We start from the raw sequence: 69,574 nt of genomic DNA, 5'->3' as shown, positions 1-69,574 counted from the left end.
GGGTGAGACACGAGAGGGACAAAGGAGGTCACCAGCTATCCCGGCCATCCTGGGGCTGAGAGGCTTCCCTACGGTGGGAAATCTCTGGGTGGCCAGGACGGCTGGCCACCTGCACAAGGACTATATTAGCTGTGACAGTTACCACAAATGTCGTGGCTTGTTATCTCACAGTTTGAGGGTTTGGCAGGGCTGTCCCTTTCTGCAGGCTCCATGGGTGAATCCTCATGTTTCCAGTTCCAAGAGGCCAACAGTGTTCCTCGCCGGTGGCCCTTCCCATCTTTAGGCCCAGCAGGGCGGCATCGTCCACTCTCTGATTCTGAGCCTCCTGCCTCCCTGCGGCTGCACTGGGTCCACCCAGATTGTCCAGAACAACTCTCCTCTCAAGCTCGCAAACTTGATGGCATCTCTCATCCTGTAGGTCCTGGGAATTAGGACGTGGACGTCTTTGCCCAGTACAAGAACAGAGAGGCTGGGGAAACAAGAAGGATGGAGAGGGCCGTGGAGGGCTGTGGGCAGAGGGGGCCCAGAGGCAGAAGCGTGGGGTGAAGGGCTGCTCCCCTGGCCATAGTCTGGGCCCACCCAGACCTGGAGAGACCCCGGCCCTCACTGGCAGGTGCCTCCTCTTCCAAGACAGGAGCAGCGTGTGGCAGGGCCCTTCTCAGGGGCTAGAGCATCTCCAGGCAAAGCCTGGAAGTTCACAAGGGTCTCCCTGGCCCCCAGTGAAGGGCGGGAGCCTGAAGAGGGCACTTATGCCCTCTGCCCTCAGGGGATGCTGTTCAGGTCATGGAGGAGGGGGACGCCTTGCCTTTATATGAGGGCAAGGGGGTGGGACCCAGACAATTCCCTCGACAGAAATATGACTTCTGCAGAACTTGCAAAAAGCAAGGTCAGGAGATGCATGTGCCCTTGAGCAACTTCCTCCCCTATGGCCTGAGTTCCTCATCTGGGACAGGAGAACAAGGACCTGTGCCCCTCCAGGACCCGGGGGATGACACAAGACAATGGGTAAAGAAGGGTTGGGGAGAGCAGAGCTGACCATGGGCTGGAGCAGGGCTGGGGCTGCCCCCTTGCAGGTGACTGTCCGTGGCCACTGCCCTGTCAGCACCTTCTCCATGCCGGGTGCCAGGGCCTTATTCCAACCTCATCTTGGTCTCCAGACCAGCCCCAGCTCTGGAACATTGTCCCCCATCGCAGGCCTCCTCATTCCCTACACAAGTCCCCATCAGCCCCCAGGGCAGAACCCACTGTCCGGGCTCCCACATGCTATCCGGGGAGATCATCCAGCTGAGGATAGACACCCTTGTTGTGCGCTCAGCAGATGAAAGGACAGGCAGGCTTTGCGGGGCCCAGGGAGCCCCGAGGGGCCAAGCAGCAGGACAGATGCACCCAGGGCCACTTCCAAAGGACCTGGAAGAGGCTCTGTCCAGTGGAGACACACAGGCCTGTGTGTGCAGAGAGGGTGGCCCAGGAGCCAAGGGCCCACATGACACCTAACACAGGGACGGCAAGAGCTGCCTGGGAAGGGGAAGGAAGTCGCTGGCTGGTCTGTAAACTGTCATGTGCTCAAAGGTCAGTAAGACCTGGGACTCAGCGGTCACTTGAAGAAAGAGCAGCCTCTCACATGCCAGGGGCCTGGGGCCAGTGCCCCATGACACTGCAGGGGTGCTCAGTGGCCTCTGCAGTGTCGTTTCTGTCCCCCCACCCCATCTTGCCTCGTCAGCTTCGGGTGACACCCCTCCAAGACCACAATTGTCACCACTGACCTACAGGCTCGTACCTTCTCCAGCAGCTTCAAGCTTGTCTCTGCACCCACACCTTTCCCACCCACACCCCCAAGAGAGCTGGCAGCAAGCACCACCTTCCCTGGACCTCCCTGGAGCTGCTCTTGGCAAGGTCCAAGGGCCACCATGCGCCAGGGTGGGGATGAGTCAGTGAGACCTGGCCTGTGGCTCCTGAACCCCTCCCCACTCCCTCTGCCTGCCACACTCCCACTCCATCTCCTCCTACCTCAACTTATCCTTGGCCTCTCTGTCCCTTCACCCTACTGGGCCAAGAGGACCCCCAGCTGGCCTCCTCTTGGAAGTCATCCTCCCTAGCCTCTCCTGAGCACCTCAGCCAGGAGGCAACAGCCCCCTGGCTTCCTACTGTAGCTGCCTAGAAGCCCAGAGGGACCCAAGAGGGATGGATGGGCCACATCTTGAGCCCTGCCAACATGCCCCTCCCCACACAGAGAGCCTAGGTCACAGACCAAGGCTGAGAGAGGGCAAATAACCACAGAGTCACACAGCTGGGGATGTCTGTCCATCTCCAGAGCCACACTTCCCACTAGCGGTGAGGGGAGAAGGACAGAACATGATCCTGGGGGTCCCTGTCCTGGCTTAGAGTCCCTCCAGGATGAGGAGTGAAGGCTTCAGGGTTTGCCTCAGGTAGGGCTGCACTGTCCTCCCCGCTCTTCCCTGCCCCCCAGCTCACAACGGAAATCCCCAGCAGCCCCCACCCAGGCTGAAAGGACCAGGTGCCACGCAGGGCAGAGGGGCCACCTGTGCCCACCCACTGCTCCCTGCCCCTCTGAGTCACCGCTCAGAGAGAGGGGTGTTGCAGCCCCAGACCCGTTTGTCTGGCTGCCTGGGTGGTGGGAGGGGCAGAGTGCTGCAGTGGATCTGGCATCTGTGGGGGAATGGACACTGACCGCCACCACTGGCCCACCCTGCAGAACAGGGCTGGCTGTAGGGGAGGGGCAGATAGAATGGGCTGTTGCAGGGTGATAAGGCCTCTTCCGGGACTGCAGCCAGACTGGGCCACAGCAGAGCAGGCTCTCCCAGGGATGGAGGAATACAGCTCCCACCACGACAAAGTCCCCACAGGGTCCCCGTGGCCCTGGCCTCAGGGGGCTGGGCCCGTAATGCAGGTGTGTGGGCAGCCTCTCCTCTGCTGCTGTGCTGCACAGCCTCTGTGATGGGCAGAGGCGGCATGGGGAACGACGGCTGAACCCCATCCTGGGGCAATCGAGGTCCCTTCAAAACCGCAGGCCTTGGGCAAGGCTGGTGAGGGCAGCTGGTGAGGCCAGCAGCCTGGCAGACAGACCCTGGCCACATCTGGGGGTGGCTGTGAACACAGATGTTTGCACAGGGCCCTGGGGAGGGAAGGGCCCTTTTGTTCTATCAGCCTCCAGCTGCTGAAGCACAAGTCCTGCCTTTGTTCTGTGGAGGATGTGGATGGCCCAGGAGCACTTAGGAGAAAGCCACAGGCCTTGCCCAACTCTTCCCGATACTCAGCAGCCAACATGGAAAAACAGGCCACTCAGGCCAACCCAGCCACGAGATGACACTCAGCAGAACAACCCAATCACCATGACGCCCACACGAGACCCACGTGCCGATCCCTCAGTCACCTGACACCTGGACAGGCCCACCCCCAACTCACCCTGACAGCCCCATCCCTGATGGCTCCATCCTCCAACTCACCCTGATGGCCCCATCCTCAATTCACCCTGATGGCCGCATCCTCCAACTCATCCTCATGGCCCCATCCCCCCATTCCCCAACTCACCCTGACAGCCCCATTCACCCAATTCACCCTGTTGGCCCCATTCCCCCAATTCACCCTGATGGCCCTATCCCCCAACTCACTCTGAGGGTCCCATATCCCAATTCACCCTGATGGCCCCATCCCTCAACTCACCTTGATGGCCCTATCCTCCAACTCACTCTGAGGGCCCCATATCCCAATTCACCCTGATGGCCCCATCCCCCAACTCACCCTGAGGGCCCCATCTCCCAGCTCACCCTGAGGGCCCCATCCCCTGATTCACTCTGACTGGGCCCCATCCTCCAACTCCCCCTCATGGCTCCATCCCCCAATCATTTTGACTGGGACCCATCCCCCCAACTCACCCTGACGACCCCATCTCCCAACTCACCCTGATGGCATCATCCCCAAGTCACCCTAATGTCCGCCCCCCCAAATCACCATGATGGCCCAATCTAAGAGTGGATGAGTGTATGCCACAGCTTGAGTCCAAAGGCCACCTCCGGCAGAATTCCTTCTTCCTCTGGACCTCCTAGTCCAATCATCCACCTGATTGGATGAGACCCACCCACATCATGGAGGGGGCGTCTGCTCTGCTTGAAGCAGACTGATTTAAATGTTACTCCTGCTGAAAAATGCCTTTATAGCGACATCTAGACTAGTGTTTGAAAATACTGGGACTGCGGCCGAGCCAAGGTGACACATAAAATTCTGTGTCACACCCGGAGCCCATGAAAATCCCCATCATCCCCCAAGTGCCAGGCTTGCCTCCCTGTACCAGGTGCACCCTCAGGCCCTGTCATCCCCCGACCCCACCACACCACATCCCCGGCCACCTCCCTGGTGACAGGGCAGCCCTTGAGCTTACTGCAGCCTATTCCGGCTCAGGGTCTTGGGAATGCTGTTCCCTCATCCCTCCCTTCTTGGGCTCATTCTTGTTTGTTGCTCAGGATGGTCTTTAGTTGTCATCAGGGACATCCTGACCTCCTCTGAGGCAGCCTGGCCAAGCTTGTTCTCCACCAAGCTTGGGGACACCAAGTCACATATTCAGTCATTCTAGGTGCTGGGGTCCCATGGACCCTGAAGGGCCTGCTGAGGCACATACCTGACCTAGAGGCTCCTGGGGCTCCCCCCAAGGTCCCTATATGGCCCTCCCAGGGCAGCCGTAAGGGATGAAGGCCACAGCCCAGCGCTAAACACTTGGGGCTAGAGCACCTGCTCCAGAGGGCTTGTGGACCACTGGGACCCTAGTCTCCTTTTCATTAGTGCCTGGACATAGGCCCTGAGAGACTGCTGTGCTCCTAAAGCCTCTGAGTTTTATCTACATCTCAGAATCCCCAGAGGCTTAGGGAAGTTAAGCAGTGTATGGATGTGGGGGAGGGGTTGGAAAAGGTTAGCTTAAAAAGTGACCTAGTTTGAACCTCCAGAAAGATGACTGTTATGTGCAACTTCCCTGAACAGCACTGGGTCCATCCAGCCCCAGAGGTACACCCAAGGACACCTATTCAGGCTGGCCACACGCTAGACACAGAACTGGGGGAGGCTTCTGTCTGGGGCCCCAGGCAGAAGCTAAGTTTCCCAGGAGAGGACACACAGGATGGGTCTCCAGCCATCTTGGGCCCTAGATGCTGTTTCTTCCACTTGTGCAGAAAACTAGGCGAAGGTCTAGGGGTCTATTGATACAGGATTCCACCACTCAGGCCCCCACCCCATTCTACAGGCCCAGGTGAACTCTGAGGTCAGACCCCCATTTCCAGGCACAAGCAGACTGCCTTCTTTGGGACACACCCTCTGGACTCCAATAAGATCATGAACAAAGCAGCCTGTGATGGTTTTTTCTCCACCTTGGGTAGGAGCACACACCCTAATCCCTTCTCAGGGACAAAGACTGTAAAGGACCAACTGCCAACCATGTGTAATCCTCTAGACTTAAGACCCCTAGATAAAAGAGACCATGTGGAGACTCCAGAGGGAGTTCCTCAGTTCTTCCCCCCTTCCAGAAGCTCTGGTGCTTTTTACTTCTTTTGTATTCCTTTCTAACTTCTAATAAAAGTCCTGTCTTACCACTGATCAGTGGTCCGTGGATTCAGTCTTCGAATCCCCAAGACCAAGGATCTATTGAAGAGCAAAATTCTGGTATCACTATGGCCAGGGTAGGATGCCCTAGATGACCCTGTCCTGCAATCAGGGTGCAGAACCTGAGGGGAGGCTAAGGGCACAGTGCACCTGCAGCCAAGCCATACCCCTGGCCTGAAGAACACCCAGAAACCCCATGTCCTGGGTCTGGAGGGCTCTGGAGCAGCTGTGTCTGAGCACCTCCCCTTTCACCACCTGGGTTGCCACCCTTCTCCCTCCTAGAATCCTGCCAGCCATTCACAGCCCCCAAGCTCCAGCCCTGACCCAGGTCAGCTCATGCAAAGCTGATTCCCTCCCTGGCCTCCTTAGGTGCTCTTGGCAAACTGGTAACTGGGCCCTGGGGGATGGTGGGCAGGGCCAGGGAGCCAACTCCCCCCACCCCAGGCTGGGTGGCCTCCCTCTGAGAGTGAGTGAGTCAGGCCTGCAGGAGGGAGGGCAGGGCCACCCCCTGGGATGACTCAGCATTTCAGAAGCTCTCCACCCACCTGGGAAGAAACCACCTCCCTGCCAGACCAGCAACTTGCTCCCTCCTCCAGCCCGACCCTCAGCCCAGCCCTTGAGCTCCAGGGCTGCAGAAGGACCCCATACCCCTTCTTCCCCTCCCAATACCTAGATGGGTGGGTTCAAGATTTGGAGCAGCAACATAGGAGTAGGGAGGGCTCCACAGAATAGTCCTCTGGGCATCTCATTGGGGTGAAGCAGGTGGTCTCAGGGTCCCCCAGTGAGGAGGGTAGTAGCCAGACAGGGTTCAGGAGCCCCTGGAGAGAGGTCAGCTGTTCAGTCAAGGCTGGGATCTCTCCCTGTCCTGATCCAGTGACACTTGCTAGAGCTGGGTAAGGTAGATGTCACCCAGGACCATCGCCACAGGGATGGGGACCACAGCAATGGGGTCTGCCAGAGGGGGTTAGAGATTGGGCTCAATTCTGAACATAGCCTGGGAGCAGTGGGTGACAATTAAAGAGGACTCCTGCTAGAGACAGGCCCTGGTGACCAGACACCCACAGGCTGGGTGGGGATGAGCAGCTTGATCAGATTGGGGAGGGGGGGGCTTCTTGCTCAAACTTGAACTTCCTTTCACAAGGAAGTTCACAGTGGGGGGCCTAGCAGAGGGGACAGAGGCCTGGCTGTTTGGCTTCAGTGTCTCAAGCTCCTTCCATCACCTCAGGGAACACAGCCTGGGAACCCGGAACCTCGGGGAGGAACGCTGAGCTCTGCCCTAGACCCACAGCTCTGTTCAGAGACAGAGTACAAGTGTGGGCCCCAGAGGGCTGGGCCTGGTTCCCACTGTGCCATTGGCTTGACGACTGTGGCACAGAGAAAGAAGGTCTGGGGACTGGTGGGGCCACCTGCCAGTACCAAGGGAAAAGAGGAGGACCTCCCAGGGGCCCCAACCTGGCTTGCTCAGCTACCCACGGCCAGGGGCTTCCTCTCTGCTAGGTCATTCCATTTGCCTGCAAACACCACAAAGCAAAGGCCACAGTTGATGCTGCTGCCCTGACTTTTCCCACAGGCCATGCCCCCCATGTGGGGCTCCATTCCTGGAAAGAGACCCTTGCTGGCTGGGTCTGCCCACTCTCTTCCTAAACCCTTCTCACGGGGGACTCACGGCTGCCCACAGAGAGTGCCACACTAAGCGTCCAATGTTCGGTTCCAGCTTGGAGCCCCCAGTCAGGCACAGCCACTCCCCCAGAGGCAGGCACCTCCAGCTTCCCCTCCCCACCCCCGGGATTGTTGGGCCAGTGTGGCCTTAGCGTAGGCAGAATCCCATGGACACACTCGATGTGCTGTCTGCAGGGTGCAGCGAGCTACGGCGTGTGGGTCTAGTTTGTTCTTTCTCTAGGCTGCGTTCCTGTGGTGCGAAGTCACCACGGATTATTTATTACCCGTCTATAGGTCCAGTGACTTGGGGAGCCTTCAGGTTTGGGGCTATGGCCAGCAAATGTGTGCATTTTGGTTGGTTGTACAGCTGTGAGTGCACCACTGGCCAAGGATGGCCCAGGACCAGCTGTGGTGACAGGACCACGTGGCTCCAGAGTGCTATGCAATCCGCAGTCCCACCAGCCAGCACACTGCAGTCACTCTTTTCACCCCAAGTCTCTGTATTTCCATTGTTTTGTTTGGGATGTCAACTTGGGGTTCTGATTTGCATTTTTCTGATGACTAATGAGAATAAAGGCCAGTGTTTATAGGACATTTGGATTTCTGATTTTGTTTTGTTTTGTTTTTTGGCCAGGGCTGGGTTTGAACCCACCACCTCTGGCATATGGGGCCGGTGCCCTACTCCTTTGAGCCACAGGCGCCACCTGTGGATTTCGGATTTTGGATGTAAAATGTCTCTCAAATCATCCACCCATTCTTTTTCTATTGTCTCCCAGTCTTTTTATTGACTTGTAGGAGTCCTTTTTACATTTCAGATACTAGTTCTTTACTAGATATAGGTAATTGTCAAAAGAAAAGAACCCAAACTCTGTAAAATAATTTAAAGAGGTTTATTCTGAACCTGATAATGTGTGACCATGGCTGGGAGAGCCTTGAGCACACGGCCTGGCCATGGTGGGGTCACAATTTGGTTTTAAACATTTCAGGGAGACAGGAATTACACAGGAAGTTCATAAATCAATATGTACAAGGCACACATTGGTTTGGCCTGAAAAAGTGGGACATCTTAAAGCAGGGAATTACAAATCATCGGTGGGTTTAAAGATTCTTTGGGATGTAATCAGCTAAAAAAATGAAGCTTTATCTAGAAGCTTGGAATGTCTCAAGATAGGGACATATACTGGCCACTGGTACACTCAGATTCAAGTGACGGGTTAAATAAGTGGATGACCTGCAGGTGCAATCTAAGCTTGGTCTGGTGTAGCCTTCAGCCTGTGAATGAGTTGCAAAGGACAAGACAGGACGAGGCCTGACAAGGCAGCTTGAGATTATTTCCCACATTCCCCCGGCCAACAGAGGGTCCATTCAGTCAGCTGGGAGGCTTAAGATTTTATTTTAATTCACTTTATGAAAAATATCTTTTCTTCTCTGTAGATTGCTTTTTCACTTTTTCTTAATGGTTTATTGTAAGGAATGGAAGTTATTAATCTTATAGTAGAATTTGTCATTTTACTCCAAAGAATTTGGTTTCTCTTTTTTTACTATTATATTAATAGACTTTCTTTGTAGAACTGAGCAGAGGGCAGGCTGTCCGCACATCTCCCCTCAGGACACACACGGCTTCCGCACCATCAACACCCTGCTTTCCCGGGGTGCACGTGTGATCTACCCGTTACTGTCAACTGACGTGCACAGTTTACATTAGGGCCACTCAGACTCCACACTGCAAATTTTATGGGCTTTGACAAGTGCATACTGCCCTGTATGCACCATCAGAGAGTCACACAGGAGAGCTTCACCACCACCTATGTGCCACCCCTGACCCCTCTTTGCCCCAAACCCCGGCATCCACTGATCTTTTTATTGTCCCATAGTTTTGCTTTCTGGAAAAGCAAAGTTGGAGTCAAGGGGTGCAGGCTTTGCAGACCTGCTCCTCCCTCAGCAGCATGTCCTCAATGCTTCTGACGTCTCCCACTCCCGCCTTGTCCCTTTCTTTACTGGTGAGTGAGGTCCCTTTGTCTGCCAGGGTTTGTTTACCTGCCCCCTGAAGGGCATCTTGGCTGCTTCCAGTGTGGGTGATTACAAAGAAAGCTGCTGTAGGGTGGCGCCTGTGGCTCAGTCGGTAAGGCGCCAGCCCCATATACCAAGGGTGGCGGGTTCAAACTCGGCCCCGGCTGAACTGCAACCAAAAAATAGTTGGGCGTTGTGGCGGGCGCCTGTAGTCCCAGCTACTCAGGAGGCTGAGGCAAGAGAATCGCTTAAGCCCAGGAGTTGGAGGTTGCTGTGAGCTGTGTGATGCCGTGGCACTCTACCGAGGGCCATAAAGTAAGACTCTGTCTCTACAAAAAAAAAAAAACAAAGAAAGCTGCTGTAAACACTCATGCACATTTGGAGGTGAGTTTTCTGTCCACAGGCTGAGACTGCTGGCTCGTAGGGCAGAGAGCCTTTAGTTCTGCAAGAAACCACTTCCCGCCAGCCGACTTCCTGTTGCTCCAGGCCCTTGCCAGCCGTTGATGGTTGATGGTGTCGTTGATGGTGTCAGTGTTCTGGATCCAGGCCACTCTAATAGGCATGTGGTGGTGTCTCATTGTTTTAATTTGCAATTCCCTAATTGCAAATGATGTAGAGCGTCTTTTCACATGCTTATTTGCCAAATCTGTAGTTCTTCCTTGGTGAGGTATCTGCTCAAACCACTTATCTATTTTTTAAATTGGGCTGTTTGTTTGTTTTCTCATTGTTGAGATTCAAGGGTTATTTGTGTATTATGGAAACAAATCCTTTATCAGATGTGTGCTTTACAAATACAAGGGCTGTCCAGAAAGTATTCACAAGGCTGGGTACTTTCCCGACAGCCTTCCTATTTCTTCCCAGTGTGAGGCTTATCTGTTCATTCTCTAAACAAGGTTTGAGGGGGTGGTGTCTGTGCGTTTGTGTATGTGTGTGTGTCCTACTTAAACAACAAAATTTTTGCAGTCTCCAAGATCATGAAAATTGTCTCCTTTCTCTTTCTCCCCCCGCAAAGAACTACCACTTACATTTCTTTTTTGTTGTTGTTATTGAAGTTTGGCTGGGGCCGAGTTCGAACCCGCCACCCTCGGTATATGGGGCCAGCGCCTTACTCCCTGAGCCACAGGCACTGCCCACCCCTTACATTTCTAATTGGTGTAAAACTGATTTATGTGTAACGTGTGAGGGAGGGATCAAGATCCTTTAATTCAGTCACCTGTCTTAATTACTGAATGTAATGTCATTCACACTTACCTGGTACCCCCCACTTCATTGAAATAGCTCCTGTCAAGGTCACATTGCAAAATCCAGAGTGTGACGCTCACTCCATCCATCAGCAAAGGCACTGACACAGCCACCACTCCCTCCTCAAACCACTTTCCTGGGCCCTCCTCCCTCTCGGCAACTTCCCCAACTCGAGTCTCTGCGTGACCCCTCACTTCTCTAGCCTCTTAAAGTCAGAAGGCTCAGTCCCCAGACATCTCCTTCAGTCTTACACAACGGCAGGCTTGGGTTCTAACGTCCATTCAATGTCCATCCTCCTGGACACCCAACTCAAACAGCTGTTGCCAGTCAGCAGAGCCACTTGCAACCCAGACATCATTCCAGCCTAAAACATCCAAAACTGGGCTCCCGACCCTCCTGCCCAGCCCCCTCCTGTATCCCTGCCAATCTCTGCCAACATGGCAGTCTGGGTAGACCCTGGCACACCTGTACTGGCCTGCTACACATCACTCTGCCAATCCACTTGAGACCCTACTGACATTACCTCTAATGCACGTCCAGAGTCCGACTGCTTCTTACCACTGCCTTACACATGGATGGTGACCCAGTCAGCTGACACAGGGCCTTGGAAGGCGGCACGTTCAGAAGAGAGAACGGGTGCAGGTACCAGGAGTGACAGGGAGTTGCATCAGAGAAGCCTCCTCTGTACAGACTTTAGGGAGGTGGTGACCTGAGGAGCCAGGCCTGGGGGCAGGGAGGAGGAGGGAAAGACACAGGTCAGAGCTCAGAGGAGGATCCTGCCAGGGGTGTGGATGTCCACCCACTGGGAGGCACCTGGTGTAACTCTGAGTGGGATTCGGAGGCCAATGGGGGTTCCCGTGTGGAAGCAGAGGAGAAAGGTGATGGAGCAGCCCTCCACTGCCCTGCTGTGTCAGGATGGAGAGAGAGCCTCGGCCAAGAGGCCAGCACATGCTCCTGTAGCTGCGGCCCCTAAGAGGCAGGCAAGGCTGTCAGCCAACCCTTGACTCTCCAGGTGAGAGTGCCAGGCTGGGAGGGTCTGCATGGGCAGGTCAAAGGTGAAGGGATCAGAACCCAATCCCCTCAACTCCAACCAATATGACTGCCATGCTCTGCCCTGGGTGCTGGGGAAACCAAGGGGACAACACGGGCAGGATGTCCCCACCCAGTCACAAAGGGAGCCCCAACACTCTCTGTAGGGGGCGGGGTTCGCTCCACCCTTGGGCCCCCAGAGGGTCCCTTCTCAGGGTTGCCTGTCATCTGCTCTTAACCTGGCTTGCACCAGCCCCTCACATCTCCCCAAGCTGACCACCACCAGGCCTCTGCCCCCTCTAGCCCTCTGCACTGCCCACTCATCACCTTAGGGAACACACCTGAAGGTGGCGTTCTTATGGTTACGTATCTCAGAAACCTGGAATGCCACTTTGTCCACCACTGGGGACGGAGCACGGGGACACAGGAGCACTGGCTGGGCCCACCTTTCTCCTGAGTCCAGCCCAGGGGATTTCTCCGGAGGCAGATGACAACCCAGACACCAGGCTGCTGTGTCTGTGCTCACATTTTAGACCGTATCAGATGAACCCAGGAAATATTTATGAACAAGCTGTGTATGGAGGTGGCCGAGGCAGTGGCCACTCATCTACACCCTTTAGGTTGACTAGGGTCAGGGGAGGCTCAGCCCAGGCCAGGGTTCTGATTTATTTGGTTACAGAGAAGATAGGACTTCCAATCTTGCCTGCTGCCAGAGTCCGGTCCTGTCTATCTCATGGGGAACTGGTGAACTCTGAGGTCATTGTTCCATCTTCTCTTCAGAAACTTCCTCCACAGACGTCACTCTCTGAGACATTCCAGGGCTAAATTTCCTTTCTGACATTACCCTCTCTGAAATGATCTGTCCCAACATCCCTTTCCTACCCACGGCCTGTCCCTCCTTCCCTGGGCTGGCCATGAACCCTCACGGGGTCCAGGGACAGCTGCTAAGTCGATTCCTGACCCATGCAGGAAAGAAGTACAGGGTTGTGGGGTGAAGCTGTAGGGACGGCCTCCCTGTGGCCTCGCAGGACCCAAGCTCGGGAGACCTGGTTCCTTATTCCATTCGAGGTCGGGACCTCGAATGACACCACCGTGTCAGAGACGAGCAGGTCGGCTGAGGGAGAAAGAGGGCCCAGGGCGTGGAGTGGACGCGGGCAGTGGTTACTTGGAGAGGAAGGCAGCGGTCTGCTTGGATGGCCAGGGAATGGGGAGGCTTCCAGAAGGGGCCCTGGTAAGGAGTGGCCGCCCATGGGGTATGCAAAGCACAGAGCGGGTGGCAGGGAGGTGCCCGGAGCCCCAAACCCTCGGCCTGAGTATCAGGCCCCACGGGGAAGCCTCGCGCGCCACGGGGAGCAGCAGCCGCAGGCCCGACTGTCTGGAGCCCGCACCCTCCAGCCCAGAGTCTGCGCAAAGGCGGGGCCGGCCGATCCTACGCGCAGGCGGGCGCGCTCCCAGCGCCGTGCGCGAGCCCGAGAGCGAGCGGGCGCCACGAGCCTGCCTGGGCCTGGTCGTCCCGCCTCGCCCCGCCCCGGCCCCGCCCCCACCGGCCGCGCCCACGTGACCGGCCGGGTGCAAACAAGCCGGTCAGCTGACCCGGTCTGGCTGCGCCGTCATCCCGGCTATAAGCGCGCGACCTCAGTGCTAAGCTCCCACCGCGCTGCCGTCGCCGCCACCGCCGCTATGCAGCCCCCCAGTCTCCTCCTGCTCGTCCTTGGCCTGCTGGCTGCGCCCGCCGACGCGCTCATCAGGTGAGGCCCCCGGTGCCGGGCGGGGCTCCGCGCAGAGGGACCTGCTCCCGCGTGCCCCGCCCGCTCTGGGGTGCACCTGTGTCGCCAGCGCCGCTGCCGCAGCGCCCACTCGCTCGCTCGCTCGCGGGGCGCAGGACTGTGGACATGCGGAGTGTACCCTCGTCAGCGCCCCGCCCCCATGCTGCTGGGGTCGGCCTTGAGGGGTTGAGGGAGGTGCAAGGATGGAGGCCTTGAGGGGTCCCGGGGTGGGGAGGATGGAGTGCTGATTCAGGACTGGAGACTTAGGGTGTCCGGTGCTCAGGGCCCTATTGGGAAGTGGAAGACCTAGGTATAGGCCCTGGAGCCTCCTTAAGCTGGACCGACCTGACGTCTTCCCTATGAAGACCCCTTTTCCAGCTGTAAACTGAGGTGTAGCTTTTAATCTTTTGCTGCAGGGGTTTTCAGCACAGGTCCAAATGGGAGGCCCTTGGAGTCCTAGGAGACCTGCAGGACCTGAGAGAGGAGTTAGTCCATGGAGCAGGCATAAGGCAGCAGCCAGCTTGCCCATCCTGGAACTGGGGCCCAGCTGCTGTGAGGGCCACACCCTCCTCAGGCCCTTGACCTGACCCCAGTACCAGCTGAGGACATCCACCGTCTGGCCTGGACCTGGGCTGGGCCCAATGGTGCCAACCAGGCAGAGGCCTGGGCTGAGATCTGCTCCCTAGATGTCCTGTCCTGCCTGCAGCCTGCTCTCCCTTCTATACCTGCCCCCACCCTTGCTCTGCAGCCTTCCTGGGAGGCCAGGGCTCCCCTGTGGGCCTATTGCCGTAGGCAGGCGGGTGAGGTCATAGGGCTGCAGGGGCCAGGGCAGGGTGAAACTGAGCTTCTCCATAGGCCCTGGTCAATGACCCGTGGGCGGGTAGCCCCAGACAGAGCCATTGTTAGGGAGCAGCTGCAGGCCTAAGCCTGTCCTGACCTTGCTAGCCCTGCCCACCTGCCTCCCCTCTCCGACAAGGGCAGAGAGATGGGGCAGCTGATCCAAAGCCTCTCACACCTGATCCCAGGTCCTATAGGACTGGTGGTACCTGTTTCCAGAATCCCTAATGGGGGATATTTCCTCCTCCAGGCCAGAACACAGGGTGTTTCCAACCCCCAACTCTTAGGCAAGAATCTCATCTTGGAACACACCCTTGGAATTGCAGGCACACCTGTGACCTTGGACTCTCAAACCTCTGGGGCAAGGACAAAATTTCATCCCAGTGATTAAAAGTTCAAATGAGCTCATCTTGGAACTGATTCAGATGCAGCCAGAGGGTGGCCAGTGACTCCAGGGGTCCCCTGCTGCTCAGTCCCTCGTAACAGGACCCAGGCCCCTGACCATGGACTCAGCTACTTTCTGCACTGGGCAGACCCAGAGGCCCTCAGCTGGGCTGGCCTGGCCATGGGCTGGGGGGTGCCCCAGTGGGGTTGCAGAAGGGCCTCTTTTGAGGAAGCAGAAGCCCCAAGATCCCAGGTGCAGTCCCTGGGCTCCCAGAGTCTGTGTCATGTGAGGAGAGAGAGCGAGCCATCCATAGCAGTGAAGTGTGGGGCCAGGGCGTTAGCAGCATATGGGTGACAAAAAGGGTGGCAGGCCTCTGGGTGTCACCAAAGGCCTGTCTGCTGGCCAGGAGGAGGTCTGGGAGAGCTTAGGAAGACAGAGGTCCAGGTAGAGAACAGCAGGCTGCCTGGGAGCTCTGAGCAGGGGTGGCGGGTTCAACTGACAACCCAGTGGTCCCACTGGCACCCTCTGGAAAGAGAACAGCACAGATGCAGAGGAAACACATGGGACCAGTGGGGCTTTCAGAGCCTTTGGAGTGGCCAGGCATGGCACAGTGACCTCCATTCTGGATGTGGGGGTGGAGGGTGGGTGACTGAGGTCTCCTAGGCCTTTAGCCTGAGTAGCCTTGGGTGGTAATGGTTTGCTGTTCACCAATTTGGGAGAAACTGGGCCAGCAAGTTTCAAGGGGTTTGGGCCCTGCCAGGGGTATCCCAGTGGATTTGCAGTGCAGGGCACCTGGCGGCTCACAGACAGGTGGCCTCAGCTGGCACACAGGAGCACTGCCCTTGCCCTGCCCTGACCCGCCCCACCCCTATGTTGACAGAATCCCTCTGCATAAGTTCAAGTCCATCCGTCGGACCATGTCAGAGGCAGCAGGCCCTGTGGAAGAACTGATTGCCAAGGGCCCTCCCTCCAAGTACTTGATGCCTGGTGGGACGAACGGGCCAGTCCCTGAGATGCTCAGGAACTACATGGACGTGAGTGGGGGCTCGGGGACCCTGCCTGGGGCAGAGCTGGCTCTCAGGGAGTCATGGCCAGGCATGTGCATTAGTCCCCATATTACATAGCTCCCTGCGCCACGACCCCCCCCATGTCCCCCCACCCCCGTGGCCCTGTCACCACAGGGTCCTGCTCTGGCCTGGGAATGAACAGGGGTGGCCTTGGCACCTTGGTGACATCTGGCCAGAACTGCTCTGACCCAGGATCAAAGCCAAGCCTGGCTCATGAGCCTGCCCCAGAGGCTGCAGGTGGGAGTCCCTGGGAGGCCTGGCGCTCGGGCTCGGGGCTCACCTGCCTAGGAGTGGTTGACTGCCCAGGAGCCTCCGTCCTACTGGTAGCCCTGGGGTGACCCTATGCCCAGCTCCTGCTTCTCACCATCTTCCCCTTGGGCTGCAGCCCCTGTTGTGGCCACTGTTCCTAGAGAGAGAATGTTCTAGAAGCCTCACAGCAACCTGGGTCTTGGTCAGGATTGTCTCAGCCTTATGGGGACAGATTCTGGGCCAGGGCCTGGCTTCTCCACAGCTGCCTGGGACCATTTCTGTCCCCCAAGTCCTTGAGGCTCAAGCCCCTCACTGCCATCCAGCCTGGCCCACATCCAGGGGAAGGGCCCATGCCCTCTGTCCCACTTGGCCTTAGCCCTGGTCAGGGCAGGAAGCTCAAGACTCACAGGCATGTGACTTTGCTAGGGGAAGGGGGGACCTTCTGCCCGGGCCCGACTGGCTGGTTCCAGATTCCCCCAACACGCGCACACAGAGATTTGCTGAGTCACCCCTGACCCCCACCAATGTGGACACTTCTGCTGAGTCATGAATTAGCACCTGCTGCTTCCTGGCACCAAGTAATCAGAGACACACTGGGCAGGACCAGAGCCAGAAATACTATGTCCAGTGCTGGCCCAGGCTCCCACCCTGGGAAGGGGTTCTGGGGAGGCAGGATCCAGATGACTTCAAACTCCAGGACCTCCATATCCTCTGCCCTCTAAGAGAGCCAAGGACGGACCTTTTCTGCAAGGCTCAGAGGGACATGTGACCCCTCATGCCTGGTATCTCCTTCCAGAGCAGTTAAGGCAGGGCTGCTGGACCGTGGGTGCCCCTAAGGCTTTCTCCTCCCGTCAGCCAGCCAGACCCCAGAGTCAGGCCCTGACATGGCCCAAGCAGGGAGGAGGTCACTACTCTTTGTAGGCCCTGGGCCCCTGAATAGCAGAGGGTCTTTCAGGCAGGCCAGTGCCATGCCCAGGGTTCAGGTTGGGAGCCTGGCCTGTCCCCCCACTGTCTTCTTTTTTTTTTTTTTTTCTAAGACAGAATCTCATTTTGTTGCCCTTGGTAGAGTGCTGTGGTATCATAGCTCACAGCAACCTCAAATTCTTGGGCTCAAGCAATTCTCTTGGGTCAGCCTCCTAAATAGCTGGGACTACAGGCACCTGGCACAAGGCCCAGCTATTTTTAGAGACCCGTCTCGCTCTTGCTCAGGCTGGTCTTGAACCAGTGAGCTCAGGCAGTCCACCCTCCTCAGCCTCCCAGAGTGCTGGGATTATAGGAGTGAGCCACCACGCCCAGCCACTCCCCACACTATCTTGACCATTGCCCTCACCTTTCTCACCATGTAGTCTTTCCCTAGCCTCCCCACGTAGCAGACAAGGCTAGATGGCTGGACCAAGGGGGCTAGAGCTCTAGTGCTCATGGGCCTGAGGTCTCAGGGCTGGGGGCCTGGCCTCGGCGCCCCTGTCAGAGCGTGTTTCGGCGGGGGAGGGGTCTCAAAATCAGGCTCGGCTGGTGGAAGGGGGCTGCCCCTCACTCCAGCTTGTGCATTTGAGGCCTGGCTCCAGGGGATAGCCAGGGGCCTTCTCAGGCCCACTGGGGAAGTGGGCACCCCACCACAGCCCTGAGTGCTCACCCTGTGCCCTCCCAGGCCCAGTACTATGGGGAGATTGGCATCGGGACCCCTCCTCAGTGCTTCACAGTCGTCTTTGACACTGGCTCAGCCAACCTCTGGGTCCCCTCGTCTAAGTGTAAAATGCTGGACATCGCCTGCTGTGAGTCACGCTTGCTGTCCACTGCCCCAGCCCCTGTCCCTCCAAGATGCCACCTGCTTGGGGCTGGGTCTCACTCAGGGAGCTCAGGCAGGGAATGGGAGGTCCTGGTGGGGGCCCCGTGCAATAACCTGCCCCCTCACTTTACATGTCCACACTGCCTCCCTCTGAGGTGCTGGGTCTCTCCTGGATCTGGCCCTTCTGGGGTGTCACTAGAGCACTACCAGGAAGGGAGGGGCATGGCTGGGGCTTGCCTGTCGCCCTGCCTCGGTCATGCACTACTCCTGCCTCTGGGCCACAGAAGGCAGGGCAGCCCTCCACCCTGCCCCAGGACACCTGCTTCTGGGTGAACCTTTTCGCCTTGCTTTTGCCAGGCCAAGGGACCATGGAGGCCAAGGAAGGAGCATGCTGTGGACTGGACCACCCATGGGGCAGAGCGCAGGGCCAGGTCCTCAGACCTCTGGCACAGTGGCCTCCTGTTATAGCCAGATCCACCCTGGGAGGCAGCTTAGGACAGGGCCACTGGGGCAGCATGGTCCAGGCCACACACTGGGCTGCAGGCTGACCACCTTGCTTTGGCAGGGCTCCACAACAGGTACCACAGTGACAGGTCCACCACCTATGTGAAGAATGGCACTGCCTTCGACATCCACTACGGCTCAGGCAGCCTGTCCGGATACCTGAGCCAGGATACCGTGTCGGTGAGTCCCTCTGGGGCCTCCATGTGGCCCCTGGCCTGACGCCAGCTCTTGGGAAAAGCTGTGGAGTTTGGGTGGCCAGTGGCAGTCAGCTGAGTGGGGAGGCTGGGGGATGGGAAGACTCAGGTTGGGAGGGGGTGCAGGCTGGGGTTGACCAGGACACCACCACCACCCCTGCCCCTGTGAATAGAAAGGGGCAGGGCCTTCCGGCACCAGCCCTAGTGAGTGAGTGACAGAGGCTTTTTCCCAAGCTCCGGGTGAGAGCTACCAAAGAATTAGCATCCGTGTTGGGCAGGGTAGGTTCGAGGTGCCAATAATATTCAGGGTAGGGGTCCCTGCAGATAACCAAGGGTTTGGAGCCTCAGGATGGGTGAGGGGCGAGTGCAAGGAGCCCACTGTCCAGGCAGCTGGCTGGAAGGCACCTGCAGAGGAACTGAAGGGGGCTGAGCAGGTTGGTTGTCTTCAGGGCCCTGAGGAGAGGGCAAGCCAGCCCTTGATCCCCTGCTGCACCTCTGAGAGAGTCTTTGTCACCGGGGCAGCGCAGCCCCCAGCCGTGGGCTGCTTCTCACAGCCCCTGTGGGGATGGGCTCAGGGGTATGCCTGTCTGGTCCTTGCCCAGAGGGGCAGGTAGGCTCCAGAGACTCTGCTATGGCACCTTGAGCCTGTGTGGCCAGAATGTGAACAGCTGCCACGCCCCGTCCTGCCAGATGGGCAGGGCTCCTTAGGATCTGTCTCTGCTCTGCAGAGCCCACACAGGATGTTGCCCCACTGTCCCTGCTGGGATGTCAGCCTCAGTGCTGTTGCTCCTGTTGCTCCCCACATCCTGCTGGGCTGGGGGAGGGGCAGCACAGTCAGGAGCTGGGCTGCCGGGGTGGGGTCTGCAGGCTTCCATCTCTCGGGCCCCAGGCCCTTGTCCCTGGGCCTGAGGGCAGGAGTAAGGTTCGCCTGGCAGGGGGACAGGCAAGCAGTCACAGTGTAGCTAGCTGTGCACCCTCCTGGTCCCATGTTTTAGAAAACAAGGTCCCAACAGCTCTGAAGGCTGCCACCACTGCCCACCCACCAGCAGGTGCCCTGGTGCCCTGTCCAGTCCTTTCTTCCACGCCCTCTCTTTCCTGTCCTGGGAGATGAGGGGTTTTGCAGCCTTGGCTGCCAAGACCAGGGCTGGTGTCAGGCTCGGCTGGTCCATGTGGCCGGCTGATACCTGCCCCTACCCACAGATGCCCTGCAAATCAGTTTCAAGCGGTGTCAAAGTGGAGAGACAGGTCTTTGGGGAGGCTACCAAGCAGCCGGGGATCACCTTCATTGCCGCCAAGTTCGACGGCATCCTGGGCATGGCCTACCCCCGCATCTCTGTGGATAACGTGCTGCCCGTCTTCGACAACCTGATGCAGCAGAAGCTAGTGGAGAAGAACATCTTCTCCTTCTACCTGAACAGGTGGGCCCCGCCTCACCTGCCCATCCCCTCCCCCACCTCCTCTCCCCAGTGCTCTTCCCTCTGCCTCCATCCCCTACTCCCCAACCTCCTGTCCCCCATTCCTCCTGTCTCTCCGCCTCATCTCCTTGTCCCTCAGCCTTCCTGGCATGGCCTGTCTGGTCAAGGGGCTGGGGCACTCAGGCATGTGGCCACAATTCTCGACCTCTGACCCTGGGCCATCCCGAGAGGGTGTGGATGGCACCATATTACAGATGCAGAGAGGTAATGTCTTGCCTCCATCTCCCAGTGGAGAGGGGCCAGTGAGGGGCACACATGGCCCTGGCCCTGGGTGCTAGTGGCCTTGAGGGGGCAGGCCGTGAGCTCTAATCTGACAGGCACTCTGGAGGGGGAGTATGACTGGGGACTGGGAACACTGGACTTCAGTCAGCCCATAGGCCCACCCTGGTAGCAGCATAGTGACCTCGGGGAAGGGAGCTCTGGCCTTGGTTCCTCTTCACAGGCAGGTGCTATGGGGGTGGTGTAGGGCACTGTGCTGCCTGGGCTCGGCCACTAGACATGTGTACATGTCACCAGGTGACCTCCTACCCTGCGCCACTTCTGGTCCCTACACACACTCTCCCAGAGCTGATGGTGGGATGGTCTCTTAATACGCCCACCCTGCACTTTGGGTCTCCAAGCCTGACTTCTGACCTTGGAGCACTTCTAGCAGAATCCCAACCCTGCCCTCGTCCTGGACTCTTTTCTCTATCCCCTGCTCGGGCAGTGAATGCTCCTTAGTGCTGTGCTAGAGGCCAGCACACAGGTGAACAGGCCAGGCCACTCCCCTGGAGCCCTTGGTGAGGTGAAGAGGGTCTCTTTTCTCTGGGCAGGACAGGAGACCCTGGGGTTTGGCCAAGTCTGAGGTGGTGAAGCGTGATGGCCCAAGCAAGGTCTCAGGCAGGGGTGAGGGGCTGAGGGCTCAGGGATCAGGTCTGGTGGGACAGGGTGTGGGAGAGGAGCGTCTGCTCCTAGGGCTGCAGAGGGGCTGGCAGGTGCTGGCCCAGGAGTGTGGAGGCCCTGGGTGGTGGTGGGAGGACATGGTTAGAGGACAGGCCTGGCGGGACTTGCATATTAAAGCTCATAGTTAATCAGCCTTAGCCTCAAGCATCCTGAGCAGTGAGTCAGAGAAAATGTGATGTCCCATATTTCTGCCCAGAGCACTGTGGCTAGCATTCATGGTGGTTTGTCAGGAGGAGATGGGGAGAGAGGCCGAGATCTGAAGAAGAGCCAGCCAGGCTCAGGAGAGTGGGGCACAGGGAGCTCCCAGGAGCAGCATGTGCAAAGGCCCTGGGGCAGGAACTGGCCAGCTCAGCTCTGCAGGGTCACACTGTCACCGCTTCCTAGAATTCTTCCTTGGTTCTTCTAGACAGGTTCCTGGCACCCACTTCCCCATCTGCTTTGCAGCCATGACCCTGCTGTCTCTGGCTGAGCAGAGCTCGAGAACATGAGGGTTGTGCAGAATCTTTTCTACCTGGGCTGGGTCTGTGCTGAGCAGCCCACTCAGGGTGTGGGATCAGAGCTTCCTCCCTGAGAAGGAGGAAGTCTCATCCTTCCCCTTCGTTCTGGGTCTTTCCATCTCTGCAGGTCCAGGAAGTTTTCCTAATTGCTCCACCACCCCCTTACTTCTGACCTCCTGACCTACCTGGCTGGGGGGACAGGGAGGTAGCTGACTCCTTCCCTTTTCTCCCAGAGACCCAGGTGCACAGCCTGGGGGTGAGCTGATGCTGGGCGGCATGGACTCCAAGTACTACAAGGGCTCCCTGTTCTACCTGAACGTCACCCGCAAGGCCTACTGGCAGGTCCACCTGGACCAGTGAGTAGAGGGCACAACTGCTCCTCAGCTCTCCAGCAGGGATGGCACTTGGGGGGATGCTGTGGGAGTTGGGCGGGGTCAAGAGATGGGGTCATGTTGGACCCTGTGCCCCTCTGGCCCCCGTCCCCTCCACTGTGTGGGTCTCCCGCTCACTCTCTGTCCCTTGAGTCTGTGCCTCTCCATCCCCTTACCCCAGACTGCTCAGGCCACCTGTGAGCAGCCCTGGGTAGGGCAGCATCCTGCCCTTAGTCTAAGTTAGGGGACTCATGCCCTCCCTGACCCTCAGGGTGGAGGTGGCCAGCGGGCTGACCCTATGCAAGGGGGGCTGTGAGGCCATCGTGGACACTGGCACCTCTCTCATGGTGGGCCCGGTGGAGGAGGTGCGTGAGTTGCAGAAGGCCATTGGGGCCGTGCCGCTGATCCAGGGTGAGGTGAGTGCCAGGGGCCAGTGGGGTAGGAGGTGGGTGCTATGAGACTGGCGTCCTCACACGCAGCTGTTGCTCCCAGTACATGATTCCCTGTGAGAAGGTGTCCAGCCTGCCCTCGGTCACCCTAAAGCTAGGGGGCAAAGACTACAGGCTGTCCGGAGATGACTACACACTCAAGGTGAGCAGGGCTCATGGGCATGGGGGTGTGGCCTGGATGCCTAGGGTGGGCAGTGGCCTGGAGCTGACAGGCCTGATGGTGACCCCCATGGCTGTCCTAGGTGTCCCAAGGTGGGAAGACCATATGCCTGAGTGGCTTCATGGGCATGGACATCCCCCAGCCCATGGGGCCACTCTGGATCATGGGGGACGTCTTCATCGGCCGCTTCTATACCGTGTTCGACCGTGACAACAACAGGGTGGGCTTTGCCGAGGCTACCAGACTCTAGCTCCCTGGCCTGCCCACCCATCCACTGGAAGAAAAAGGAGCAAGTCCAGTGACAGGAGGTGGCGGTCCCAGCCCTCCCTGCCCTCCCCCACACACACACTCGCACACTCACTTGCCCACTACCCCGGGCTCTGAGGGCCTACGTCCCAAGCAGGGCTCACCGTTTTAGTTTGGTTTCCTTCCGTGGGTTCAGAACCGTTTGTCTGGTGGAGAGTGGAGGTGGTACTCAATGAGCTTGTGCCCCGCAAGCCCCTCCAGTGGAGAGCTCGGCCAGCACCCACCCCATCCCAGGCTGTCCTCACAAAATCTACACGGATCCTCCTGATAAACACAATCTGCCCAAGGACCCCCGCCCAGCTGGCCCTGGAGCTGGGCTCTGTGGACCCAAGCATCCATTTATACTGGGCCTGTTGAGGAAGGGGCCGGCTGAGGCCTGGGGGTGAGCAGGAAGGTACTAGAAGGGAGCAGGACGGAAGCCAGCCTCCTGGGGCCTGCGGGTCATTCTGGGGCTGATCGCATTCACACTGGGGGTGTGGCACTGGGGCTGACTGGCCTCCTCTGTAACCGGCCTCTGCTGCAGGTGGCTGAGAGCCATCTTTGATAGGGAAATACAGCTGTGTAAGCCTCTCCTCTGTGCTGCGTGCTTTGTGCTGGGAGGGGAGGGTGTTCTAAATCGGGCTGGTGTGACAAGGGCACGTTGGAGGGCTGACTCAGGGCCAGGCTGGGGGACAAGGGTCTGGGGTGCCCTGGGCCTGGCTTTCAGACATGGCACCCCTGCCCTACTCTGTACTTGGGACCCTGGAGCTGTAGCTAGCTGTGCAGCCTGGTCCACTGGCAGGGACTGGGTTGTTCTGAGGTGTGAAGCAGTGACCAGCAAAATGGACCCAACGAGAGGCTGTGGTGGGAGAGTGTGACACGGGATTGCCAGCATGAGCACCTGGGTCAGGACACGGTTTGCAGGTGGGCCAGCAGGTGCCTGCCATGCTCTTCCAGAGAGCACTTCTGCCCTTGGAGGAGACAGCAGCAGCCCCAGCATGACCTCTGATTGCCTTCCACACCTCATTTCAGACCTAAAAAGGGGTCTGCATAGGGCTGACACTGTGGTCAGCTGGCCTCCCTTCTGAGCCTCCTCTTTGCCAGGCCCTGTGGGCAGAGCCGGAGGCAGGGCAAGCCTGCCTGGGGTCACTGGGTGCAGGAAACTCCTCAGGCCATAGCTGACAATGCGGCCAATTGCTGGGTGTCTTTCACCGGGGAACATGCCCAGGTCCCCAGATGCAGCAACAGCTGTCCGTGGGGTTGTAGGGGATAGGCAGGAGTTTGTGAGCTCTTGGAGGTCAGGACATGGTTCCCTTTGGGATCAGTAGCTCTGAAGTGTTTCTTGGAGCCCCCCCATCCCCGTCCTAGAAGGTACAGGACATTGGAGAGAGGGATCATCCAGGACCCTCATCCTGGTGCCTTCCGGGTGGGAGGGTGGCTGTCATTGGTCTCCCGCTCCTAAGGGCTTCAGGGATTGCACCCCAGAGCTGAACTCCATCAGATGCCTTTTCTGAGGAACATTGACCCAGGACTGCAAGGCAGTTTGTAAACAAGGACCTAGTTCACATGCTTCTGAAATCGGAGCAGGGAGCCAGCAGTGCTCTGCAGGGCCAGGTAGGGTTTCTGGGGAGGTGTCAAATGCTTTGTGCCCAGCACACTGGGAGGCCAGCAAGGGCAGGCTCCACTGCTGCCCCTGCCCAGGCCCAGGGCTGTCTCAAGGAGGGCTCCCTCCAGCCTGTTAGGATTCTCAGGACCCACTCCGGGTTCAAATCCAGCCTCCTTGGCTTTCTGGCTGTGCCCAGAACCCCTGTCTCTAGACTGGCAGTAACAGGACACCCCTGACAGAGGATTCTGCAACTGACCAGCACCTTTGGGGAGCCCTGTGACTTGATCACAACACTGGCTCCTGTTGGCTGGCTCAGCCCTGGCTGGGACTTGCAGCCCTCTACCCCTGCACCCCCCTTAGTGGGCGTTTCCTGGCCCATACTCCTGTTTGGAGTGACACCCCTCCCAGACCCAGCTCTCAGGAGTCCACTGGAGTCCAGCTCCTTCAATCACCCACTCAGAGTGGAGGCTGGTAGGGGCTCTGGGATTCTTTGGGAGAGATGGCCAGGAGCAGGTCACCTTGCCCAGTGACCTGAGCAGGCCCTGAGCAAACCTTCCAGCTGCCTGGGGACCAACCCTCTGGACCTGTGTGCTGACCAGGCCTCCTTGCCAGACCCCAAACCCTCCTGCTCAGCTCAGGGGAGAGCGTGTTGCAGGGCACAAGGCCACACACGACCTGGGGGACACCTGAGGATGCCAAGACTGGCTCCCTTTGCCAGGACCTTGGGGAGGGCAGGCAGCAGCACTGGGCACAGGAGAACTGATGCCAGATGCTTAGTAGGCCTTGCCTGCCCACAGGGCCTGGAGGCCCTTGGACTGGACCTAAGCTGCACAGAGCGCATGGCTAGGGTGTCCCAGGAAGGAGAGAAGGAAGGGTCCTTGAACTTTTTCTCACCCCATGCCCAGGGCTGGTTTAGTCAACATTGCTGAGATCAGCCTTGCATTGACTGACTATACTGGGGCTGGGGCTCCTCCAGGGCATAAGGGCTCATAGTAGGGCTCTAGCCCTGGGAGGGAAGAGGGTTCATAGAGGAGCAGGGTCTCAGGCATGGATGGGTGACTGCTCAGAGTCAGGCACCAGCCCTGAGAAGGACCACCTTGGGGAGACAGAGGGGCAGAGGAGAAGGGAGGTTCACAGGGTGGGGGGTCAGAGCACAGAGGGACAGAGGAGAAGGGGGTTCACAGGGTGGGGGGTCAGAGCACAGAGGGACAGAGGAGAAGGGGGGTTCACGGGGTGGGGGTCAGAGCACAGAGAGACAGAGAAGGGGGTTCACATGGTGGGGGTCAGAGCACAGAGGGACAGAGGAGAAGGGGGGTTCACGGGGTGGGGGTTCAGAACACAGGGACAGAGGAGAAGGGGGTTCACAGGGTGGGGGATCAGAACACAGGGACAGAGGAGAAGGGGGTTCACGGGGTGGGGGTCAGAGCACAGAGAGACAGAGAAGGGGGTTCACATGGTGGGGGTCAGAGCACAGAGGGACAGAGGAGAAGGGGGGTTCATGGGGTGGGGGTCAGAGGACAGAGAAGGGGGTTCACATGGTGGGGGTCAGAGCACCGAGGGACAGAGGAGAAGGGGGGTTCACGGGGTGGGGGATCAGAACACAGAGGGACAGAGGAGAAAGGGGTTCATGGGGTGGGGGTCACAGCACAGAGGGGCAGAGGAGAAGGGAGGTTCACAGGGTGGGGGATAAGAACACAGAGGGACAGAGGAGAAGGGGGTTCACGGGGTGGGGGTCAGAGCACAGAGGGACAGAGGAGAAGGGGGGTTCACATGGTGGGGGTCAGAGCACAGAGGGACAGAGGAGAAGGGGGGTTCACGGGGTGGGGGTCAGAGCACAGAGAGACAGAGAAGGGGGTTCACATGGTGGGGGTCAGAGCACAGAGGGACAGAGGAGAAGGGGGGTTCACGGGGTGGGGGTCAGAGCCCAGAGAGACAGAGAAGGGGGTTCACGGGGTGGGGGTCAGAGCACAGAGAGACAGAGAAGGGGGTTCACATGGTGGGGGTCAGAGCACAGAGGGACAGAGGAGAAGGGGGGTTCACGGGGTGGGGGTCAGAGCCCAGAGAGACAGAGAAGGGGGTTCACATGGTGGGGGTCTGAACACAGAGGGACAGAGAAGGGGGAATCACAGGGTGGGGCTTCAGAGCACAGAGAGAGGAGAAGGGGAATCACGGGGTGGGGGGTCAGAGCACAGAGGGACAGAGGAGAAGGGGGAATCACGGGGTGGGGGGTGAGAGCACAGAGGTGCAGAGGAGAATGGGGAATCACGGGGTGGGGGTCAGAGCACAGAGAGGAAAAGGGGGTTCACAGGGTGGCAGTCAGAGCACAGAGGGACAGAGGAGAAGGGGGAATCACGGGGTGGGGGGTCAGAGCACAGAGAGACAGAGAAGGGGGTTCACATGGTGGGGGTCAGAGCACAGAGAGACAGAGAAGGGGGTTCACATGGTGGGGGTCAGAGCACAGAGGGACAGAGGAGAAGGGGGAATCACAGGGTGGGGGGTCAGAGCACAGAGAGACAGAGAAGGGGGTTCACATGGTGTGGGTCAGAGCACAGAGGGACAGAGGAGAAGGGGGGTTCACGGGGTGGGGGTCAGAGCACAGAGAGACAGAGAAGGGGGTTCACATGGTGGGGGTCAGAGCACAGAGGGGCAGAGGAGAAGGGGGTTCACGGGGTGGGGGTCAGAACACAGAGACAGAGGAGAAGGGGGTTCACGGGGTGGGGGGTCAGAGCACAGAGGGACAGAGGAGAAGGGGGTTCATGGGGTGGGGGTCAGAGCACAGAGGGACAGAGGAGAAGGGGGTTCACGGGGTGGGGGTCAGAGCACAGAGGGACAGAGGAGAAGGGGGGTTCACGGGGTGGGGGTCAGAGCACAGAGAGAGGAGAAGGGGGTTCACGGGGTGGGGGTCAGAGCACAGAGGGACAGAGGAGAAGGGGGTTCACAGGGTGGGGGTCAGAGCACAGAGGGACAGAGGAGAAGGGGGTTCACGGGGTGGGGGTCAGAGCACAGTGGGGCAGAGGAGAAGGGGGTTCACGGGGTGGGGGTCAGAGCACAGTGGGGCAGAGGAGAAGGGGGTTCACGGGGTGGGGGTCACAGCACAGAGGGACAGAGGAGAAGGGAGTTCACGGGGTGGGGGGTCAGAGCACAGAGGGACAGAGGAGAAGGGGGTTCACGGGGTGGGGGGTCACAGCACAGAGGGGTAGAGGAGAAGGGGGTTCACAGGGTGGGGATCTGAGCCAGGACCTGGTTTGGAGAGAGGAGGAGCAAGGGGGTCCGGAGCAGCACAGCAGCCCATGGGGGGCTCGGGGCTTGGTGGGGGATGCAGACCCCTCTCCAAGAGAGCACTTGGTGCCACGTGGTGACGGGGAGTGCTGGGCAATTTTCCTTGAGGTAGAGGCCTGATTAGAGCTTTTGTGGGCTGGGAGATCAGTTGCGGACATCCTAGAGAGGAGTATGTGCTGGGTAGGTGAGGGCCTGGAGGGACTAGAGGCTGGGAGGACAAACACTGACTCTCGGGAGTAATCTGTGAAGACCTCAAGCGCAGATGGGTCACAGAGAGGCTGTGGGCAGGTGGTGGACCCAGCTCCAAGGACACACGTGTCGCTAGTGTCCAGGACCTCAGCGGGTGGGACCCTTGGCTCTGCAGGCAGAGGGGAGCTCTCTGCTTGTGCAGGGAAAGCTGTCAGCACCGGGTCACCTGCTCCCATCCTGGGAGAGTGAGCTGGATCGCCAAGGGTGGGGCCTGGGCTTGGTGGCGGTCTGATTTGGGAGGGGTGAGGAGGAGCTCTGAATAGGGTGGACTCGGAGAAGAGGGGACAGAGTGGGGGGCACTGACACTTAGTGGGGGGCTTGGATTTCGTGGACTAAGGGGGGAGGGGCCTGGTGAGGCCTGGACACCCACCGGACAGGGCTTCCTGGGGAAGCAGACGGGGAGAGCCTCGGAGAGGGTGAGGGGACTCCATCAGGGTCGCGGCTTCCGGGAGCCGGTTCCCCTCCCCCAGGCGGGAGGAGGCGGAGGCAGGAGGCTGCGGCCGTGAGTCAGGCCGGGGCTGCAGCGGCGCGGCCAGGCTGGCGCAGCGGAGGGAGCGCGGGCGGCGGGGGAGGCGGTGGCGCCGCCAGCTCCGCACGCTCCCCGCCCCCAAGGTTGGGCCGCCGGGACGCGGCTGGGCGGACAGACAGCGACCCGCGGGACAGCGGAAGGACGCACTGGGAGGCGCAGGGTCGGGCTGGTCGCCAAGGAGTCACCAGTAGGTGAGGACGCGCCGTCCGGGCGGCTGCAGCAGCGCGGGAAGGAGGGGTCGGGCGGAGCGGGGAGCCTCGCCGCACACTCCCCGGCGCGGGTGACTCGATGCCGGGTTGAAGTGTTGGTCCTGCGGCGCGTCATTGTGCGTCTGTTTGCGGCCCGGGGTGAGTGGCTCCCCAGAACGTGCGCGCCAGGGGTCTTCGGGTGGGAGGAGGGCGCGATGCGACGGAGTTTGGAAGCCCCGCACCCGCGTCCGTCCTCCAGCTGAGCCCTTGTCGCCCGCGTGGGGAGTTGTTTACCTGGCGGTGTCTGGCGCGTGCGGGGCGCGCGCGGGGTCCGGAGAGCCGCTAGCGGTGCTGGTGCCTTTGTCCGAGGAGCGGCGCGTCTGCGTGCAGGTGCCCTGGCAGCGCTGCCCGCTCTGATGTTAGTGGCCAAGGCAGGGTCAGGGGTCTGGTGCCCAGGGTGGGCGCCGTGTTGTCTGAGGTGCTGGGGTGCCAGTTAGAGTGTGGGGTGTCAATGAGTGAATGTTTGTACGCAGATGGCAAAGTGGTGAAAAGCCCCAGGTCCTCGCCAAGGCTGCTGCGAAGGGCTTTGGCAGCGCAGTGGCCACGGCCTGGCGGGGGAGGCAGGTGGCAGGCTAGCAGCTGGCTTCTAGGGTGGGGATTTCCATCTCCGCCCAGACAGTTCCTGGGGCTGCAGGGTGATAAAGTGGGTGCTGCCAGGGCCCACCTCATCCTTTACTTTCTCACTCCCTCCAGGCCCAGGGCCCCCGGCCAGTGCCCAGCACAGCTGGGAGCCCCGGCAGCACCACGGACGGCGCCCAGGAAGCCCGAGTCCCCCTGGACGGGGCCTTCTGGATCCCAAGGCCCCCGGCAGGCTCTCCCAAAGGCTGCTTTGCTTGTGTGTCCAAGCCCCCGGCCCTGCAAGCTTCCGCGGCCCCTGCCCCGGAGTCCTCTCCCCCCATGGCGCCTACACTGTTCCCCATGGAGTCCAAAAGCAAGACGGACAGCGTGCGGGCCACCAGCGCCCCCCAGGCCTGCAAGCACCTGGCTGAGAAGAAGGCAGCAGCCACCCCGGCCACGGTGGTGGAGGTCTACCCAGATAGCAGCGAGGTCAACGACTACTACCTGTGGTCCATCTTCAACTTCGTCTACCTCAACTTCTGCTGCCTGGGCTTCATCGCCCTGGCCTACTCCCTCAAGGTGAGTGGGTCTCAGGGCTTCAGAGCTCTGTCCCCCCGCCACCTCCTCAGGGTGAGTGGGCCTCGGTGCTTCAGAGCTCTGCCCCCCACCCCGCCCAGGGGCTGGGACACACTGGAGCTGGCCCAGCCAGGTGCAAGGACTGTAAGGAGTATGAGGGGTCTTGTTTGGGGGTCTGCACAGGCCTGATCTGCAGGGGTCTGCCCTTCCCTTTCCTGAGCTGAGAAAGCTTCTTTGGTGTCTTGACAGGGCCACCAGGAACGGGCTCTCTGCAAGGCAGGCCTGGCAGAGCCCGTCAGAGGGGCCAAGGGAATGGGAGCAGGGCTCAGAGTCCCATCCTCTGAGTGGGGATGTGGGGATTGACCTGGACAGCAGCACCATGGAGTCCGGGGTGCAGGTGGTGTGGAGCAGAGAGGGTCGGGCATCTCTCTGGTTCGGAGGAGAATGGCTCAAGACCTCCTTACTCAAGCCCTCACCTTGGAGCCCAATGCCAGGCACTGAGTGGGGGGCATAGTCCCGGGGGCCAGGCAGCCCAGGGGAGAGAGACGTGCACATGTCCTGCACACTCCCTGACCCCACAGCCCAGGTGGGCTCGACTACTAGAAGCCCCTGGGCACTGTGAGAGGCTGACTGGGAGCAGAGCCAGGTGCCAGGTGACAAAGACAAATCAGAGAGACACTCACTGAGGCTTCAGGAGGAGGCTGTGAGGAATGTGCGGTGGGGCCTGCCCTGTCCTGGGCTGGAGACCCACCAGCAGGGAGAGGGGGACCACACTCTGGAAAGAAGGGTCTGGCTCACATTTAGCCAGGTCCTCATTTTCCCCACCTAGACTTGAATGGCAGAGGCCAGAGGCCTCCACCACCTACCACTGTGAGAGGGGAGAGGCCCAGAGACTGCCAGGAAGGAGGGCGGGGCAGAGGCTGACCTGGGAGCCAGGCCACTTGGACAGCTGTGCCTGTGATCCAGCCTGGACACCTGACTTCCTGTCCTGCTCCTGACTCAGCCTCAGCCCTGCCTCTTCTGCCGTCACTGAGCTCATCTTCAGGCCAGCCCAGGGCAGTGTGTGTAAGGGAGCATGTGCCAGCATGCGAGTCCGTGACTGCACCAGTGTAGCATGTTGCACGTGAGCGTGTGTGAGAGCAGGACTGCATGGGAATGTGGCGTGTGTGCGTGAGTGTAGGTAATCGCATACATGGGAGTGTATTTTGTGTGTGAGTGTAACAATGTGTGTGCACACCCATGCACATGAGTATAATTGCATGTGTGAGTGCAAATGTATTGTGTGTATGCACCAGGGTACCTTCATATATTGTGTGTGTGTGTGAGTGTACGTGCAAATATGTGTGTGTGTGCACATGAGTGTGGGAACGAGTGCATTGTGTGTGCATGCATGTGAGTGTGATTGCATTTGTGTGCATTATGTGGGTGTGCATATGTGCGTGCATTTGCTGAAGGGGCAGCAAAGTGGAAGAGCCCCCACAGCTGGGGGTGCAGTTCCCAGTCCTGCCTCCTGCTCCCTAGGCCCGTGCTGAGCAGAGCATGCAACTGTCGGGGAGCTGAAGCCACAGCTGCAGAGCTGCCTCCCGGTGCCCTCTCACTGTGCCCTGCCAACAGCCTGCAACATGGCCCGGCTGCCTGGGCCGCTGTCCGGAAGCCGTCCCCTCCTCCCCTTTGGCTCGGGCTGTGGCTGGCTGGCTGGCACGGGGCAGGCCCATCTGGCATGGGTTGTAGGTAGGTCAGTGCTCTCGGATGGTGCCAGATTTATGCTGGGCTGGGGGTACTGGGAACTGTCCCTCTGAGGAGCAGAGTGCCCACTACACCTGGTGCTGGGTCTGCTTTTCCTGTCTTTCTCCCTGGAAGGGGGTGCCAGGTGAGCTGCTTCTGTCCCGGGCAGAAGGGAGGATGGGACTGGCCGGCCCTGGCCCCCACACCTGGGAATGTGTCCATCTGTTGTTCTAGCTGCAGGTGTCCTGACCGGCTGCACCCTCCACCACGTGCAAACCAAGGGCACTGGGTGGACTTGGGGTCAGAAGGTCTTGGCTTAGATGCACCGTCTCACCTCCCTGAGCCTTGCCCCCTTGTCTGCTCAGGTAACAAATGGAAACAGCCACACAGCGGGCCGGTGTGCAGCAGGTGTGAAATAGACAGCATGTCCTTGCCTGCCCCCACATGTCCCTGTACCCCTCAGCCACCCGTCCACCCCCACAAGCCAGTCCAGCTCTCTGCAGGCTGGGCCTGCAACGCAGAGACGGAGGCCGTATTTTGCTCAGCCTGGTGTCTGGGGAAGGCAGAGATACAAGAGCCCCTTCTCCGTTCCTGCCTCCCTCACCAGCTGCCTTCCAGTGATGCTGGAGCCCCGCTGTCCACTGCATCATGTCCAGCTCCCGATCTTGGCGTTCAGAGCCCTTCATGACCCATTTCCAATCCTTCTCCTGCCCCCACCGCACTCCTGGCCCCGTCCTCCTGTGAACACATCATGAATGATGTGAACCCCCAACTTACCCTGGGAACTTCTGTGGGAGCCGGTCTCTCCACTAGGAAGCCTCAGACACCCTCTGCTCACCCCACCATACCTGTCCCTTCCCCTCGGGTCTCTTCAGTTCCCAAGGCAGGGCTGACCAACATGGCAGTTAAGGAATGCTGGTTGAATGGGTCGATGGACAGAGGGCATGTGACAGGATAGAAAAGCCTCGTGCTGTTTCAGAAAAGAAATACCTCATTCCCACCCCGGGGTGAGCCTGGGCTCAGGGCTGGAGGCCTTCTGGGAGGAGGGGGCCTTTGATGGAGAGTGAGAGGGGAGGTGTCCAGGTGAGGAAGAGCATCCGCTGAGACATGAAAGTGGGCGGTGGGGCGATTGGCGGGGCTCTGTCCGCTGTGGAGGACAGACAGACTGAGGCCACCACGGAGGGCTGGGATCTCACCACATGGGGACACAGAGGAGAGAGATGTGGCCAAAGCTGTAAGAGCTGCAGCCAGCGTGGAGGGAGGGCTCAGACAAGCGCAGAGGCAGAGGGTTGGGGGAGAGCTCTCAGGCCAGCCCAGGTAGGGCCGGGAGCGGAGGGCCAGATGCAGCTGGGACAGGGTAGCTCCCTGACCTCCCAGGAGGCTGTGTGACTTCTCAGTGACGGGAGAGTCAGAAAGGACAGGCTTTTGTCTGCCCATGTTGCCACTCCTCCTTCACAGGTATCACCCACCTGCTGGTCCACCTGGCCATCCGTCCATCCATCTATCCTCCCTCACTGGTCCACATGTGTCCGCGTAGCAATACGCCTGGGGTTCCGCACTGGCTCTGGTTCCAAGCATGGGCTTGGCCACATCACCTACATTCAGGAAATAACTACATCTATCTCTACACAATTCCCCCCTGCACAAGCAGGGGCGCCGGCCACGGAGCGCTGTGGAGAGCTTTGCCCTCACCCAGAGCCATTTCTTCCCTCCTTCCGCCCAGGTCCTCGTGTTATTGTTACATAACTTGCCCTCCTCCTCCATCCCTCCCTCCAACACCTCCACCCACCCTGTGTGGGATCTTACACAGTCACCACCATCCACACACGTTCCTTCCAGCCATACACAAGCATCCATCCCTTTCCAGACATGTCCTCCTGGCCCTGCCCTCCTTTCCTCCTGTCCCGGGGCCCCATCCAGCAGACATCCACCCTCACCTGGATGGAGACGCACCTGTCTGTCCTTTGTCTTCCCAGCCTTCCCCTTCTTCCTCCTGTTAGCCTAGCGCTCTGTCTTGATTTCCCCCCTCTGCCCCATTTTCCTGCTCGCGCAATTGTTTCCTAGTAATTGTTTCTCCCTTGCTGTCCCCGTAAACATCCCTGCTTATCAGTCACCCCCTCCCACACACCTTGCCAGCTTTTTTTGCCCCCTTTTCTTGTACCCACTTACTCAGCCCATACACCCCTCTGGCCTCCTGCTAGTCCTCCCGTCCACACCCCATCACCCATTCCTCTGTCTGTCCCCACCCGTCCACCACATCCACCCACCATCTCTCTCTCTACACTCCCATCATAGGTTTGCTGAATCTCTGTCTCTCTTCTCCTCTGCCCCCTCCACCCATTGACCCAGGCTGCATCTGTGTGTACCCTCCTCCTTCAGTGGTCCCCGTGCCCACCTTGTCCTTGTCATCATTGCTTCTGCTCAGCAACTGTCTTCAGACTCCCCTGCTCCTCCTTGTGCTCACACGCAGGCAGTGAGTAGCCACCCAGTGCCCAGTGACAGGCAGCACACAGCCTCAGCCGTGCAGAGTGGCCCTTCAGCAGGGGTCAGTTGGTCATGTAACTCACAGGCATGAGGTGCTGCTTCACATGGAGTGAGCGGAGAAGTCCTCTCTGGTGAGGTGATTGTGCACATCTGTGGAGGGGTGCTCCAGGCAGAGGCAGCTGTTACAGAAGCCCTGAGCAAAGTCAGGGTTGGCGCCCATGTGGCTGGAATGGGGAGGCCCAGCGGAGCTGGGGGCAGAGAGACTGCCGGGCAAATCATGGTCAGGATTGTGTCTTCTACGTGGAGTAAAATGAGGCATCTCTGAAGGATTTTAGAGAAAGGCTCCTGTGAAACGTCTCACGTGTGAAGGCGACCCTGTGTTGCCGTGCAGAGGGGGGACCGGAAGGCCACACGGAAGGCCATCCAGGAAGATGTGTCAGCAGATTGTCCTGCGGGCGGGACTAGGGCTGAGGGACAAGGCCACTCCCAGGTCAGTCATGGGATCCCCTGGAAGGATGGAGGGCTGCAGGTGGGGAGGCCGGGCGACCTGCACACACCTGTCCACCCAGCCCCTCACACACCCTCGGCTTACGGCAACAGTGCCACTGACCCGGCAAGTACTGATGACCACAAAATAATAAGAGTTTGTCGGGCCCTTAGTGTGTTCTGCGCACTGTCCTGAGCACTTTCCATCATGTAACTGAATTGAACATTTTAATTAATGATAATAAAGTCCCTGTGGATTAGATGCCACTAAGATCCTTGCTCTGTGGATGAGGGGACTGAGTCACAGAGATACAAAGCAACTTTCTCAAGCTCGCCGCAAAGTTAGTTCTCAAGCGCTCACTTCTGCTCCCACCTTCCTGTCGTTCCTCCACTCACCCTCCTGTTGCACTTTCTACCCACCTTAGCCCACCCACTTGTCTGTTCTGACATCTGTCCTTCCATCTGCCCCTCCGTGCCTCCCACCCACCCACCTACCCGCTCTACCGCAGGCTGTCCACTGCCCTCTGTGTCTTATGTGGTGGGAGGAGAGGGCTCTCCGGGGGCCTCGTCTACAAGGGCACTCACCCCATTCCTGACCTCACCTCCTTCTAAAAGCCCCATCTCTTGCCATCCCTTTGGGGGGCAGGATTTCAACATGTGAATTTGTGGGGGGGACACAAGCCCATCCTTTTTCATACCATCCCTCCTCTTTTCTCCTTCCGGATCATTTTACTCATCCATACAGCTGCCCTTGAGCAGTATCAGCTCATCTTTCCACACATGCTCATACGAAAATTGTCCATCCGTCTCTCCATCACTCCATCCGTCTTGTCTAGACATCCCCCTGGTTTCCTTCTGTCCCTGCTTGACCACTCACCCACCTATGCAGCCGTCCACCTGTCCACCGCCCCGTCCTCAGCCACGCTGTCCCCCTGTCGTGCCTGTCCAGTCTTCATTCTCACCCTCCCGCCTTCCTCATGCCCCCACCTTCCCTCTGCTGCTTCTCAGGCCCTTTTCCAGGCGCTTTCAGCTGCCCGGCCGTCTAACGGTGGGAGCTCCCGGGCTCCGCCCTGCCTCCTCTCCTGTGTCGATGCCCACTGCCCAGCACCATCTCCACAGTGTCACCAGACCTCATGCCCAAGTGCCACTCACAATGGCTCTGTATGTCCACAAGTGTCTCTAACTCAGCACGTGGGAAGCGGGCCCTGAACCACCCCAGGCCTACCCCCGACCCGTGCCACCTTCCACACTTCCTTTCAGCCCCCAAATCTTCTCTGTACCACGTGAACTGGTCTCTCCAAACCTGCCATTTTCACTCCAGCACATCCCCATTTGGCCTCATACCCTCCCTGTGTACCTGTCCCAGCCGCCCACTCTCCCTCCTTGACAGGCTCTGTCCAGCTCTGCCTTCTCCCCTAAATCTGCTTTGGACATGGCCTCCAGGACCACTGAGTAAAACTGTCCGGTCATGCCAGTCTCCCCATATCACCAACAAGCCCCCACAGGGCCCATCTGCTGCAGGGCAGGCCCCACTCTGTGCAGGGGTCGTACCTCTCCCCTGCCCTTCCGGAGCCACTGTCACCACCAGCCACACCCTGCCTGGGCACTCTGAGCCCTGCTAGACACACCTTCCCCACAAGTGGACACAGGACTGGGACTGTCACCCTCTCCTGGACTCTACCCTGACACACCCCCTCATTGGGGCCTCATGAAAGCTGCACTCCACGCCCAGTCCCGAGTCCCCACCCTTGGCACCTTGGGTGTCACCCATCCATGTATTTGTTCTCTCCCTGGAATGTAACTCCATGAGGACAGGGACTTTGTCTTGTTCCTTGTTACACACCCAGGACCTGGTGCAGCAGCGGCCAGCAAGCAGCTCCACACCAGCCACCAGTCTGCACAGTGACCTGTGTGTCCAGCCACCTTCCTCCCCCCACCCACAGTCTCACCCCCCAACACGGAATTGTAACCCCCTCTGTCTGCCTGTCACTCCCCCAGCAGCACATGTGTACACGTGTGTCGGCCTGCAGGCCTGTTCCAACCGTCCATGCAAATCCACTGACCCCTCCCATGTTACCTGTTCTGTCCCCTTCACATGTATTCTGTGTCCATCCAGGCACCTGTTCATGCAGCCAGAACACGCAAACAGTCCCCAGCTTATGGCAGTGTTGGGGTTAGGGTTAGGGTTTTATTTTATTTTAGCATGTTCAACTTCACAAAGAGAGAAAGGGTCACGCACGCAGCCCACTGTGGGGCTATGTCTGGATAAACCCAGTGTCCACTTGAGGTGCTTTAAGGTTAGGACGGACACATTGGGATGTGACCCCATCGAAGGTCAAGGGGCATCTGCATTCCTAAACCCGTCTACCCACCCAGCCTGCTGGCCCACCTAACCCACGCACACTCCTATCTCCACACCCAGCCTCCCGCATGGTGCACATTCCCATGTCCACGTCCCCTCAGCCCCCATCCACACCTGCTGCCCTCCACCCACCATCCCAGTCACTGCGTCACCTCCCTGGCCTGCCTGCCATTCCAGTCACTGCGTCACCTCCCCGGCCTGCCTCCTGACCACCTCCTTCCTCACCCATCCAGCCGCCCAGTGCCCCAGCTTTCTGCCCCCCACAGCCTGTCCACTCCAGACACCCTCCCTGTCTCCCTCTCTTCCTCATCCCAGGGGTCCTGTGAGGAGTCCACAGCCCCAGGGTTGCATAGGAAGCCAGAGCTATTTTACCATAAGAAAATCGCAGGTTAGTGAATTATGCTAAAGAAATGTTTTAGCACACTAGACTCCAGTAATAAAATGAACACGATCCCTGGGGTGACTGTTCCCACTGCTGCTGTTGGAATCTTTCTGGACGTCTCCCCTGACTGCACCCCAGGGGGCTGACCTGGCCAGACACGGTGATGACCCTGGGAGGCAGACACTGTCATTGCCCTGGCAGAGGACGCAGCTGACTAGCCCAAGGTCACCAGCACAGTGACGGTGACCAGCAGAGTCAGGGCTCAGACATGGGTGGGGTGGTGGGTAGGGTCCAGCACCTGTGCTTTTGACCAGTGGCCTGCTCAGCTGGGGGCTGGTGGAGTGAGACTGCTGCTGGCTGCATGGGTGCCGTTTATGTGACAGTTGGTCACTGTCACAATTGGACAGTTTAAATATACAAAATCAGTCTGCAAGAGAGACTTGAACGTTTTTACACCAGCGAAAATCAGTTAGAAACGTAATTTTAACTTATAATAAAAACAAAATAAATAGATGAAAACTGAGTCTAACAAAGGTGCAATAGCTCTTTCTGGGAAAAAGCACAAACCTCTTATCTTCAGAGGCATCAAAGCAGAGCTGAATAGGTGGGTGCACATTCTGTTCTGGAAGGAAGATGAGAGGTCATTTCACTCCAGAATCACCGGAATAGAAACTGCAGGGAAGCACAGACTTCCTCCCCCTGTGCCCTTGCCCCACGTGTCCACTGTCACCTCACTCACATCCTGTGTGGCCGCCTGCTGCCGTTCACCCTGCGTTCTCCTCCCCCTCTCCTTCCACCTTCCTTCCCACCACTGTGCCCCGCTGCCCTCGCCGCCCCCTCCACTCCATCTCCCTTCCCCTCCCTTCCTGCACCCCAGGCCGCACATCCATGTACCCGTCTTTCCATCTCCCTTTCTCTCTGTCTGTGCACGCACCTGCCCTCTGGTTCACCCACTCTGCCTCCTGGGCTGCTGTCCATCGGCCCAGCCCACCCACTGGGTGCTGCAGACCTGGGCCCGTCCACGAGTCCATCTGCCCACCCTCCTCTGAGGACACCTGCAGCCCCTTCCTGTCCCTCCTCCCTTCCCATGTGGGGCCTTCTCACAGGATACTCAGCTTGTTCTGATTTGGGCTTTGTGGGAAGAAAGGCGAACTTAAGACTGGTCCTGGGTGAGGTGGCGTCTCAGAGGGGGTCAGTTCCGTCCCCCACCTCCCCTGGACTACAGGGCTCAGGCCACACTTTGTGCCGCCGCGTCTCTTCCCAGGGCGGGGACACCACCTTCCCGTCTGAGCACTGCGCCTACCCTCAGGGTCTCCCAGCTGATTTCAGATGAGATGGGAGCCATCGAATCCGGGCAAACTGCTCTCCCTGAGGCCAACTTCTTTTATTTTAAATAATTTTGAACTTACCAAAAAGTTGCAGAAAAGAGAAATAATTCCTCAATGCCCCTCACCCAGCTGTTCGACGTTAATTCTGCCAGGCTCACTCTTCCCTTCTCCCTCTCCCTGAATGCACATCACTTCTCTACACACAGTTCAGAGCAGGTTCCAGGCCTGACGCCGCACCCCCACACACTTCCCTGTGCAGCTCCCCAGAGTCCTGCCCAGACGCCGGGGCCACACTCCTTCATGTTTTGCTCTGATGCCCTTCAGGTCCGGGACAAGAAGCTTCTCAATGACCTGAACGGGGCCGTGGAGGACGCTAAGACAGCCCGGCTATTCAACATCACCAGCTCTGCCCTGGCCGCCTCCTGCATCATCCTGGTCTTCATCTTCCTGCGGTACCCGCTGTCCGACTACTGAGGCTGCAGCTCAACCACAGAGACCAGCAGAAACGTCTTACTTTCATGATGGCTCAGACATAGCTCCTGTGAGGTCGGGGCTTCTGCTCTGGGGTGCCCTGAGCTGTGAACCGTCGAAAGCTGCCCCCGGCCCCTGCCTCCGCCTGTCCCTGGGGGGGGGCCTCTTCCCATGCTGCTGCGCCCCGGCTTCCAGTGGCTGCCATTCCCCCAGTGGGCCCTTCCCCTTGTGGGTTCTCAGGGCCCCTCAGACCTGACATCCAGCAAGAAGGGCTTATGCGAGAGCTTCCCAGTCTGGGGGGCTGCCAGCATCTGGGACTCGCTCTCCCCCACCCCTCTGCCTCCTGCTGTCCTGCTCAGAGCTCTATGTCTATAAACTTTCAATAAAATCCCTGCACTCTTCTGCCTGCCCTCCGTCCCACACCCAGGCAGGGCATGGAGGGAAGTGTGGGTGCTTGGGAGCCCACCTTGGGCCCCAAGGCTGCATCACAGCTTGCCTTACAGCAGGAGATTTGCTCTGTAATCCAGGCGGTCTGACAGGGAACCAAGGGTTCCCCAAACACGGGTCCCTAAAGATTAGGTGTCCTGCATCGGGGGCTTGGGGAGATCCAGCATGCGGAGCCCTTGCTGGCTGCGAGTCAGAGCAGACTCGGCTCAGACACAGCCCAGCAGCACAGAGCCCTGGCCAGCTCCTGCCCGCCTCAGGGGACTCGGGGCCGGGCAGGGCCCTCCACCAGGTTTGTGCCTGACTCTCTTCCTGTGAGGTGGAGACCAGACCCCTATCGCTCAAACCCCTGTGGAGATCAGCTGACAACTTCAGTGCAAAGGTCCAGGTCAGCACCGCAGGTGGCTGCACATGGCCATGAGGCTGCTGTGCTGTGGCAAGGGACTGCTGGTCCTGTGGAGGGGGTGGGAGGGGCGGGCAATAATTCCTGAAAACAAGTCTGAGGAGAGTACAGTGCAGGACTTGGTGACAATAGGACAGCAACTGAGGTGGCTGTTCCGGACAGTCTGGAGGGACCTGGTGTCCCACCGAGGGCAGGTGGCCTTTATCCAAGCAAGGACAGGGCCACTCTGCGTTTTCTGAAGACCGTGCCCTCTGGAGTATCAAGACCAGCTGGCAGGGGGCAAGAGTGGACGGAGGCAGTTGCGGGGACCAAGTCTGGGCCAGAGGGTGGGAAGGAGGGTGCTGGGCAGCAGGATTGGTGGTCAGGGTGCTAAGGGAGGCGTGGGAGGGGCAGGGGCAAGATCTGGGCCCTGCACCCAGAGTGGGAGCTACTCGAGGAAGATTCTGCCCTCCAAAGGAAAGAAGAGCCGGAGGCCAGCGCCATGGGCTTCCAGGCCCACAAGAACGTGGCTGTGGAGAGGGCACGCCACCAGCTGCCTGGGCAGAGGGTCTGGAGCACTGTGCTCAGGATAGGGAGGTTACGGGTGTTATGGGAGATGACGGGCATTGTGGGAGATGGGGCAGGGGCCTCACAGAGCAGCAGCTCTGGGGGCCATTGAACTTGGTCTGGAAAATCACCTTGCCAGCGGGAGGTCACACACCTGATGCCTCCACAGGGATATGAGGCCCAGGGTCCAGGGCTCAGAGGACCCTGAGCTGGGGGCCAAAGTTTGCAGCAAGTGGGACGGGCACAGGTTGGGACACAGGAGTGCAGGAGCACGATGCGTGAGACCAGGTCGCAGTCCTGACTTGGGGGACCTGCAAAGTGCTGACCCCTGACCCCAGGCAGGAAGTGGTGGGGTGGGGACCGCTATGGGACTACAGACTGGTGGGGGTGCAGCTGGAAGGCCAGGGGCACCCAGGTAAGTGGTCCTGCCACACACGGTAGGGGCGGAGGGTATTGGGCTGGAACATGGCAGGACAGTTTGCTGGGCCTCAGAAAGGGATCCTGGCTGCCCCGTTCACAGGCACTCAGAGGAGATCAGAGTCCTGGGTCATGAGGTCAGCTCAGGGTGGCTCGGTGTCCACGGAGCTTCTTTGTTATGCCCTGGGGGGGCAGTGGACGGAATGTTTTCTTGGTTTATTTTCTTAATCCTGTAATGATGCCCCGGCTGACAGCCTGGGGCCGCTGACGCACACCTGCTAGAGAGCTGTGGCCAGCTCTGAATAAGCCTGGGCCCTACAGAGGCTTTCTGAGTCCTTGCTGGAGAAATGGAACAGTCCCTGCCCAGCCAGTCCAGGCACCCTGTGTTGCAGGATGTCTGTGTCATCCCTGGGCTATGTGGCACTGCAGAGGCTGTGGCTTACACCCTCGGGACCAGCAGGGGCCACAGTGAGGTCAGTGGCGACCCTGGGCAGCAGCTGTGTCCCTGCCATCAGCAAGACTGGCTGGAGTTGGGCTCTGGGATTCACAGCCCTCCCTGCCCCTGTGGGGTGCCCCGCCAGGCTCCCCACCCCATTCTGTTTGATCTGTGCAGCGGTTGGCACACACGTGACATTCAGCAAACCTATGTGGATGAAAGAATGGGCCACCCTTGCTGACTCTTCCTGGCCTTCCTCCCACCTGCCTCTCTATCCTTTTGTATCTTTTAGGGTCTCAGGTGACTTTTCTCTGTCTCCCTTTCTGCCCCCGGCTCACAGCCCATCTAATAGGGACCAGGACCAAGTGGTCAAATGAGGAGGGGACCAAGAGGCCAAGCCTGGCTGTACATCTGTGTGTGTACATGTGTGTGTCTGTGTGTGGCTGGGTGCAATTGTACCCGTGTTCATGTATGAGCTGTGTGCACAGATGCACGAGTTTGTGGGAGGGAGCACATATGCATGTGTTACATGTGGACCCTTGCACTGGTGTGTGCATGTGCCTGTGTGTTTGATAGTTTGCATATGTGTGTGCTGGGAGGGGGCACTGTAGAACTATCCTTCAGCCTCTCTCACCTTGACCACAGTGGCCCAGAGTTCCCCAGACCCCTATGCACTGGCCAACCCACTGCCCACTCCAGCCAGGGATTGAAGCCTGACACCCTTCTCCAGACTCTGGAGACCCACAAAATACTCTCAGTTGTGTGCTCTCAGCTGTACACCCAGGGGCTTGAGGCTGGGGTTGTGTGCTCCCCGGTCCTCCTGCTCCCCCAGTATAGAGATGGCTAGCTCAGGGGGGTGGGCCTCACGGAGGGACAGGAGTCTCTGACTACCCAGACTATAGGGCCCACAGAAGCTGCTCGATCCTGCTTGACCTTGGAATGAGAGGAACTGCCCATACTAGGTATGGGGGATTGAGAAGGGCATTCTGGGGCAGAGAGGGGCAGGTATGTCCCTTGTCCAACTCCTTGTCCACCTGCTGAGCTGGACACTCCAAGGAGGGACCAAGAATGGCTCTCAGCCAGGACAGCAAAGACACACTTTGGGACACGCAGCTGTGGCAGTGGAGGAAGCAGCGGTAGCTGCAGAGTGACGTCGGCAAACCTACCACTGCCAACAACACATCAGGGCACAGACTCAAGACCAGTGAGGTCCAGGCAGGAGGAGTAACCGTAAACCCTCGGGTATGTGCATCACAGCAAAAAACCAAGACAAAGAGAAAAAACCTTTAGAGCAGCCAGAGAAAATAGATTATTTTCAAAGCAACAGATAACTTTTCACGAAAAATAATGGCACAAAATAGTGCTTTAAACAAAATCTTTTTTTTTTTTTTGAGACAGAGTCTTGCTCTATAGCCCAGGCTAGAGTACCCTGGCCTCAGCCCAGTTCACAGCAACCCCAAACTCCCGGGCTCAAGCGATCCTCCCTCCTCGGCCTCCCAGAGTGCTGGGATTACAAGTGTGAGCCACCACACTCATCCTAAATTAAAATTCTTAAATGTCAAATTTAACACACAGAAAAGTGGACAAAGTCGATAAAAATATTTTTTTTTCCCCTTTTTTTGTAGAGACAGAGTCTCACTCTATGGCCCTCGGTAGAGTGCCATGGCCTCACACAGCTCACAGCAACCTCCAACTCCTGGGCTTAAGCGATTCTCTTGCCTCAGCCTCCCGAGTAGCTGGGACTACAGGCGCCCGCCACAACGCCCAGCTATTTTTTGGTTGCAGTTTTGGCCGGGGCCAGGTTTGAACCCGCCACCCTCGGTATATGGGGCCGGCGCCTTACCGACTGAGCCACAGGCGCCACCCGATAAAAATATTTTTTTAGGTCTACAGCACTATGCATTTCCACAAAACAATTACCCACAGCACAAAATGTCAAGAAAAAGCATGTTGTCACCCCCCACTTGTCAAAACCCAGCAGTCAATCCCAAGCTTTTATGGGTGTTTTTATGACCTGAGCGTGTACCCCTTAGCACCATCATCTGCTAAACAAATTCCTATTTCTGGAACTTTTTATAAATAGAACCAAACCTCTGATCAGCCTTTGTGCTGGCTCCTATAACAGGCTGTGGCCTCACTGTGGCTCCTGACTTTCCATCACTGCCTCACATTCCCTGGCACCATTGTACCCAGTCCCTCTACCCATTTCACCGTTGACAGACCACAGCATTTTCTGTGTTGGCGACATGGGCACCACCGTTGGCTGCATTCTGGTGTATGCCCCTCAGGCATTCTCTGGGCTTGTCCTTAGGAGGGATGGTGGAATTCTGAGGCTCCAAACCTTCTGTCTGGGTGGGTACACCAGCTTCCGAGGTGGCTGTGCCCCCCTCCACCGGTCTGCAGCCCCTGCCTCATCTCTTCCCCCGCACACCCTCTTGTCAACCTGTTTCAGCCACTCGGTGATCACACGGGAGTACCTCACAGTGGCAGTGCAGGTGAACATCTTCGTCATGCGTGAGCCAGCCGTGGCCATCCTGTGCTATGAAGCCCCTGTCCCTGCCTGGGCCAGTTCTTTCCCACCCAGCCACCTGTGTCTCAGTGGCTCCAGAGTCCTCTGAGGACAGCTCATGCAAGCCCTACAGTTCTCACATGGTGCACAATTGTTCCCCCCCCACCCAACCGGCCCCCAAGACTTTCCTCTTCCCATGCTCAGTGGCATCTTTTTATAAACAGAAGTTTCCAATTTGAATAAGACACAATTAGCATCTTTCAGCTGGTTCCTGCCTCTCTCTCAGGACACAGATAGAAGGAACATAAAGAGCCCGCTGGGCGCTCAGCACTCCGTGGCTGCCGGGCTCTGCCTCCTGAGACCTCTGGGGGCCGCCTGGGTAGGTGCTCGTGAACTCACGAGGTTGTGCATTTTTGCTTTATTTAGCTTCTCTATTTGATAAGCATGCATTCTTATGTATAGTGGTGTTACTCCTAAACTCCATGGGTGGGAAATCACTCCAAGGCCTACTGACAGTATTTTCATATACACAGGAAAATAAAGTGAATAAATGTCTTGACCTTGTTTGGGTTCAAGTCTTCCCTGAGGGAAGTTATCCTTATGTTTATTCATAAACATTCCAATGCATAGAATGGAATGACCCTGGGGGAAAAAAACAGATCTGGTAAGGAAACAAGTGGGCAGTGGATCATTAACTTTTAATGTGAACTACCATGCACAGAGGAGGGTGAGAAGGGCACCCCGAGGGGGCAGGACCCATGGGAGGCTGAGGGGAGGAGGGGATACTGAACAGGGAGGGCTGAGCCAGGGGAGGAGGCACTGAACATGGGGGAGGGCTGCACTGGGGGGGAGGGGGCCTGAGCAGAGGGAGAGGGTCCTAGCAGGGGACCGGGACTCTGAGCAGGAGGAGGCGCTGAGCAGCAGAGACTGAGCAGGGGAGGGAGCCCTGGTGGGGGCATTGGCAACAGGAAGCACAAGTCCACACTGAAGTTAACAAATACACAAACGAACCAAAGGTTCACAGCATCTTTAGTCCCAAAGAACATCCTGCAGAGTGATCCTAATCACAAAGAGAAAACTTCACTGCTTTGCAGAGTTGGGGAGCCACTTCACAAGCAGGGAAGCTCAGCGGACACCACCCAGATCTGGTGATCAAAGCAAATATCGCCAATAATGGGACACGTGGAAACTGCCTACCCCCCAGCAATGCCTGGGAAGAGAGCAGCAGCCTCACTGCACTGTTCATGCCAGGAAGAACACAATGTTTGTGCCCCCTCCCCCCCAAGGCTTACAAGCTGAAGCTCTGGACCAATGTGTTGGTATTCAGAGGTGGAGACTGCAGGGTGAGCCCCGGTGGTACCTGTGTCCTTACATAGGAGAACCCAGAGGACTGGCTCTTGCTCTGCTCCTGTGAGAACACAGGGAGAAGGCAGGTGTCTGCCATAAAGGAGAGGGGTCCTCCCCAGGAATGGGGTCCTCCCCAGGAACGGGGTCTTCTCCAGGAAGAGGGTCTTCCCCAAGAACGGGGTTCTCCCCAGGAACTGGGTCCTCCCCAGGAGCCAGTCTGCCAGCACCTTGGCCCCACACTTCCAGCCCCAGATCTATGAGAAGTAAGTGTGTGTTTCCACAGTCACCCTGTGTACAGCCCCAGACTCCACTCATAGGTCACCAAAAATGTATAACCAAGCACCAAACAGGCCCAAACTGAGGCATGGAAGTGGATCTGGGCTGCGGTCTACAGAAGCCTCCAGGTTGTGAAGGCCAAGGAGAGACACAGAGTGGTTCCAGACCAAACAGCCGGTCCCTGAAGAAGTTGGACATGCAGCCCCCTCTGTGGGCTGCCTTTCACTCCCCTCACGTTGTCTTCTGATCAACAAGTATTTTCGATTAAGCCATTTAAATGTTTGCTTGTATGAATGATGTTTTTCATGTGCACACATTTTTTATTTTATTTTACTTTGTTTATGTACTTCGAGGCCACAATGTTTTTCTCCTAGTTTTTTCCTAAACAGTGTATGGTCCTGCCCTGCCAGTTGAGGTCTGTGGCCCATCTGGAATTCGTTTTTTTTGCGTGTGATGTGAGGTAGGGCTGTAGGGGACACTGCAGGTCCCCCAGCCAGGTCCCCCAGCCAGGTCCCCTTAAGCCGCACCACCGTTTATTTGGCCTGAGCCCAGCTTTGATGTGTGTTATGCCCATCAGAGCAGCCAAGACAGTGGGCGGAAGCCCTCAGGCCCTGCAGCGGCTCTGGGAGTGTCTGTCACGTCCTTCCCGGAGTCCCCACGTCGGAGGTGAGACACTCTCAGTCTGTGTTCAAGTGTTCCACTGACAGGGTGATATCCCTTCACCCAACGTCCCTGCACCCCTGAAATCTCACCCTTCCTCACCACCGTTCTCAGGGTATGTCCCCAGCAGATGAGAAGCGCAGGGGTCTTCCAGCAATGGTCTGTCCCATCCCAGTTGTCAAACTTACTGGCATAACCTTGCCAAGGTCTCTTGGTGGGATCTGAAGCAATGCCCGCCCCTTCACTGCTGACATCACAATCCGTGTTCCCCGCAAACTTTCATGCTCCTTACTCGCAGTCTGGTAGTGAATTATCAACATACTTAATTTTTTCAAAGAAAAATGTTTGCCTATTGGAGCTTCGGCACAGAGTCTGCTCTTCCCATGTGGTCACTTTCTCTGCTGTCTTTCCGGTCTTCTTCCTTGCAGTTTCTTTGCGTTTATGCTGTTCTATCCCCTCAGCCTCTGAGGTCAACTCTTCTTCTTTCTTAATATTATGCATTTAAAGCTATGAATACCCTACAGGTTTTGATATGGCACATTTTTATTGTAACTTGTTTCAACCTACAGCTGGTCTTCATAGCTGGCCACCTCCTTACACTGACCACCTCCTTAGGTTGACATAATTCTCACGGATGGACGTGCACCACACATACCTATCAGCGCCAGAGGTTTGTTCCTCCTGGGGACCACCTCCATGTCCTGACCTATTCCTCCTGGGACCACCTCTGTGTGCTGACCCGTTCCTCCTGGGGACCACCTCTGTGTGCTGACCCGTTCCTCCTGGGGACCACCTCTGTGTGCTGACCCTTTCCTCCTGGAGACCACCTCTGTGTGCTGACCCATTCCTCCTAGGACCACCTCCATGTCCTGACCCATCCTCCTGGGGACCACCTCCATGTCCTGACCCGTCCTCCTGGGGACCACCTCCATGTCCTGACCTATTCCTCCTGGGACCACCTCTGTGTGCTGACCCGTTCCTCCTGGGGACCACCTCTGTGTGCTGACCCATTCCTCCTGGGACCACCTCCATGTCCTGACCTATTCCTCCTGGGACCACCTCCATGTCCTGACCCATCCTCCTGGGGACCACCTCTGTGTGCTGACCCATTCCTCCTGGGACCACCTCTGTGTGCTGACCCATTCCTCCTGGGACCACCTCCGTGTGCTGACCCATTCCTCCTGGGACCACCTCTGTGTGCTGACCCATTCCTCCTGGGGACCACCTCTGTGTCCTGACCCGTCCTCCTGGGGAACACCTCCGTGTGCTGACCCATTCCTCCTGGGACCACCTCCGTGTGCTGACCCATTCCTCCTGGGACCACCTCCGTGTGCTGACCCATTCCTCCTGGGACCACCTCTGTGTGCTGACCCATTCCTCCTAGGGACCACCTCCGTGTCCTGACCCATCCTCCTGGGACCACCTCCGGGTGCTGACTATGTAGCACTGCCCCTTAGGTGGTCAACTTCTTTTTCTGCTGGAACTTTAACTATATTTGTGTTAAACAGTTTTTCTTTCCACTTCTGTAATATGCTCTTTCCTGACATTTACATCTTTCTCTGTGTGCTTTAATGTTGATTTTTTTATTCCTCTTTCCTTGAATTTACTCATCCCATCTTCTGTTGTATACAACCCATAGTTGAACATACCCAGTGTGTTTTTTAAGTAGAGAACCTTGATTAGGACTCTTGGCTATGTCAAGGGAAAAAAGAAGGTATTAAGAACCCTTCTCAGAAGATTCACAATGCACATTTCTAGATGAAATTCTTTTTTTTTTTTTTTGTAGAGACAGAGTCTCACTTTATGGCCCTTGGTAGAGTGCCATGGCATCACACAGCTCACAGCAACCTCCAACTCCTGGGCTTAAGCGATTCTCTTGCCTCAGCCTCCCAAGTAGCTGGGACTACAGGCGCCCGCCACAACGCCCGGCTATTTTTTGGTTGCAGTTCAGCCGGGGCCAGGTTTGAACCCGCCACCCTCAGTATATGGGGCCGGCACCTTACCGACTGAGCCACAGGCACCGCCCTCTAGATGAAATTCTTAAAAGACATATTGTTTATCTTAAACTTTTTGTTTTTGTTTTTGTTTTTTAATTTTAGGTACCAGTGTCTGAAATGTAAAGACATATTGTTTCAAAACCTATAATTTTTATTTTATTTATTTTTCTTAGAGATAGGGTCTTGTCTTGTCACTCAGGTAGAGTAAAGTGGTCTGACTGTAGCTCACAGGAGCCTCAAACTCCTGGGCTCTCACAAGTCCCCCCATCTCAGCCTCCCATGTAGCTGGGAATACAGGCATGAGCCACCATGCCCTGATAATTCTTTTTTTTTTTTGAGATGGGCTCTCACTATGTTGCCCAGCCTGGTCTCAAACTCTGATCTAGACACCTATTTAATGTTGCTTAATCCATACTAAACATACTATATTTTAAACAAAATCTAATCATCCCTTGGTCATCTCCACTTAAGAAATGTTACCTAAGAATGTCGTTTCTGTAAATAGCTCAGTACCTACTCTCTGAAAACCCATTTGGGAATAGTACAGCTATGTTCTTTTTTTATGCAATGCGTTTTAAATTTTTAGATATCGATTTTTAGTTTAATTAACATTTACTTGATTTTTTTAGATTCTAATTTTCTGAGGAAATGTCTTCTCAGCTGTTTTGTTCAAATTTTCCCGGTTTTTAAAACATATTTATAGGGCAGCGCCTGTGGCTCAGCGGGTAGGGCGCCGGCCCCATATGCCGAGGGTGGTGGGTTCAAACCCGGCCCCGGCCAAACTGCAACAAAAAAATAGCCGGGCGTTGTGGCGGGCGCCTGTAGTCCCAGCTGCTCGGGAGGCTGAGGCAAGAGAATCGCCTAAGCCCAGGAGTTGGAGGTTGCTGTGAGCTGTGTGAGGCCACGGCACTCTACCAAGGGCAATAAAGTGAGACTCTGTCTCTACAAAAAATAAAAAAATAAAAAAAAAAACATATTTATAGTAATCTCTGTACTACAAACCTGCCTACTCCAACCCAGATTACCAGTGGATCAGTGTAATGTTGAGCTTTATTTTTTGATAGTGGATGTATTTATCGGCTTCTGTTTATGTCCCTTGGATTACGTGTTTTTTGTATTCCATACATTTTTTTTTTTTTTTTTTGTAGAGACAGAGTCTCACTTTATGGCCCTCGGTACAGTGCCGTGGCCTCACACAGCTCACAGCAACCTCCAACTCTTGGGCTTAAGCGATTCTCTTGCCTCAGCCTCCCGACTAGCTGGGACTACAGGCGCCCGCCACAACGCCCGGCTATTTTTTGGTTGCAGTTTGGCCGGGGCCGGGTTTGAACCCGCCACCCTCGGTATATGGGGCCGGTGCCCTACCGACTGAGCCACAGGCGCCGCCCCACCATACATTTTTTTTTTAGAGACAGAGTCTCACTTTGTCACCCTCAGTAGAGTGCCGTGGTGTCACACAGCTCACAGCAACTTCCAACTCCTGGGCTTAGGCAATTCTCTTGCCTCAGCCTCCCGAGTAGCTGGGACTACAGGCGCCCGCCACAACACTCGGCTATTTTTTTGGTTGCAGTTTGGCCGGGGCCAGATTTGAACCCGCCACCCTCGGTATATGGGGCGGGCACCCTACTCACTGAGCCACAGGCGCCACCCCTCCATACATTTTTTAATTAAAAACTATAGAAGCTAAACATTATTTATTATTTATTAACTAGAATTGTAATTTCCTCCGAGATAGGATTTTGTCCTCCTGTCAGGGGTGCTGTAGGAGAGAGTGATAATTTCAACCTGGTTTGTTTGTTGGAGCGATCAGCTGGATTGAGTTTGCTCAGGTTTGTATTTTGGATTTTTTTAAGAGCCAGTCCACTTTTTGTTTGTCCCCAGTTGGGGAGGACCCTCTCAAGCCTTCCCCTGGTAGCCTGGGAGCTGTATCTCCTCGGCCTTGAGAACGTGGGGCTGATTGTGGTTTTCCCTTCAGAGGCTTCGAACTTGGCTAATTGGGTCCAAGTAGAGCCTCATGGGTGTCCACTCATGCTAGGGGGCTGCCGGCCTCACGGAAGCGTGTCCGGCGGCAGCCTGGCTCTGCGCTCAGTGGCCCCAAACTTGGGAGACTCAGCAGAAGTCCCCGGGATGCCCCTGGCAGGAGCCCTGTGCCAGGCCACGGCCAAGCTCAGCCCTGCCCAGATCCGACCCCCGAGAGCAGATGGGCCTGACTCTGCTTAAAACTGGAGTGTCCCTAGCCTTTGTCACTTCTGTGGCTCTCCAAGGCCACCTGTATATGTGTGGTCCACGTTTCTTACACTTGCCATAGTGTTTTCACCTCCCATGATGTGTCTCAGGAAAGCAGGTGTCTTATTACTAGTTCTCAGTTCACCCACACCTGAAATAGACTGTCCTTATTGTCTCCCAGGGTCTTTGTCCCTTTGTTTCTCATGTTTTTTCCCCTTTATTAAATCATAACTGTGTACATTAATGCATTTATGGGGTACGATGTGCTGATTTGATATACAATGTGGAATGCTTACATCAAACTGATTAACCTCAACCGTTTCCTTGCTTACTTAATTGCTGTGGTAAGACATTTATACTCTGTTCTTTTTTGTTGTTGTTGAGACAGAGTCTCACTATGTCGCCCTCGGTAGAGTGCTGTGCCGTCACAGCTCACAGCAACCTCCAACTCTTCGGCTCAAGTGATTCTCTTGCCTCAGCCTCCCAAGTAGGTGGGACAACAGGCACCTGCCACAATGCCCGGCTATTTTTTGGTTGCAGTTTAGCAGGCCCAGTGTCGAACCCTCCAGCCTCAGTGTATGTGGCAGGTGCCCTACTCACTGAGCTGCAAGGGCCGAGCCTATACTCTATTCTTAATAGTTTTGAAACCCCACCCTGTGTAGGCAGAGAGGCAGAGGTGGTTCTTATCCCTCCTTCCCCACTTTGCGCTGGGCCTCCCTAGTGCCTGGGGCTCATTCCCGCAGGGCCTTGCCCCAGGCTCTCCTCACTTCTTCCCTGTTTTTCCATCAGTTTTCCATCTGTCCTGCACCATCACACGCGACTGAGTTACTGCAGCTCTGTGCATCCCTGCGTCCCTGGGCCTCTGTGTCCTCTTTAAGAATCCCTGGACTGTGCCACTTATGATTTTCATTTCATTTTAGAATCAATTTGTCAACTTTTTTTTAAAAAAAAAGCACCTGTTGGGATTTGGGGAAGAACTTACATTTTTATGATATCGAGCTTTGCAAATCTCTAAGCGTGGTATATCCTTACATTTATTTAAGCCTTCTTTAATTTCTCCCAAACATGCTTTGTGAAGTTTTCAATGTAGACTCTTAAACAGTTTATTAGATTTATTCCTAGATCTTTTATTTGTATGCTACTGTAAATATCACAGTTTGAAATATTTTCTTTTCTCCCTGGCTTATTGTACCCTCAATGAATCCCCAACAATAAAAAAAAAAAAAAAAGAAAAGAAATATTTTCTTTTCTAAGTGTTTGTTACTGATGTAAAGAAATACAACTATTAAAGAGTAATCATGTATCTAGAACCTTTACCAAATGTATTTCTTCTGTTAATAATTTTTTGCAACTTCATCTGTTATTTTCCATATATACAATCATAGCATCTTATCATACATCCAATTAGAGTTTTCTTTCTTCCTTTCTAGTCTATATACATTTTATTTGTTTTTCTTGATTTACTCCACTTTCGAAGACCACAGTTACAGTGTAAAACAGAGGCCGCGATGGCAGGCTTTCCTTTTATAATCTTTAACACAAAGACAAATCAAGATTGCACAATGTTGTGTGATCTTTGTTCTAGGAATTTGTAGATACACTTTATTAATTTGAGAAACGTCCTTATTATGCATAATATGTTAATATTGACATTTTTGCAATAATTCCATAAATATGAAAGATGCTGCATTTTTCTTTCTTTCTTTTTTTTTTTTTTAGAGACAGAGTCTCACGTTGTCTCCCTCGGTAGAGTTCTGTGACGTCATAGCTCTCAGCAACCTCCAGCTCTTGGGCGTAGGCAATTCTCTTGCATCAGCCTCCCTAGTAGCTGGGACTACAGGCGCCCACCACACGCCCAGCTATTTTTTGTTGCAGTTTGGCTGGGGCCGGGTTTGAACCCGCCACCCTCAGTATATGGGGCCGGCGCCCTACTCACTGAGCCTCAGGCACCGCCCAAGATGCTACATTTTTCAAAAGCACAGACTCCAAATCTCTAAGCATGCTGTCACACAGTGCCCGTGGGAAACAGATGTGGGGGCAGTTTCATTCAAAACCCATAGAATTTTATGCCTGGAATAAGTGGCTAACGATAGCAGAGCTTGGTCCCCACTGTCACTTCCACCTGGATGCTGCCAGCTGTCCCTTCCCGGTCTTCAACCCCAGCTCACCACTCTGATTTGAACAAGGAGAACCTGAAAGGCGCCCACTTCTGCATTTACCAGACGTAAGCATCTGCTCCTGACTGTAGGCATTTTCATCCCTTTATACTCCAGTGAAAATGTCTCCTCAGCTTTTTTGGTTCTACCCTGAGGTCCTCCAGGGAGTGCAGGAGGGAGGGCAAGGCTCCAGCCCTTGGAGATGCTGACCCAGCTACCTGCGTTCAAAGCAGTGCCTCTTCCCAGACACCCCACTGCTTAAATCACTAATGCTTATCTTTTGTAAATTTTCAAATAGAAGCACAATGATAAAATATCATTTCTGAGACTTGGTCTCAACGAGGAAAACGCTCACCTCAGTCCATTTCAGTCATCAATATGCAGGGAAAGTGTATAAAAATGAGAATAATCCTAGCGTTATACTGATGTTTCTTTACTTGTCAATTGTTTGTGAACTCTTTACGTTTCATGAGCATGCATTCTGGAAGAAATGACCCCAGTTTTATTCAATTGTTATTAAATATTATTGAACAATGTTTCTGCATCTTTTAATTTGGTTAAGTGATTTTTCTCCTTTAATAAGTTAATTTAGCAAATTACATTATTGGATTTTTGTCTAATGTTAAAACAACCTAGCATGCCCGGACAAATGTGAAATGTTCACTTTGTATTTATATTTTTAAAATCCCTGCTATTGGCTGGGCACGGTGGCTCACACCTGTAATCCCAGCACTCTGGGAGGCTGAGGTGGATGGATTGCCTGAGCTCACAGGTTCGAGACCAGCCTGAGCCAGAGGGAGACCCTGTCTCTAAAAATAGCCAGGCACTGTGGTTGGCGCCTGTAGTCCCAGCTACTGGGGAGGCTGCGGCAAGAGAATCGCTTAAACCAAAGAGTTGCAGGTTGCTGTGAACTATGATGACACAGCACTCTACATAGGGTGACAAAGTAAAACTCTGTCTCAAAAAAAAAAAATCCCAATCTGGAAAATAAAACATTAAAGAACCAGCAATTTTCAAATAAAGCCTGTTATAACCCATGATCCTTCACCAACTCCTTCAGTTCCAAGTAGTTAATTCTTAAATCCAAGTACTAACAAGGCTCAACCCTGTTTAGCTCCTGAGATCAGATGAGATGGGATGCCTTCGGGGTGGCATGCCCATAGACCCGTGGTAGTTAATTCTTATTCTGCTTGGTCTTGGTTATCTTTTTCATAAACCCATGGACTCCTCATTTTCTGCATCAGTGTTCTGGAAATTCTAACCGGGTCTAATGATATGATCTTAAAGTTGTCAGAAACTTGCACATTTCAGATTAACTTCCCATTCATCTCCTGGTTGGTGACATACTTCAGGATGATTGTGCCACAGAAGCTTTCAGGAAACTACCAGAGTACAACAATCAACTGTTTTGTGGATGACAAGACTCCAAGTGGCCATAGTAAAAATCTAATGAGGGTTCGTTATAATAATGATGCAAATGACAAGGAAATTTGGTTGTTTCTATGGCATAACTGAATAACACAATAACTGAAATTATGACTGATATAACAGGAAATATGAGATTTCCAGAAATTTTGTATGATTTCTGTAATTGTCATATCAATAATATATCCATAGAAAAAACTTAAAGAATAATAATAAAATAAACTTTATTATCTGAAAAAAAAAATCCCTGCTATTGTTGTGATTTTTTTTTTTTTTTTTCAGATGCAAAGGAGAGTGCTAGGCTGGTCACGGTCCTCTCTGCCTGGTCAGGTGCCCGTGCCAGGACTCGCCCGTTGTTTGGAAGAGCTTTCGCCTTCACACTTTATATTTGGGGCAGCAGCTGCTGAGGCCATGTGACCCCAGAGTTTTCTTTGCAGGATGGTTTAATTTTAGTTTCAGTTCTTTGGACAGTTATTGCTTTATTTGTCATCCTATGTTCCAATCTCCCCCATCTTGCACTGAATGCTTAACTCACTAATGTTTATCCTTTGGAAATTTTCAAATAGAAGCATACCCACTGTTCACTTGATTACTCTTCAGCATAAAGACTGTGGAAAATTTGTCCTACCTTTAGTACAATTTCTTTTTATTCTGTACATTGCCTTTTTTAAACCCCCAAATACATTAAATAAATACAGTGTGGCCGTACAGCTCAGGTGCAGTTTTTAGATTGCTCACCGCTCTAAAATGCACAAGGCCTATGTAAGAAATGATATTTTATCATTATGGTTTAAGAAAAAGTTACTTTTTTTTTTACTAATCATAGTTTCCCATCAGAGAATGTTATATGACACAGTTTGAATTATGTGCCCTATTTTGATGGACCTACGATGCTTTGTTTGGTGCATAGACACCATATAAAAGGGGGACAGAGACAGAATTTCCTGCAATTCTTCATTCATTGTGTATGTATTTAAAACTGCTCTCCCGGTTAGTGTCTGTTTTTCCCTGCAGGCGTTTTTCTGTCCCATAATTTTAAATGTCTGAGTACAAGACAACTGTGACACATCGGCTGATTGACAAATAGCTTAAGAAAATAGTGCAGAAGAAAGAAAGGGAAAGGGACCCTCCACGACTTGACGTCTTATGCTCAAATTATTCATTTCCAATTGTTTTCACCGTTAGATCAAATTATATTTGTATCTATTTTTGATATCTTGTGTTGAAACACAGCACATGATAATTTTCCTATTGAAGTTAATGGAAATGTTATTTTGTGTACTTGTTTTTACTTAGTACCGGGCTTTAAGGGGAAAAGTAGAATTGTTTCGGGGTCAGGTGTAATTGCATTTAAGGCATATATTCTTCCTTTCCCTTTCCTTTGGCGAAGTCTCACACTATGTTGCCCAGACTGGACTTGAATTCCTTCCTGGACCCAAGGGACCCTCCTGCCTCAGCCTCGGGAGCAGCTGGGACTGCAGGTGTGAGAACCACAGCCAGCTTCTCTCAATCCTTAAAGTCATTTTCACATGCAGTGTTTTCTTCATATTTGATTGAATTGCTTTCAGTTGCTACTTCCACAGGTAAAAACAGTCAGATACAAGCAGTCTCCTACGTTCAGGTGAGTTCAGTTAAAACCACTCTCCACACTCCCTGTGGTTTCAGCCATGGTACGTTCACAAGGACATTGTTTAATATCCGAACTCATGTAAATTTTCTAGTTATATCTTTTTTCATGGCATTGTGGCATTATTGCATTGTGGGAGGAGAATATTTGCCGTAGGATTTCAATCCTTTTTTTGTTTTGAGACAGAGTCTCACTTTGTTGCCCTGGCTAGAGTTTTGTGGCGTCACAGCTCACAGCAACCTCAGACTCCTAGGTTTGAGCAATCCTCTTGCCTCAGCCTCCCCAGTAAGTCCCAGTAGCTGGGACTGCAGGCACCCACGACAATGTCCAGCTAGTTTTTCTCTATTTTTATTGGAAACGAGGTCTCGCTCTTGTTCAGGCTGGTCTCAAACTCCTAAGCTCATGTGATCACCCACCCAGCCTTCCAGAGTGCTGGGATTTCAGGTGGGAGCCAACACACCCAGCCTTTTGAAATCTTTTGAAATGTCTCAACATTTACTTACACTGAAACATGTGTCATATGTCCTTTACAAAATACTTCTCGCGTTGGTGTCAGGTTCTCTGTGAGACTGGTAGGTAGTTTCTTAGTTGTGGTATTCTCATCCACCCACTGGCATGGCTGGGACACACGTGGCCTGGCTGCTGGGGGAACCCAGCACCCCGGGAATCCACGGCGACTCCTGGGCTTTCCCGGCCCTTCCTGACTCTTCCCTGTTCTGTCCCCTACAGGTGGTTTTCCTGATAAACCCCTCACACTTGACCCCGTCCTGGTGTGTTTCCTAGAAGGCCCAAAGAGGCTTGCACACTGCTGAGGGTGGTCAGAGACAGCAGGTGCTGGGACAGAGGTATGGCACTGGCTCAGCTACCACAAGGGAGACCACCATCCTGGCTGCTGCCTGGGTGTGGACAGTCCCTGGAACAAAATAGAGGCTCCAATGTTAAAATTTATCTGCCAATAAGCTGGGGGAAAGGTCCAGGTGATAGAGAGCCCTGTGGTAGTGCAATGAGGTAGGCATTTGGAAAATGGTGGGGGACAGTGCCAACAGAGACAGAGGAGCTGGCTGGTTACTGCTGGGCTGTCCTGACGCCCATCCAGAGATAACGACACACCAAGAAATGTTGACTGGGCAGTAAGGCCGGACACATGCCAGAGGCTTGGGGGTCACTCACAGACACACCTCCCTCCTCCAGGGGAGGCAGACCCAGCTGACCCGCACACCAGGGACCTGAGTGCAATGGTCAGAGCCCAGCCAAGGACGACCTGGTGTGTAGGGTCAGGCCTGTGGTGGAAAAAACCCGCGACCCTGAAAACAGGTGCAGAAGTGTGTGGCTGCTCGCTTCCAAGTCACACAGCCCTGACACCCTGAGCTCACAGAGGGCCTCGCCAGGTGGGAACTGGCAGCTCTCTGTGTCAGCTTAGGCTGCTAAAGCCTTTCTGGCAGGTGCCCTGTGGGAGCTGCCCCTTATCTCTCCACCGGACTTCTAAGTAACCAGGGCTAAATGTCATCATCATCTGACTGGTGACACCTAGGTCTGATAAGTGGGAACAACACTATTGATACCAGACAGTTGGTGCCCTAGCCAGCCCAGCAGAGCTGAGGGGCGGACCTGCTGTCTCTGCCCTGGTAGTGATGGTGCGGAGGCAGCCGGCAGAGGAACCAGCAGGCTGGAGGGTGGGCAGGGGGTCCTGCAGGAGGCTCCAATGGCCAGAGGGGCCAGCACCTTAGTGTCTCCCTCCCCTTGCACTTGCAGCTGAACAGGGAACCCCCATTTCCCAGGCCTGGTCAATTTCATGTAGGTTTTCTAGGCCTGGGAACCAAAGGGATTGTACCCATTCGTTTATTACCAAGTCCCTGGCAAATGTAACTACAGAGTCCTGGCTAAATGTAACTACTTGGACCCATGCAAATACACACACACCTAGAGAGCTTTTTCCCCCCCACAACTTGGGTTTTCCTCTCTGCCAGGAGCTTTGGTGTTTTTGTATTCTTTTCTTTTCTGTAAAATAAATCCTGTCTTACCACTGATCTGTGGTCCACGGACTCATTGTTCGAATCACCGAGAGCAGGAACCTACTGAAGATGAAATTCCAGTGTCACTCTGTGCTGCAAGCCCGTGGGGTCTGGCCAGTGTGCACATCTATTTAAAAAAATAACAACAAGGCGCAGCTCACATGCAGTAAAATTCACAGCTCCGTAAGTTTTTGACAACGGTATAGCTGTATCATCTCCACCAAAATCAATATATACAGCAAAATCCCTCCACCGTAACCAGCCCCTGGTGGCACCATGTTGTGGTCATGCCCCGTCCCACCCAAGGCCTCCCACTGCTGGCGACCTGCTGTCTATAGCAGCACTCTTTTCTGAACGCCGTGTAAATGGGTCTCACAACATGCAACCTTCAAGCCTGGCCTCTTTGGCTTGGGATGATGCAGTTGAGACTCACTGACGTCCTGTGTCCAGGGTCTGCTCCTTCCCAGTGCTAAGTGGTGCCCGCAAGTACAACAGTGTACCAGTTTCTAAGCTGAGGGCAGTTTGGACTCTCCTCAGCTTTTGCAATTACAAATAAATACTCATATGCAGGTTTTTGTATAAATGTGATTTTTATTTCACTTGAATAAATGTCTAACAGGACTGATGCATTGTGTGATGAGTTTGTGTTTAATTTTGTAAGAAAGCCCCACACTCACTTTCCAGGGGCCTAAACCTGTGGAACAATGTCACCCCGGTGAGGACCATCAGCATAACGTGAAGTCCTTACCAAGCTATGACACTTTCCACAGATTTATAAGTTTTAAAATCCAATAGCATAAGTCCTCGTTTGAAGTTGTTTTGACTGTTCTTTTTCATCTCCTTGTATGTTCTAGAGTGATTTAGAAGCATTCTTTTCTTCTCAGTTTTCTAGGAGTGTCGGTGTAGCATTGGCATTATTTTTCCTTTGCATGTCAGTAGAATTCACCCATGAAGCCATCTGGGCCTGGAGCTTTTTTTCTGGGGAGCTGTGTGTGTGTGTGTGTGTGTGTGTGTAAGTTAAATTTAACTTCTTTAATAAGTACAGAGCTATCTGAATTATCTTCTTCTTGCGTGAGCTCTGGAAACTTCATGTCTTTCGTGAATTTTGTCCATTTCATGCAAGTTGTCAAATGTAATGAACGTGAAAATGTCCCTGTCATCCTTTTCAATTCTTCTAACATCTGTGGAATCTGCGGTGATGATGCCTTGTCATTCCTGATGTTGATAACTGTGTCTTTTTGCTTTTTTCCCCTTGATCAGTCTGGCTAACACTTTATCAACGTCACTAAAATCTCAAAGAATGATATTTTGGCTTCATTGATTTTCCCAACCATTTTCTGTTTTCTATAGCATTGATTTTTACTCTGATCCTTTAAATTTACCTTTGTTCTATTTTCTTTTGATTCACTTTGATCCTCTCTCTTTAGACATTTAAGGCAGAAACTGAAATCACTTACATGAAAATGTAACGATTTTCATTTCCTAATATGGGCACTTAGTGTTACAAATTTGTGAAAACACAAATTCAGATCTTATATCTTTCATTTTCTTGTATTTTGAAGTAATTTCTGATTTCTCTTTTGACTGATTGTTTGGCCTGTGCATTATTTGGCAGCGCACTGTATGGCTGAATATTTTAAGAAATTTTTTCCTGTTTTGCCCCCCTCACCCTCTCACACTGGCCAGCCCATCCAGTGCCCTGCGGGTACAGAGAGTGGACATTCCAGCACTGATCATCCTGCCACTAAGTGTGATGTGGCCACGTGGTTTCTGTAGATTCCTTTATTTGGGTTACAGAAGTTTCTTTCCAATATGAACTTGTGAATAGACGCTGAGTTTTGTCAAGTTCTCCCCCTGCATTTATTGATATCATCTGATGGTTTCTCCTCTTTAGTCTGTTACATGGGGGATTCTATTAGTTTTCAAATGTTTAACGAATCTTACATTCCTGAGACAGCATTCTCTCAGCTGTGGTGTTCTATTTGCAGATCTAACAGCTGGTTTGAGACCTGTACTTTGTGGAGAGTTTTTGTGTCTTTATCCACAGTGGACCCTGGCCTGTCATCATCTTCCGGAGACGTCCTTCTCTGTTTGATGTCAGGGTAATGCTCCTCCCTGCCGCTGCAAAAACAGGGCTGGGAAATGTCCCTTCCTCTTCTACTTTGGGAAAAGATTATGTAAAATTTATAATAGTTCTTTCTTAAAAGATTCTAGTAATTCCCCAGGGAAATCCTGTAGACTTGGAGGTTTTTTGTTTTTTGCTTTTGTGAACTCTTTTTTGCTGTGACTTCAATTTCTTTGTTAGACGTAAGACTAGTCAGGTTATCTGTCCACTTCTTCCTGAGAGTTTGGCTCACTAGCCCGCTTCACGGCGGCCGTCAGACTTGCGTGCAGGCGGAGATGCCGACAGTGCTTCTACTGCCCTATGAACGTCTGAAGCGACTTCTCTCTCAGCCCCAGCACCACCCTTTTCCTCGGCCTTGCAATAGGCTTACTTTCCATTTTTACCGATCTTTTCAAAGACCTAGGTTTTGGTTTTATCGTGTCCATTGCTTCGTTATTTTCTGTCACACACATTTCTGATTTTATATACATACATACATGCATTTATATAATTTTTCCTGCTTGCTTTCAGATCATATGTTCCTTGAAGATCATACAGAATTCCCCACTGAAACCATCCAGGCCTGGACTTTTCTTCTGGGGAGGCTTTTAACTATCAATGTTGTTTCTTTAACAAAATGAGACTGTTCAGGCCATCTGTTCCTTCTTGAGTCTGGTTTATGTCTTTTGAGGACTCAGTCTTGGTTTCCAGCTTTGTGTGTGGACAGAGGCACTTGCAGAATCACCACCTCATCCTCTGAATGTTGGCAGGTCTGGCATGACGTCCCTCCTTCCTTCCTGACATTGGGAGTCTGTGTCCTCTTGACTCTTTATCTGGCCACTCTTGCTAGAATTTTAGCAAACATTTTGATATTTCCAAAGACTCATCTTGGCTAGAGTCTCTGCATGTATGTTCTTAGCGGGTTTTCTAGGGATTTTGTCATGCTCACTTCTCACTTTTTCACTGAGAATCGATATTTTAGCATGATAGGTAGGAAATGGAAACTACCACAATGCAGCCCCTTCACTCCACTCCCAACGATGCAGTTGTTTTACAAATAATAAGCACATACCAAAAGCCCCCCTTGGAGTGTTAGACAGCACCACCTCTGAGTCGGCCCCCCTCAATTAAATTACAGGGACTGTAACAAATCGGTCAACACACAGAGGTGGCCACGTAAGGAACAAGCCCTGTGTACTGGTGCACACCTGTGCTACACGTCCCATCTGTGGTAATTAAGTCAACTTGGAGAGGGGGCAGCACAGGGGGTGGTCGACTATGGGGGTTCTACAACGTCAACACATTTTAAAGATAATAGCCAATCACATGTCTTTTTTTTTTTTTTTTTCTTTTGTAGAGACAGAGTCTCACTTTATGGCCCTCGGTAGAGTGCCGTGGCCTCACACAGCTCACAGCAACCTCCAACTCCTGGGCTTAAGCGATTCTCTTGCCTCAGCCTCCCGAGTAGCTGGGACTACAGGCGGCCGCCACAACGCCCGGCTATTTTTTGGTTGCAGTTTGGCCGGGGCCGGGTTTGAACCCGCCACCCTCGGTATATGGGGCCGGCGCCCTACCGACTGAGCCACAGGCGCCGCCCACCGATCACATGTCTTTATCCATAGGTTTACTTAAGACTCTGAGGAAAGAAAGCTTCTTCTCAGATAATAGGCTCTGTGGTCCTGAGACAGTTGGTGAACGCTGATATTTAAAATTTTTAACTTGCATTTTATCTCGTGATGTCAACACCCAAGTGTTTCCAGGTTCTCTATGTGAGCATCTGCCTAGGCCCAGGCAGGAATCTCGAAGGCTAAGGCTGAGGGCCACACACTTTCTTGGAGGTTTTGTTGCACCCTTCCAGGCTGCCATGGGTCCTGTCAATTTAGGACCACTTTAAGTGACTTTCTCAGCTGTGCTTTTCTGGACCACAAAAGTCGTGTGACTTTGAGCCCACAAACTACAGAAAGGTAGGCCTGACGTTGTCCTTTCCTGGGGGAGGGTGTTTTGTCCCCCTCTCAGATTCGGAAAGCGTGTGCCCTCGCCATCTCCTTCCATGGTGGGTGGACCATCTCCCGCCCACCCTCTATGTGAGGGGTGGTCCCTCGTAGGGGCCTCAGGCCCGTGCAGCTCCAGCCACCCACTTTGTAGGCCCAAGACATGTGCTCTGTACTCACCCTCCTCTGAGCTCCTAAAGCCAGAGCCCCAGAGTGTGTGGGCAGTGAGGCGAGTTCACAGGCAGTGCCGAGCAGCAAAGGCAGCTACTGAGCTTCAGTGAACGTGGCCCGAACTACAAGCAAGAGGTTCTGGCCGCGAAGGGCTCCTTGGAGTGACTGCGTCCGTGTGACCTTCAGTGACAGGCACAAGCACGGAGATTTGATCAGAGAATTCAAGATAGCGGTTCCTCTTGCGGGGTGGCTAGAAATGGGTGCTGCTGGGGACCAGAGTGTTCTGTTTCTTGATGTGAGGGCTGGGTCTAGGAGGGTGCTCAGGGTGTGAGAGCGTACTGAGTTTGCATGCATCCTTTGTCCCCTTTTCTATAGTTTTATTCCAATATGATGTGGCAACAGCCACAAGAGGAACAGCCTTTGGGATCCTGGGTGATCCTGGGTGACCCACAGCAGGCTCCCCATCGCCTTCCAGCTCCCATTTCATTTGCTCCATAACAATCGTTCTTATTTCTGTGGGCTCAGCTAAGCATTTAGGAGAATGTTTCTTGTTTCACCTTAATAACTGCATTTTTTCAGAATGTGTATCTTCTTGTGTTTCTAGAACTAAAGGTGTACAGAAAAGAAATTCAACTTTAGAAATGCACCACATAGGGCAGCGCCTGTGGCTCAAGGAGTAAGGTGCCAGTCCCATATGCCGGAGGTGGTGGGTTCAAACCCAGCCCCGGCCAAAAAACCACAAAAAAAAAAAAGAAAGAAAAGAAATGCACCACATGGTGTCTGGTGAGGCTGGCGGGAGCTCTGTCCCTCACAGGCCAGCTTCAGGGCCGGGAAGCCAGCAACCTGGGATGCAGGAGGAGGCTGGAATCTCGGGGACTAGGACTCCACTGTCTGCTCCCACACCCCCGCCTGTGCAGCCCTGCGCCTTTGATGTGCAGGCCACTTGCCTCTGGGGTGGGTGCTCTGCAGCTTAATAGCACCTGTGATCTCCAGGCAGGGCCGGCAACCTGCCACTCCATCCAGAATGTGTGTGGGCTTGCTTGGGTTCTGTGCCCATTGGAGCCTCTGGGTGGAGGTTTCTTTCCCAGGACTGGTTATTCGAGGTCTTTGCTGAACCACGACCTCACTTGTCCTAAGATGGCACTGGAGAGGCTCCGGAGGGCCTGGAGCCTGGCTGTGAATGGGACCCTGACTATGGCCAACGCATCAGCCTAGGTCCCCAGTGCATGTGGACGTACAGATGACATTCAGCTTGAGGCAGGGGCTGCCCTGAACGTGGCAGCTTGGGGTGGCCAACATCTGGCAGGACCCAGCAGGCTGCAGATTGGGAAAGGGTGGCAGTATCTGGAGGCTGTGGAACCAGGAGGAGCTGGTGCTGCAGACAGAGCGTGGAGGTTGGTGCTGCAAAGGTCAGCCCTTTGCTCCACTGAGATGGGGATGAGCCCCTCTCCCCATCACGGAGGTGACGTGTTACCCAAGTCTGCTGATTTAAATGTCAGTCTCATCCTCACAGGAACATCCAGAACTGCGTTTGGCCAAATGTCCAGGCGCATTGACACCCGAAACTGACTGTGACAGCCAGTAATACTGCAACTCATGGGCCTGCCTGTGTGGAACGGGACCTGGACTTCAAATCCATTGTTGATGCACAAATTTATCAGGCTTTGGACTTGCCGTGCAGAGCCTGCTGAGGCTTGTGTGGGGACACTCAGCCCTGGAGGCGCACTCTGCTCAGTGACCCTTCACTCTGAAACGAGTCAGGGGGTATTTCTTCCGTTAACTGCACTGCCTCCATTCCAGGTGATAAAGCCTATGTGTCCTCTTTCCCTTTTTGCCCTGACTGCTAGGGAACTCACAGCAAAAGCAAGCTTCCTGGTTGTCATTTCCTGGGACCTGGATTCCATGATGTCATTGTCTCTTGCGCTCTTTCTTTCCCTTGATGGGTGTCTCTGTCCCACTAAGCCTGAACTCCAAGGTGTGGGCTTCTGTACCCGCCCCACCCCCCCACCCTGCTTCACCCTCGGGGCTCAGAAGCATGCCTGAGGGCAGGCACAGCAGGTGCTCAGTGGACATGACCTCAGCAGGTGCAGACCATGAGTGAGTAGACCAGGGGATAGATTTCCCTAATCAGGTAAAAGCCGGAGGGAAAGAGCCACAGTGAGACTGATGTGTATGGGAGGGTCATGTTTATTACAGACTTAGGTCCTGTCAGACCATAACTGGGACAAGTCCTCAAGGGCCCAAGGGCACCTTCCTCCTGGGAGGAGGAGAGAGGTTTAGAGCTTTGTGGAGTCGGGAGAAGATCCAAGGGAGTCTCAGCTATTCCCTGGTGCTGCTTAAGGTCTGGTCCCAGCTGTGGAGAGTGGCGGAGGGGGGCAGGGGAGACCAGAAGGAGCTGTGGACAGGGAGAGTCTGATGGAGGGCATGATGGAGGAGACGTCAGGGCTCTGGGAGCTGGGAAGGTGTTAGGTGCCAGGAGGGAGAAGGACAGTCCTTGTGGTGACTAGACAGGGAGCCACGGGGTGGACCACAAACCAGATAGGGCCATTAGCCTTCTCAGGACTCAGGGACGTGACTCCTGGGCCTATGGAGCAGCCACAACCTGATATGATGTTCTGGTCACTTCCTAGGGAGTGTGGACATGGTGGGCTCCCCCAGGACCCAAGGGAAGAGCCTCAGATCTTGCACTGGCAGCACACAGGGGGACACAGCAGCTGGACTGGAAGCAGCAAGATTTGCAGAAGCTGGACTAGGAGCAGCCACAGGATCCACAGCCCCCCTGGCCACAGCTGGAGCAGGAGCAGGCTGGCACACAGCAGCACACGGGCTTGCAGCAGCAGACAGGGACACAGCAGCTAGAGCTGCCACCCCCACAGGACCCACAGTCTCCCTGGTCACAGCTGGAGCAGGAGCAGGCTGGCACACAGCAGCACACGGGCTTGCAGCAGCAGACGGGGACACAGCAGCTAGAGCCACAGCCACCACAGGACCCACAGCCCCCATTAGAGCCCCCACAGGACCCACAGCCACCCTTAGATCCCCCACAGGACCCACAGCTTCCCTTGCAGCCCCCACAGGACCCACAGCCCCCCTTAGAGCCCCCACAGGACCCACAACTGCCCTTGCAGCCCCCACAGGACCCACAGTCCCCCTTAGAGCCCCCACAGGACCCACAGCTGCCCTTGCAGCCCCCACTGGACCCACAGCCCCCCTGGCCACAGCTGGAGCAGGAGCAGGCTGGCACACAGCAGCACACGGGCTTGCAGCAACAGACGGGGACACAGCAGCTGGAGCCGCCGCCCCCACAGCTGGAGCCACAGCCTTCGGAACAGCCACAGCAGCCCATGGTTCTGGGGTTGAGGGTGGAGCAGGTGAGAGGAGCAGGTGTGGAGGGAGGGGCAGGTGTGGAGCCTCCTGTGCCGGGGCCCTTTATACCCCGCCAGGGTCAGGGTGACGCTCAGCTCATGGCCACTTCCTGGTTCCTGTTTGCACCTTTTCCTCAGGGGAACCTTGTTTATTTGTTTGTTTGTTTAATCCTAAAATAAGCTCAGTGCTGTCACAGTTTTGCCCCTTTTCCTTACATGTTCATGATTTTCCTCACATGTTCTCTGATAAACAACACAGCCTGCTGTTTCTCGCTTAATGAAGGTGATGGGAACAGAGGACACAGCCTTGCCGCCACATTCGTCTTTGCTACCTATGGTCATCTCCCAGGAAACTGTAAAAAATGATCAGAAAGTGGGGACTGAAAAGAACAGAAATCCGGGCGGCGCCTGTGGCTCAGTGAGTAGGGCGCCAGCCCCATATGCCGAGGGTGGCGGGTTCAAACCCAGCCCCGGCCAAACTGCAACCAAAAAAATAGCCGGGCGTTGTGGCGGGCGCCTGTAGTCCCAGCTGCTCGGGAGGCTGAGGCAAGAGAATCGCGTAAGCCCAAGAGTTAAGAGGTTGCTGTGAGCCGTGTGACGCCACGGCACTCTACCTGAGGGCGGTACAGTGAGACTCTGTCTCTACAAAAAAAAAAAAAAAAGAAAAGAACAGAAATCCATTGTCTCATAGTTTTGGAGGACAGAGTGCAAGTTCTTAGCAGGGCCACACTCTCTGACGGCTCTGCAGCAAGGCCCTTCCTCACTCTGGCTTCTGGAGGTCGCTGCACCTTGGCACGTGGCTGCGTCACTCCTGTCTCTGCCTCTGCCCTCACGCACCTTCCCCACTCAGTGTCTGGGCCTCAGATCCCCCGTCCTCTCTCTCTCTGCACAGCAATCTTTGGATCAGGGCCCGCCCCAAGCCAGTACAGCCTTATCTTGGCTTGATTACATCTACAAAGACCCAATTTCCAAATGAGGTCATCTTCTGAGGTTTCATGTAGATGTGAATTGGGAGTGCCATTCAGCCCAGTGCATGGCCTCATCAGGATCCTGACATCACCTTGCTGCTCCCTGGCTCTCAAAGTCCCAGGACATGTTCATCTATGGCACAGGGAGACAGTCCATGCAGACACATTGGAGCAGGTAGCCCACCCTGAGCCATCCCCTGTGTGCAGAATAAGAGTCAGGGTAAGGAGGGGACCCAGGATCAGGACAGGGACAATGACAGGACAGAACCCAGGATAGGGACAGACCCAAGATTGAGATAGAACCCAGGATCAGGACAGGACCCAGGATGAGGATAAGACTCAGGATCAGGACAGGACTCAGGATCAGGACAGAGCCCAGGATCAGAACAGAACTCAGGATTAGAGCAGGACCCAGGATCAGGACAGAGCCCAGGATCAGGATTGGACTCAGGATCAGGACAGGACCCAGGATCAGGACAGAGCCCAGGATCAGGACTTGGCTCAGGATCAGGACAAGAACCAGGATACCTGGGACCTTAGTGAGTCTCAGTTTGAAATTGGGGGTCTGCACTCAGACCTAGGAATTGAGACCTGCAGAGCCATCTCTCAAGTTCTGGATGACTCCGGGATGGCTTGGTCAGGACGTCAGGTGGCCCGTCACTAGCACATTGCAGGGCACACACACCCTCTGGGTGGCTGAGGTGGGAAACAATGGAAACAAGCCACTGCCTCAGGAGCCGGGGGGGCCACCACGACCCTCGGGCTTGACCCACAGGAAGGGAACAGTGGGGAGACTGAGCAGGACACCGCTGTGGGCACCCTCTGTCCCCATCCACGCTCAGGACTACACAGCAGCCCTCTAGTCAGCCCAAGGTGACTGCTGGAATGAGAGCCCTGGGGACACATGTGCAGTCAGTCCTATCTGAAGGCAGGAAGCAGGTGGACCCACACAGTGTGCTCAGAGGCTGGTCTTGGGGGGAGGGCAGAGCACAGACCTGGGGCACAGGTGGAGCTCCTGGCTTGGTGGTGGCCGGGCTCAGGACTGGGTCTGACTCTGCAGGACCCTTGTGTGAGTGTGACTGAGGAATTCAAGATGAGCCAGCAGAGTGTCAAACCAAGCACAGGGCCCTCTGAGCTGGACCCTCCCCTGCACCTAAAACCCCCATCACCATCTGTATGCCTGGCTGCCCGCAGTTGCATTTTTAATTCCACAGATGGGAGCGTGTGGTAGCCTTACTCTGCTGGCCCCCTCTTCCCTCAGCTCTGAGCCTGAACCCCCCTCCACAGGCTGTGGCACGGTTGCATCCCTGGCCCTGTGGGTGAAGCTGCAACGATGCCCTGCCCTGTCCACCTGCTCACGGAGCACAGGGGCAGAGTCCCTGCTCCAGGCCAACCACCGCTGGGGGAGTGCCGGCACCTCCCTACCTCAGTCTTCTCATCTACAAATGGGACCAGCAGTGACCACTTTAAGATTGGCTCTGAAGATCACAGGTCATGAAAATTCAGTCACCGAGCCTCAGGCTTACCACTGTCATTTTGCTCCCAGGGTCTGGCGCTCTCCACAAGGCATCTCCCATCTGCTCCCAGGTCCAGTGCACCCTCCTGAGGGCCTGTGGGCTCCAGACTGCAGGGCTGTCCTCAGGAGCCCACCCAAGCCAAGAAGGGACCCAGTGCAACTCCAAAATGCCGCTGAGAAGTCCTTGCCTGCCCCCTGGTGGCAGTGAGCTCCAAGTCTGTGGCCGAGGGCTGGGGAGGAAGGTGGCTTTGAATGGCCAAAGGCGGGGACCTCAGGGTCCTGCCAAGGACCTGGAGCTGGGTCAGGGGCTTTCCCCTGGGATCCTCCAGGGCTGTGGGACCAGAGAAACCCCTCGTGCCAAGACCCTTCCTGCCCATGAGCAGGGCCCTGGGCTAGAGTGACATGCTCTGGGGCCCCTGCCCAAGGCACATAGACCCCCCGGAGCCTCCTGGCCTATCCCTAAGCCTAAACCCCATAGGAAGGGACCGGGCAGGGTAAGGGCAAGGCGCTGAGGAGGGTGGCCGGCTCCTCGCTGTGTGCCCAGCAGTCCTGGGCCTTCTCTGGTCTCCACAGCACCCCCAGCCTGTGCCCTCCCTCCCCCAGGTCCCTGGGCACTGGTTCGAGGCCCAGGGCTCTTGGGGGGAAGTCTCCTGGCTGACCCCAGGAGATGGCGCCTGCCTCTCTGCTCCAGGGTCTCCTCATGGGCGTGTCAGTATCCCCAGATCTCTACACCACAGTCCCTCTGGCCCCATCACTCCAGGGGTCTGTGTCCTGGCTGTCTGGACCTCCCCTTCTCGCTGTCACTCGGGGTGACATGCACAGGGCCTGCACCTGCGGGCAGGCGGAGGAGCGCTCCCGGCTCTGCCCGCACGCCCCCTGGAGGCGGGAGCTGGCTCGGCGACGGTGCGGGCGCCGCAGGCCCGGGTTCTGTGGGTTTGCCAGCTCTGGGGGGATGGGGGCAGCCAGATCTCTGAAATTCCATCTCTCCCCTCCTAGACTATCCAGATAAAACAACGTGGAACCAGGAAAAAGCTTGTGCGTCCTTTGCATTCATGACTTTGGCGTTTTTTACAAAATAAGAAAATATAATTTAAAAATAAAATAACACATCCTGTGGGTGCCTCCTTCTGGGGCCCAGGACAAGTGCCCAGCCATCCTGTGCACACGTGGCTCCATGCAGCCAGAATCCTAGGCTGGGCCAGGCCCTCTGACAGGAAAGCTCCTGCGATCCTGCACGCAGCGTACGCCTCATCATAGGTGCCTACATGAATCCAGAAGTTCCCTCCTCCACAGCGGGCAGTGGCTAACTCAAATCCACTGACACCGAGGGCTCAGGCTCCACTGTCCTGGACGGCAGGAGGGCTGGGGGCTGGAGGCAGGGACCAGAACAGTAGGTACAGCAAGGGCCCAGGGGCATGGTGGCTCCAGAGCCTGGCTCTCAGGACGTGGGTGCTGGAACGCAGGGAAGGATGTGATATGTGGCTGGCGGAAGCCCTGCCTGCCACTCCAGCCCCTGACTCTGCCCAGGGCTGAGGGTGACCTTCTCTCCTCTCTGTCCCCGGGGCCTTCCCCAGGTGGGCCCTGCAGTGTGATGTAGTTGGGATTTAGCACTGTCCCCAAATAAGCACACAGGTACGTTCTGAACTTGCTACTGACACCACATCCACCCTCGACTCAGGTCATGGGCAGGGCTGAGGGCGGGACGCCGGGCACCCTGAAAGGCTTCTTGTCTATGACCCCGAGTGAGTCCCCTTGGAAGATTCTAGCAGCATCAGAGATTAGGATGGGCACGCGTTCCAAGGCAGTGAGCCCCAGGAGGTCTAGGCCTTGGCCACAGCTTTCTCGTGGGCAAATGTTTCTTAATGCTCCCTGCTCTCCAGGTCACTGAGGCTATGGCACCAACGGTGGCTCCCAGCCCGTGCTGTGGCCTCCCTGGCCGCTGCTCCCCCTCGTGATTCCCTGCCACCCCCCACCTCAGACAGAGGGAACGGACGAAGCTCCCACTCACTCACAACACACATGGGCTGGGGGTCCCCTATCTCCTCTCCCAGCCTGTCTGGGGAGTGGGCTGCCTGGGGACATGGAGGCATTGAGGGGCCTCCCACCTTCCTGGAGCTTCACTGCACATGCCAGTCCCTACACATACCCCCAACCCACCACCCTCGGGGGGTGTGCACACAGGCA

The 69,574-nt window shown here is 55.5% G+C and overlaps 2 protein-coding genes and 1 pseudogene across 3 annotated transcripts; all 3 read left to right on the top strand.

Moving 5' to 3' along the window:
- The first annotated feature begins 13,119 nt into the window (after positions 1 to 13,119).
- Positions 13,120 to 23,102, top strand: CTSD (cathepsin D). Its single transcript, XM_053561186.1, has 9 exons — positions 13,120 to 13,292; positions 15,413 to 15,566; positions 17,497 to 17,620; positions 18,200 to 18,318; positions 19,533 to 19,750; positions 21,480 to 21,602; positions 21,889 to 22,033; positions 22,110 to 22,208; positions 22,309 to 23,102. Exons 1-9 carry the CDS (start codon positions 13,225 to 13,227, stop codon positions 22,474 to 22,476), a joined length of 1,218 nt encoding a protein of 405 aa, XP_053417161.1. The 5' UTR covers positions 13,120 to 13,224; the 3' UTR covers positions 22,477 to 23,102.
- A 5,035-nt stretch (positions 23,103 to 28,137) lies between these two features.
- Positions 28,138 to 39,220, top strand: IFITM10 (interferon induced transmembrane protein 10). Of its 2 annotated transcripts, none has more exons than XM_053561183.1 (3): positions 28,138 to 28,365; positions 29,116 to 29,559; positions 38,648 to 39,220. In XM_053561183.1, the coding sequence occupies exons 2-3, from the start codon at positions 29,320 to 29,322 to the stop codon at positions 38,795 to 38,797; spliced, it is 390 nt and encodes a 129-aa protein (XP_053417158.1). In that variant the 5' UTR covers positions 28,138 to 28,365; positions 29,116 to 29,319; the 3' UTR covers positions 38,798 to 39,220. The 2 variants fall into 2 exon arrangements, with proteins under 2 accessions (XP_053417158.1, XP_053417159.1); XM_053561184.1 differs by lacking the exon at positions 28,138 to 28,365 and adding an exon at positions 28,379 to 28,521.
- Positions 39,221 to 62,389: 23,169 nt separating this feature from the next.
- On the top strand, positions 62,390 to 64,917 carry LOC128565283 (bromodomain-containing protein 4-like; annotated as a pseudogene).
- The last annotated feature ends 4,657 nt before the right edge of the window (positions 64,918 to 69,574 follow it).

Source organism: Nycticebus coucang, chromosome 14 (genome assembly GCF_027406575.1).
Source record: "Nycticebus coucang isolate mNycCou1 chromosome 14, mNycCou1.pri, whole genome shotgun sequence".
Classification (NCBI taxonomy): Eukaryota; Metazoa; Chordata; class Mammalia; order Primates; family Lorisidae; genus Nycticebus; species Nycticebus coucang.
This window is presented reverse-complemented; position numbering and strand designations above follow the sequence as displayed.

Coding starts and splice junctions, on each gene's coding strand:
- CTSD (XM_053561186.1), top strand. CDS start 13,225: ATGCAGCCCCCCAGTCTCCTCCTGCTCGTCCTTGGCCTGCTGGCTGCG. Junction 15,567..17,496: donor TGCTCAGGAACTACATGGAC/GTGAGTGGGGGC, acceptor GTGCCCTCCCAG/GCCCAGTACTATGGGGAGAT. Junction 19,751..21,479: donor TTCTCCTTCTACCTGAACAG/GTGGGCCCCGCC, acceptor CTTTTCTCCCAG/AGACCCAGGTGCACAGCCTG.
- IFITM10 (XM_053561183.1), top strand. CDS start 29,320: ATGGCGCCTACACTGTTCCCCATGGAGTCCAAAAGCAAGACGGACAGC. Junction 29,560..38,647: donor CCCTGGCCTACTCCCTCAAG/GTGAGTGGGTCT, acceptor GATGCCCTTCAG/GTCCGGGACAAGAAGCTTCT.